Source organism: Melitaea cinxia, chromosome 2 (genome assembly GCF_905220565.1).
Source record: "Melitaea cinxia chromosome 2, ilMelCinx1.1, whole genome shotgun sequence".
Lineage (NCBI taxonomy): Eukaryota > Metazoa > Arthropoda > Insecta > Lepidoptera > Nymphalidae > Melitaea > Melitaea cinxia.
The window spans coordinates 4,318,305-4,378,619 of NC_059395.1; the positions used below are offsets into that span (position 1 = coordinate 4,318,305).

A 60,315-nucleotide genomic window follows, 5' to 3' on the forward strand; every position below is an offset into this window, starting at 1 on the left:
TGATTGATGATATGATTGATGATTGCAATATGTATTAAAAAATATCCCCAGGATTGAGTCGTATGGAACTATATGTTACATACAACTTATGTTACACTAGTTGTCTCGATGACAAATGTCAAAACGGGCCTATTAAGTTTTGACAGTGTGTTGCCAACTTATGAGATTTCTCCCAAAATTTAGGGATATTTTTTGATTCGTTTTAGGCGATACATTTTTTCAGGGTATTTTTGGGAATGTTTAACTCGTCAGAACGTAATATATTTTTATATAAAAAAACGAATAAAAATAACACTTCCTCAAATATCAATTTTTAAAAGAACATGTTCAATAAATATTTCGTATATTAGTTATATAAGATAAGTATACAAAATAATTTATTTTTTATTTTAAACCTGAAAAATAAAAACTAATAAGAAAATAATCTGACTAATTTTTAAATATTTTCATCTTTTTATAGTCTAATTTACCTTACTATAGTCGTATGGAACGTAACTTGGTATGTGAAAATGTATAGAAACAATAAAATAATCATTATTAATAACAAAGTGTTTTTGAAACATACGTACATTTTTTAGCCCGTTAAATAATATAATAGAATATATTGGGAGTATTATTTTTCGTGTTTTATAGTAGTATGCGATTTCTAATTATTACAAAATATCTTAAAAACAGTTACGTTACAAGTCTTTTTTTTATAAACACTAGTGCTGTAACTAATTGATTACTACATTTCACCAGCTTCATTCGATTTTTATCGTAATTAAATATTGTGTTGTGATCTTTATTAAAAAAAAGAGCTTGGCGCTCAAAGTCGTAAATAAAATTTTGATTTGGTTAATAAACTGCGATAAAATCCGAAAAAATGTTTCATTATAATGATTAAAATTCGTATAAACAATAGAAAATAATATAAAATAAAGACAAATTAACCTTTTATACCGTTGTAGGTTGTTTAAATTAACTACAATACTAAAGTAAGTTAAATTTCTGGTCAAAATTTTAATCAAATGTACTTTACAAAACATAATCAAATCGATCAAATACTAATAAAAACTTGAATCGATTTATCGTGAGTATCGAATACCGAGTCGTTTGGTTACTTCACTATTTACGTCCCGATGACATATGTCCAAACCACAGAACAGAGTACTATGATATAAACAATTAAACAGGGTCCAAACGGGCCTCTTGGTTCTTATTTTGTGACGACTGTAACATTGTAGGGTCGAAATGTGGAAATAATACTTTTTAAAATGCCTGAAAAACTCTTTTTAGCGTGCCGCAAGACCCAAAATTACTTAAAAAATGGTATGTTATTGTGAAAAGAGACGATAAAATTCCACCTTATACCCAGGCTAGAAGACATTGTTGCGAAGATCATTTCGACGTAAGTATCTTCATAATTATACCTACTTATCATTTAGTTTATATGAAAATACTTGCTGTACCCTGCGAGCGTTGCTATGCTTTTTTATTTTTATTTTTTGGTCGTACCAACTCTGAAACCTTTGTGGGCTCTTGCTTAACACTGCTGAAGTACAGGACATGCTCAAATGCATAGTTTACGATTCTATTAAATTATTTGGTAATTACGTACATCGCCGGCAAAAAATTTATGGAGTTGGGGGGAAAGTGGGGTGGGGGATGGGAGGGAGTGTGGGTTTTACACCCCCCCCGGACAACTATTTTCGTGTAAACCCCGTTGTTACGGAGATATCGTGGTTGAAGTTTTGAGGTTCAATTTTTCGGAAAAAATTTGGCAAGCATTCGTTCGCGCGCTTTCGCACGGCGGACGAGGGCTGCCATCCCTCCACGCCTCCGGCTTAAAAAAAAAACACTAGGGGTAGGACAGACCAAGACCACGTGGACAGTGGGGTGCTCTGATTCGGCTTTGGGTATTTTTCGAATTTTTATACCTATATTCTAGCACGCAATGTTACTAATTTTATTAGAATATTATGTCTGACGCGTTATTTTGCTTAAAAGTGTCTATTTGTCAGTCGTTAAAGGTCAGTTCGTATCGTATTTTGATCTTGCAGTAAAGATCGTTTTTACGTAAATTTGTTCGAAAATAACGCGTGATAGTCGCAGAACGGAGCATGAGTACACGTCCCGCAGCACTGAAATTAAGGTAGAGTCAGAAATAACAAAAGTTTAACCTCCCATAAGTTGATCTACCTGTGATGTACATGATAGCTGATTATTTATTACATACAGACAAACATTCATTTCTATATATATACTAGCTGACTTGGCAAACGTTGTTTTGACGCTCAACGCTATTTAAAAATAGGAGTTGATCATAGAGGGTTGACATTTTAGGGTTGTATGTATTTTTCAATGTTGTATCATAAAAAAATAAAAAATAAATAATTTATCTAAAAATTAAAAAAAAAATTAGGGTTGGACTACCCTTTACATTTAGGGGGATGAAAAATAGATGTTGTTCGATTCTCAGACCTACCCATGCACACAAGATATCATGAGAATCGGTCAAGTCGTTTCGGAGGAGTTTAACTACAAACACCCATTAAGTAATATATTAGTAGTCATATTCCAAGTTATCTACATTATATTCCAATTTATCTATATTATATTCCAAGTTCAAATCAATGACACAGGGACATACTCTGGTAAAAAAATAAAGAGTAAAGGATAATATTTTTAATAATTAACACAACCGTGCTGTATGTATTATGAATCTGTCTCAGGTATGCCATATTGTTAGAAGCAAATAAATTAGTAATAGTTTTTATATTTCAGTTGGAAGAAGACATGGAAAATTATATATAGTTTGTAGTTGTAGACTTTTAGCCTCAGGAACGGCATAATGCTTATAACTTAATATATTTCGTTAGTAATGGTCCGATTTTGATAATCGAAAAGAAATAACGTGGTTACTAGTTCTATTGAATTTGCTATAACTTTACTGATCCTCACTGTAAGTGTTTTAACAGTAATCATATATATTAATACGCTAAGGTTAAGATTTTTGCCTCCGTCTTTAGAAAAAAGTAAAAAACCTCACAATTATTCCACATAAACTATATATTATTTTGTAGATAATTGCTTGCCCTACCGGCATCCACAAATAAAAAAATTATTATTGCTTTGTTTTTTAAATAAATTAATTATTAAAATTATGTATATGACGGCTTTAATTTTAAAACAATGTCAACATGAGTGCAAATTATTCGCACAGGCATTGCTAGTACGAATATAATGTTTGTTTGAATTGTAAATTACTCAATCGATTTTATTTGCTTATTTGTCTATGCCTATGTCAAAATATGACAATAACTATATTACTATTATAAATTTGAACTGAGGTAGGGCACAGAGGGAAATTTAGTACCCCAACCTTACAGAAGATCACAGCAAAATAATAATGTTTTCAAGCAGTGTTGTGTTCCGGTTTGTGAGTAAGGTGATCAGAGCTCCTGGGGGGAATTGGGGATAGAGTCTCCAACGCGCTTGCGATGCTTCTGCTGTTGTAGACGTCTAAAAGCTACGTAATTGCTTACCATCCATCAGGTGAGCTGTAAGCTTGTTTGCCGACCTAGTTATACAAGAAGAAAAAAAAAACCAAACGCCTTGTCATTATCAAAGTGAAACTTTTCTATCGCCCCAAAATTTTTCTTTCATCTATCGCATGCCCCATTACAGCTGGCCGCGGAGTATAAATAAAGTGAGAGGTATGCACCTTTAGAGTAGCCAAGGCCAACATGGCGTTGTCTATAGCTCGCATCAGCTGACCGTGTTAACCGTGTAGCATTTATATCCTTCCTTATTCGTGCAAGTGTTCCACGGTATTAAAATGCCTAAAAGCCGACAAAAAGTTTCACTGGCATCATGGTTTCATAAAACCTCACAATTAATTTTTATGTTTTTATTTCGTTTTTGTAACGAAAACTAGACATTGTAGAATGATTAATATTGAATAAAGATGTATTTCTTAAGATCGCTAGTTCGCCGAAATGAGTGAAGCAGAGAGTCAGATAGAAGAAACCGGTGTGAAAAGCGAACAAAAATTTGAGTGCCGCACTTGTTTACAAATCCTTAATGAACACTGTGTTTTATACAATATATTCGAGGGTTGGACGCCGCCTTGGGATGGAATGGAAAATAGTATAGCTGAGGACTTAGCAAAAATAGCAAATGTACAGGTATAGACGTCCATTTTATTTTTACATGAGACCATTTATTAAAAAGTTTTTATGTTTTCTAATACGACGTATAAAGTTCGTATAAGGTAGACTCGGATGAGATGTATTTAAATTAATGCACAGTGATAAAAAACCACCATAATTATCATTTTATATAACCTGTATATTTTTCTTATTATTATTTATTATTCAACCTTTTTTAATTTTGTTTTTTTACAAATTTTAATTTTTTTGTTACAATTGTAACCATGTATATAATATATATACACATACATATAATATATTACATATATATACACAATAATAAATATTACATATTAACAGTATGTGTTACTTGTAACTATGTAAGTACACCAAGTGTAACTAAGGTTGCCAGATCGAATGACCCTATTATCGGAAGAAAAAAAACAACTTTTTCGAATTCAGGAAATTTGGTTGGGAGAAACAAAATTAAAATTAAATTAAATATATATATTAAATTAAATAATTAAATTAAGTAAATATATTGAAAACAACAACATTTAACTATTACATCGTCCGCTAATTATAAAAGCGACAGCCGAAGGTTGCAAAAAAAGCAAAGTTTAATTTAAAATTAAATCTATTATCACTAACTTATAATTAATAAGTTCGATGTGAGAAACAAGAGTGACTTAAAATTAGAGAAGCATCGTTCTGTCGGGGCTTCGGGTTGTGTTGCATTCTTCGTGTTGGGTCGTTTTCACACGGTGCACAGGTGCGATGCCCAGGTCTGAAAGTTTCGCAAGAAGCTCCGGCTAACGATTCGAGTCGTGGGAATGTTTCGGAGCAAACTGGTCAGCAAATGGTTGGCGTAAAGCGTTTCGTAACACGCTGCCGATAGAAATGTCTACATAAATACTAACAAAAAAAAAAAGCAACAGGAAACCTATATTCTATTTTTTTGGAATAGTCTTAAATTGTAAACGATCATTTATGTCTAGGACAGTACATCCATCATTCTCCAACGCTAATACTACTGGAGAGTCGAGTGGTAACGTTTCGTTTGAGGAAAATTTGGAACTTAAAATTATTATTTTCTAAAATGGTTTTCGGCAGATCGGCTTTTACGAAGTCGGGAAGGTGTACAAAAATATGGAGAATCCTGCCAAATCCCGACCATCTGGCAACCCTAAGTGTAACCCAGATATATTTCGTATTCAAGTCTTCTCAAATTTTGCTTTGGTGATTAGTATCATACTATCATATAGTAGTCTGGGTAATTGTTCTTTATTGTGTGGTTTCAAATTCCGATATGATTCTCATCTTTCTGGGTTGTTGCATGTAAAGCAATAATTTAATATTAACCATAACTATATTGTTTTCATTGCAACAGATATCAGAATCGGATAAACATTCCAAAATAATATGCGAAACATGCTGTCAGCTCTTGTTAAATGCATGCAATTTCACAGCGACAGTTAAGAGAAATGATGAAATACTCCGACAGAGGTACAGAGAGGATAAAACAAAGCTTAATTTATCTAAAGATAGAGTATGGCCAAAGCCGATCCAAGTGAATCAGTCATTAGTTACTTCTATGTATGATAATATCGATATTAAGAAAGAAATTGTGTCAGATGACGAGCAGTATAGTTCTGCAAATGGGTCATACGATCCGTCTCGAGATTACTTACCAAACTTAGATATTATTAAAGTTGAATCTGAGGAAATCATTCAGCAACAGCCTTCACAACTACATGTAACTGTTTATGGTAAGTTTAATTAACTTTATGGTATCATTGGGTGCGTTTTGTACAATTTTTATAGTAAAATCTATTATAGTTAAAAAAGTCGCTGTCTTTTTTTACCAGCTAACCTCGAAAGCTTCTGATCTGATTATAATAATACTTAATATTTATCTATAAAGCCTATTTATTGAAAGTTTGTCCATTATGAAATATCATACTAGAAGTTTAGCGGTAGTCATGAAACAGGTAAAAAGGAAAGTTGTCTATAGCTATCATATAATCTGAAAAAAAACAAGCTCACAAAATTTTCAGTGTTCCAAAATTTACTTTTAAAGTGAAACTTATTCTAACGCTACGAAAATTTTCGTTCATCTATCGCATGTCACGTGTCGCGTTACAGCTGGTCGCAAAGTAGGCATAAAGTGAAAGGCGCATAGCAGAGCAGCCAAGGCCAATAAGGCGCCATTGCAGGCATCTGCTGACCGTATAGCATTTATATTCTCACTTATTACGGCATTAAAGAATATAACCACGCCTTCCCTTCTCATGGGTGTCGTAAGAGGCGACTAAGTAATAACACAGTTCCATTACTACCTTGGAAGTTATAAAATCGACCGATGGCGGGGTAAACATCCAACTGCTGGCTTTGAAATACACAGGCCGAAGACGGGCAGCAGCGTCTTCGGTGCGACAAAGCCAGCCATGCGGTCACCAACCCGCCTGTCCAGCGTGGTGACTATGGGCAACACACGAGTTCACGCTATTTTTGGCGCGAATTTGTGGAGGCCTATGTCCAGCAGTGGACTGAAATAGGCTGAAGTGTGTTATTCGTGCAATGTTTATGTATTTTGATCTGTGTATTAATGTAAATGTTTTATTCACTTTATCGCGATGGATAACGATACAGATCGTGAGTTAAATAAACCGGTCAACAAGGAAAAAACCAAGGATAGTGCGAAAATATCCGACGATGAATTAATTTTACGCCGTAAGAGACAAAACGCTGAGAGAGTTCGTGCTTATAGGGAAAGGAAAAAGGGTCTCGGTAAGTTAGTTTAATTTTTATAATGAACTTAATAGAATTATTAGATCATTCTGCCTGTGGGCATTGTTAATTATGCACTAATAGAATGATTTGTTGTTTAAAAAGATTGTTAATAGTTAACAAATCAATTATTAGAGACCATTTTTTAGCCCCAAATTAATATTTCATACTAATTAAAATAACTGGTCAATAAACCTGTTAATGATTTATTAAATAATAACAAATTATTTTAAATAGAAAAAAATATTTGCTTGGGGTCGAAAAATAGTCTCCATTAAATGATTTGTTTACTATTAACAAATCTCTTCAAAGACTATTAATTCTTTTTATCAGTGTGTATCAATTTTTTTTGTATCAATTTCATAAGAATATTTGATAAAGTACAAGTTTTATCCGGTTCATTCAATATATTTAATTTTATTTAGGAGTTCAGTCATCTTCACAAGCGGAACTACACTCTGAGCCCCTGGATAAAATTAGTAGACTGCCAACAGACGTCATGCCGAGTACTAGTAGGGGTCAAAGTGGCAAACCTATATCCGAAAGTATTGTTACAGAAAAAATGCTGCATCAAAAGCGACTAAATGCGGAAAGATGCCGCAGATATCGTCAGAAATGCAAGCGGTTAAAATCGGGCGCCAGTTCTAATCAAGGCATGAGCGGCAGTCATACGAGTACGAGTCCAGATACAAGCACAAGTCGAGGGCTAGTTGCTGATATGGAGGAATCCCAAAATTCGTTAAATCACAATCAAGATTTTTCCAACGATGAATCTTCGTCGCAAGCTCCTGATAATACAACTGTCGATGCAAACGACGCAAATTCCAGCACTCCTGCTGGTGTATACTGCCGTCGGTACCGAGAAAGGCTTAATGCACGAAGAACACGAGCAGAAGATCCATCATCGATCTATACGTTGTATATTAGACATAATGGAGCTCATAATCTATTCGAAAACTTATTTGTGAATAATCCATTTGGTTTTGCGTGCACCGTTTGTGATAGACTATGGTTCGAAAATGATTTGAAAAGTCCGCCTTTATCGTGCAGTGCAATTTTGCGACAAATATGCCCAACTGTTTTGTTGCAAGATATTCTCGTGTGTGCGACCTGTAAAGTCTCGTTAGTTGCTGGAAAAATACCAAATTTGGCCGTGTACAATGGGTTTAAGTATTCGCCTAAGCCGAGTCTCCCTGAATTGGATTTAGTATCCGAGCGATTAATATCACCGAGATTACCTTTTATGCAAATTCGACGGTTGCGATACGTCGAAGGACAATATGGAATCACTGGACAAGTTATCAATGTTCCCGTTGATGTTAATAACATGATCCAAACTCTACCTCGAAATTTAGACGACGATTATTGTATAAATGTACACATAAAAAAACGATTAATGCACAAATCTAGTTATTTGCATGGACTGGTAAAGAAGAAGGTTGTTAAAGACTGGCTTGATTATCTTGTGGATACTCCGCTTTATAAGCATTATAACATTAAAATCAGTCAGGATTTCTTGGCGGGATTAAACGATGAGTGTGAAAACCCGGACATTGTTTTAGACGATTTCGCTGAGCCAATTGAAATCGGCGATAGTCTAATTGCTGATCAGCATACTGTTTTATGGTCGGAGGATAATTATTTACAAATTAAACCTGGAGAGAAAAAAAGACCTATTAGCCTGCTGTTTGATCATGCGGAAGAATTATCTTTCCCAGCAATTTACTACGGTCAATATCGGGAATTTAAAGATGGTGTAAATTGTAAAGCATACTCGATTGCATCAAGTGAACTGCGGCGCTCTGATCGACGAGGAGTCACTCCTCGCCACTTGCTCTTCTTAGCCGTGAAGATTATGCGACTTCGAATGAGTGAAAGCATCAGCGTTGCTTTTAAACATATCGGACAAGGCATAAACATAACGAAAGAGCAAATATTATCTTCCGATTATCTTAACGGCTATATGGAATCAAATTTGGCCCTTCTAAAATCCATACCCAATTCAGTACAATATTGGGAAAGTCGAAAAAAAGACCTCTTTGCAATGATCAGACAACTTGGTAAGCCAACGGTATTTCTGACGATGAGTGCCAATGAAATATCATGGAGATGGCTTTTGAAAACATTGTATAAATTGAAACATGGCACGGAAATCACTGATTCAGAAGTTGATCAGCTGCACTATAAAGTCAAGGAAGCCTTAATAAATGAAGATGCTGTGACATGCGTCATTTATTTCAACAAACTTATCAATGTAATTATGACGATTCTTCAAAATAAAACCGTTAGCCCATTCGGTAAGCATTTTGTTCAACATTATTTTAAGATGATTGAATTTCAACACAGAGGAAGTCCTCAAGCACATATTTTTCTTTGGTTGAATGAGGCACCTAAAGATGCCTTTGGGGCAGATATGGATTCTACAATTCGGCTTATCAATGATTTAATTTCTGTATCGAACACAGAGTCGTCAGGACATATTAATCTCGTCACACACCATCACACTTTTACGTGTTATAATAATAATCGAAATCAACGGAAATGCAGATTTAATGCTCCTTTTATGCCTAGTAGATCAACCGTACTACTTCAGCCTTTAGCTAAATATTCGGATGAAAAAAGGCGTGTTCATGATGAGTACAAAAAAAGATACCAAACAATACACCAAAATCTCGAAAACAGTGACTACGATGACATTGATGATTTTTATGATAAAAATAGCATAACATCAGATGAAGATTATTATAAAATACTGTCCGCTGGAATTTCACGACCAATGGTTTTTGTTAAACGTCACCCTAATGAAAAATGGCATAACTGCTTCAATCCATTCATTTTTCACCACTTGCAGTCAAACATGGATATCCAATACATAACAGATGAGTATTCCTGTGCTGCATACGTTTTGGAGTATGTAAACAAATCGAATCGAGGCATCAGTAATCTTCAACAGAGGCTATTAGATCTTTTGGAGGAAAATCCAAATTTAGATTTAGGTAAAATGACAAGACATATGGGTGTTAATATTTTAAATACAACAGAAATGTGTAGCCAAGAAGCAGCGTGGTTTCTTCTTAGGGAACCAATGACCAAGTCAACTCTTAAAGTTGAATTCATACCTACAATGTGGCCTCAGGAACGTCATCGTATTAGAAAAACAGAAAAAGAATTAGAGCGGCTTCCTGATGACGATACCAATATTTGGAAAGAAAATTGCTTCGAGAAATACGAAAATCGCTCTGTAGAATTAGAAGATGTTTCTTTGATTCAGTTTGTGGCTTGGTATGCTGTAAAGATTCAAAAAAAACCAACGGGCCCTCAAATTACAGACCAAAATTGGGACACAGAAGATGATGAAGACATTGAAGAAGAACTAGCAACAGAAAAAAATATCAATCAGCAGAGTGAAACATTATATTACCGACGGAAAACTCCAAGGATCATACGCTATCGAAAATACGATATGGCAAAACAAATGTTAGACTACAAACGCGAAATGGTTACCTTGTACATTCCATTTCGTAACGAAGAAAAGGAGATTTTGGCTGAAATGCGATTTAATCAAATGTATGAAGAAAATGAACAACTGATTTTAGCTCGTCGTAAAGAGTTTGAAGCAAATTTAGATATTGATAAAATTATTGAGGCATACAGAAAATTATTTCACTTTGGTGAAAATGAGGAAGACCTTGAAATTTTGCCGCTTGTGTAACATGATGCGAATCCATTCGTCGAATTTTACAACTATCCAGATGCAGGTACTGTTCCGCTTTACTTTGAGTATAGTAACAATATGTAAAATATTATTATTTTTATCCTCCAGGATTCAATGAAGATCTTTTTATGTCAAGCATGAATTTACTTGGACCTATCGCCCGAAAGAAAAACTTGATGAAAAAAACGATGTTTTATGAATTGATGCATCGAGCAAACAATCGTCTAATGTCTTTGCTCATATTATTAATTATTTGCATATACGCCTAATCATCAACCAATGCAAATATTCTTAACTGGTCCCGCCGGTAGTGGGAAGACTTTTATTATTTCATTAGTTCAGGAAATCTACAACCGTTAACTGTGGAAATCTAAATGCATATACTGTAGCAGCATCAATCGGTAAAGTTGCAGTGGCCATCGACGGAACCACAATTCACAGTTCACAATTTCATCAGTTACACTTAACGCTAGCACTTAACGCTTAGCTCTGAAAAGCCTTATTTGTATAGCTCGCTTTTGTGGTGCGTAAAAATTCTTATCATAGATTAGTGTAGCATGATCGGCGCACAAAGCCTTACCAAGATAAACGCGAGGTTAAAACAAATCACTGGCAATCACGAAGTGCTGTACAGAGGCGTAGATATTCTAATGCCGTAAGTCACCAGATTAACGGGAACTTTTACAAGCAGCCGAAACAAAGTATTGCAGGGCCTATGCTCTGGCGACAGCTAAAATTATATTCGTTACATGAAGTAATGTGTCAAGAGTTTCGAGTGTTTTCCACTATCTTGACAAAAATTGGTGACGGCTCAGAGTTAAGTTTGGAGGAAATAAATATTGTCGAATCGAGAAAAACACCGTTGATACAGGTGATCGTCCACATGAAATAATTTTTGTTAATAATTTACCATGTTACCTGTTTATATATTTATAATATATACTATTTATTTATATATTATATTTATAATGTAATGGGTATGTATTTATTTGTGTATTTAACTGTTTATATATTTATAATATTTATAATATATACTATTTATTTATATATTATATTTATAATGTAATGGGTATGTATTTATTTGTGTATTTAATTCTTTATATGTTTATAATATATACTATCTATATATATATTATTGTATTATTATTAGAATGTAGGATCTACTTTGTTTTTAATTTTCTGTTTTGCCTTTTGATAACCCTACTCTTTTTATTTTAAAATCTCCTCTACCCTAAGGTTGTCTGGAAGAAATCGCTTACCTAGCGATAAGACCGCCTTTGTGCATAGTATTGTTTTGCAAATTTTATTTTTAAAGATGTATGTTATGTAATATGCACAATAAAGTATATTTCTTCTTCTTCTTCTTCTTCTTCTTCATGTCATAACAAAAAATATTGATGTTTAGTGAAAACATAATTACTATTAAGTATACAAAATTAAATTAACCGGTATGCCTGGCGCGAACTTGGGGAGACCTATGTCCAGCAGTGAGCTGCAATAGGTAGAACTGACCAACTGATATAAAATATTGCAAGCCCGTTTGCACAGATTACAGTAACGCTGCTTTATTACCCTGGGTATAAAACCCTGATTTATAAATAAATAAATATTCTCCGAAGCTTATGTGTAATATATATGTTTGTTCTTTTACTTCATACAATAATATATATTTATCTCTTTAAAGTCGGCTATTACCTAAAACACAGGTACTAATTTTCCTATCTTGGAACAGAAGACCGTGTTTGTATATTAAAAGTAATAATTGTGTTTGCAGGCAAACGAAGAAAAACCGTCTTCAATTATATCGACAAGTAATACAACGAAGGTAGACGAAAAAATTATCAAGTAAATACGCATTGATAATGCGTTTACTTATACATTACTCCAAAAGTTGTAATCAGATCTCGATGAAATTTAAATGTGACCTGATACACATCGGCTTTCGATTAAATTAAAAAACATCAAAATCGGTACACCCAGTTAAAAAGTTATACGGATTTTCGAGAGTTTCCCTCGATTTCTCTGGGATCCCATCATCAGATCCTGGTTTCCTTATCATGGTACCAAACTAGGGATATCTCCTTTCCAACAAAAAAAGAATTATCAAAATCGGTTCATAAACAACGGAGTTATCCCGAACATACATTAAATATATATATATATATATATATATATATATATATATATACGGTCGAATTGAATAACCTCCTCCTTTTTTGAAGTCGGTTAAAAATATATACTTACTAGTGGACCCGGCAGACATTGATAGCAGCGCCAGCTATAGGGTCTAATGGTGTTTTCAAACCATCCATGAACACATAGAAATATAGTACAAATTTTTAACACGTGATTTATGTCTACAAGTATAATTCTATGCTATATACAGGGTTACAGAAAAAGTCGACCTAGATCCGTTAAGGGCGTGTAGTACACACCATTTCTGAATGATTTCACTATGGAACCCCCCATCCTAAACTTAACCGTTTTCGAGATATTCGAGTTTTAATTTTTTTTATGAAAATGCCCAATTTTTCGGCTATTGAACTGAATTTTTTGAATTTTTTTGACTCTTATGATTATTTTTTTGGTTTCTTACATGAAGAATGAGATGCTTAATGACCTCAATGACTAAAATTGCACGTAAGTTAACTAAATAGGTCGTTGTAGACGATCGAAAGTTAAGAAAATAAATACAAATTATAAAAAAATATTTTTCTTTTCTGGATATCTCAAAAAATTATTATGGCACTTGCTCTGCAGATGTGCTTAAAAATATCTACATTTTATCAGCTATCCAACGAAGTATAACACTCTAGGTTATTTATTAACCTCAAAGGTGAAACTTAGTTTCTAAGGCTACATGGCAGTCAGAATAAATAGTGCTTATTTAATTAATTTGACTTAAGTTCAGCATCATCATCATTACAAGATCATCGGTGATTGTAGTAAGCTAAATGAAACAATAAATCAGTTCAAAATAACATTTATTCACCTAATGTTTTTGAAGTTCATGTTCCACGTGTCCACCTCTATTTCGCACACATTTTCTCATTCTTTCACGTAGTCCACTTTTCACTACACCAATGGTTAATGTTCTTCTTATGTCGTCTTATGAGAACTCCCACTGACGATATGGGGTTGGGCCCACTGTAAACGAGGCTCTTCATGTGCCCACATACATAAAAATCCATGGGGGTCAGGTCGGGACATCTGGCTGGCCAGGGTAAAGGCCCACCTCGTCCAATCTATTTGTTAGGATAGTTAGTGTCCAACCATTCCCTAACGCTTCTTCTGAAATGAGCAGGGCAGCCATCATGTTGAAACCACATGTCCCGCAATAATTTTAATGGGAGATCATCTAGAAGGTCACCTAAGTCACCTCTTAAGAAAATTTCATAAGTATCACCATTCAGATCTTGTTTTTGCACATTATTTTTCTCACTCTCACCTGCATAAATCTTAAGTTGTCTCGCTCACACGCACCGGATTAACTTGAAGGACAATAGCCGACCTACGTTAGACCTACTACCTGAACCTTTTCAACTATGTTTTTTTCTATGAGTTTAAATACAACCCTAGGTTGTTATACCTCATTGGATAGCTGATAAAATGTAGATGTTCTTAAGCACATCTGCAGAGCAAGTGCCATAATAATTTTTTGAGATATCCAGAAAAGAAAAATATATTTTTTTAATTTGTACTTATTTTCTTAAGTTTCGATCGTCTACAACGACCTATTTAGTTAACCTACGTGCAATTTTAGTCATTAAGGTCATTAAGCATCTCATTCTTCATGTAAAAAACCAAAAAAATAATCATAAGAGTCAAAAATATTCAAAATATTCAGTTCAATAGCCGAAAAATTGGGCATTTTCATAAAAAAAATTAAAACTCGAATATCTCGAAAACGGTTAAGTTTAGGATGGGGGGTTCCATAGTGAAATCATTCAGAAATGGTGTGTACTACACGCCCTTAACGGATCTAGGTCGACTTTTCCTGTAACCCTGTATATGTATATATATATATTTTAAACTCCAGTTGGTGAGTTATTTAGTTGCCTGGTACAAATGTGCAAATTGATTATTTTTATTTCCAGTGATTCTCGGCCAAAATATAAAGAAGAGACTGTGGCAACACAGGCTGGTATGTCGCATGGGATATTTGGTGGCGGTTACGACTTATTCTATTAGAGAAAAACAATTTTAAAAATTTGAGAGATTATTTTATATAAATTTTGCATTTATTAGTTAATGCAATTAAATATTAAATAGGTTTTACAAAGTTAAATAAAAAAAAATCGGATTAAACACCATTTTTATTTATTATTTTTATTTCAATATATCATCCATTTTATAATCATATACATATAAAATATAGTTATGTTTATATTCTATGATTCCATAGCATTAGTGTTGGATGTAACTTGTGCTCTTGCTCCGAAACGATTCATAACTGAAAAATAATATATCATATTAAACAATGAACAATTATAATTAAATAATTGTATTTGCTAGCAAACAAAAAAAAAACCGACTTTAATTACATCGACAAGTAATATAACGTAAGTAGACGAAAATAATTGTGTTTGCTCGCAAACGAAAAAAAACCGACTTCAATTACATCGACGAGTAATACAACGTAGATCGACGAAAAAATAGTCAAGTAACTACGCGTTATCAAAGATTACTCAAAAAGTAGTTATCAGATCTCGATAAAATTTATATGTGACCACATGATAAACATCAGCTTTCGATTAAATTAAAAATTATCAAAATCGGTACACCCAGTAAAAAGTTATTGCGGATTTTCAAGAGTTTCCCTCGATATCTCTGGGATCCCATCATCAGATCCTGGTTTCCTTATCATGGTACTAAACTAGGGATATCCCCTTCCCAAAAAAAAAAAAGAATTATCAAAATCGGTACATCCAGTAGAAAGTTATGCGGTATAATACAACGTAGGTCGACGAAAAAAGCGGCAAGTAAAAACGCATTATTAGATATAACTCGAAAAGTAGTTGTTAGATCGCAAATAAATTTAAATGGGACCAATTGACACACATCACCTTACGATTAAAAAAAGATTTGTCGAAATAGGTCTACCCGGTCAAAAGTTCTGATGTAACATACATAAAAAAAAATACAGTCGAATTGAGAACCTCCTTTTTTGGAAGTCGGTTAAAAATTAACAAATGCACTAGTCGTTACTACGATTTTCGAGGGTTCCCTTCAATTTCTATTATATTCCTTGAAATATCTCCTTTCAAACAAAAAAAGAATTATCAAAATCAGTTCTTAAACGACGAAGTTATCCCCGAACATACACAAAAAAAAGAAATTATATATACACACTAGCTGTGCCCGCGACTTGTGCGACGCGAAAAATATTTTTGGTTTTCAGTAATAAAATAAATAAATTACTAAAATAAAAGTAGCCTAAGTTACTCCTTACTACATCAGTTATCTGCCAGTGAAAGTCCCGTCAAAATCGGTCCAGTCGTTTCAGAGGTTAACCGGAACAAACAGACAGACAGACAAAAATTATAAAAAAATCTTATTTTGGTATATGTACTGTGTATACATCGATATGCATTTAGTAAAAAGCGGTTATTTTAATATTACAAACAGACACTCTAATTTTATGTATTTAATAATAATTAATAGATACGGTGGAATTGAGTAACCTCCTCATTTTTGAGGTTGGTTAATAAGCTCCGCCTCCCGGTTTGACCCGCGTAACTTTTGATCTCGTGGTAATGTTTTATTGAATTTGGGCACAGCAGTTACTATGCTAAAAATTTGGAGCAGCCCGATTGGAAAGTACGAGTACGTCAACCTTACAGAAGATCACAGCTAAATACTACTGCTGTCAAGTAGTGTTGTGTTGCTGGTTTGAGTAAGATGGAGAGCTCCTAGGGAGGGTCGGGTTGGCAATGCGCTGACAATTCTTCTAGTGTGTCAAGCAACCATAAGGTATGGTATCCGCTTACTATCATGCCTGTACACTTGTTTGCCACTTTTGTAATAAATAGATCCAAAGTATTTTTAACAGACTTAAAAAAAAAACACGTTCTCAATTAGACAATTTTTTAAATGTGTGTTACCTCATTACTTTTTACTTGGTGAATCCATTTTGATGATTTCTATTTAATTGAACACTAGTACTTGTCGTGTGCTTCCATTTAAATTTAATCGAGACCTATCGAGTACTTTTTAAATATCCCTAATAAAGCGTATCTAATCGACTATTTTTTTGTGTAACTACGTTGTATTACTTGTTGATGTAATAGGGTATTCCACGATGATTAAAAAAGTACTTCAAAATGTTGATTTTCCAATAAAAAGCCACAAAAAAAAAAATATTTCGGCAAAATAAACACGCTTTCATGCCATAAAATTAAATTACATTTTAAAACTTTTTTTATTTCCGCGAAAACGCTATCAGCCATTTTGGTGACGTAATATGGTTAATAACAAAAGTCGTATGACGTATGGAAGACCGAACTCGTTCAATACGTCAAAAGTTCAATACCTTATACATATACTCTTTGTCGTTCAATGTTAACAGCTACAAATATTTGTTTTTATGTAAAATAATGAATTACAATAGCTATCGTTGGTGCGTAGTGTCTAGTTGTACAAATACTAGCATTAAAAAAAACTATTTTCTTAATTTGGCAGTAACATAAGGATTAAAACAACACCTAACACTTTCTAACATTATTTTTCAAATTAGGTATACCTACATAAAAAAAAAAAAAACAGTATAATATAACAAGTAATACTTACAAAGATGTTTTAACATTACGAAATTCGGCAGAACAAAAGTTACATGCAAAAAGCTTTGCAACCATCATTGAATCAGTTTTTGGCAGATTCGTACTATCTGCATTAACAAAACCTTTTTGCATTTAAATAAATAAATAGGTACACATGAAATGCACTAAAGAAAGAGCACAAGTATTACTCCTTGAAGTTAAAGTCCTCCAGTTTCTTCCGGCGTTCTTTTTACACGACGCGAACTATACCTAACTGTTTACAGCTCTGACAGAACTTTGTTGTTATCCGTATGACGTCATACCATGGCGGGTCGTGTTTTAGGTCACGTGATATACAGATTAAAATATACGACTTTTGATTTCAATATAATAAAACAATAATGTGCTTTTATGATTCCAAATCAGAATATTCAAGTGTATTTCTACATAAATTTTAATTTTTATCAAATTTTATAATTTATTTTTCACTACCGAAAGTACACTATTGAAGTCGTTTTTTTTTCTATTGCAAGCAAACACAATTATTTAAAATATATTTATTTTCTCGCAAGAAACAAGGTGAAAAGGTTTTTATAGTTCACTTATACTTGCAGATGTGTGATGTGTAAATGTATATACTATATAATTATATATATGCATATATATATTTATAATATTTATTATTTATGTAATGGGTAGGAGGATGGCTACACCACATAAAAAGTTGTATTAATTGTCGATGTATTAGGATTATTTGTTAAAAATAATAATAATATGAACTATAGCTTATTATAAACTCGGATTGCTAGCTATACACAATAGAGCCTACCTTCTTCATTAGTGGTGAGGTCCACAATCTCAATAAAGCACTCCTTGTTGTCTCCCCCCACCGCTAGGGCGAAGGGCGCGTCGGGGCACTGCGCCGCGCACAGTACTTGCCCCACACGGACTGACCGTTCACTTATTTGTAAGGGCGTAGCGCTGGAAATGTTTTACATTAAGTTAAGCTAGCTAGCTATACCATGATATTTCTATGGAAATTATAAAAATATTAGTTAAAATCACTATGGTGTTGGGCTGAAAATGTTTTACTTTAATTTTAGATACCTGTACGATCATATTTCAAGTAATCTGTATTGAAAACCAAGAAATCATCCAAGTATAGAATAAAAATGTTAAAAGAACTGTTTAAAACAGCCTTAGGGGGCATCCATTAATTACGTGAGCTATTTTTGGATCAGTTTAGACCCTTTCCCCTTTAGGTGAGATTTAGTGATATTTGCCTGCACCCTCCCCCCCCTTACGTGAGATTGACGCTTTATATAATAGAGACTGACGGGAAATAATAAACTGTTCAAGTTTACTACAGTTAATTTATTTAAATTAAATAAAATTCAAAGCAAAAACTAAATTATTTTAATAGCCATGAGATTTATTTTAGCTTGCAAAATGAACCCTTAAAATATTTTTTTTTTATATCTAATATTTTATATTTTTTTAAGTTGATATGATATTTTCGATTATCCCTCCTCGGTTTAAATGAGATTTGGTGAGATTTCATTGGATCCCCCCGATTCTCAGCTTACGTAATTAAGGATGTCCCCTTATTGGTAAAAAAGAATCCATTATATTTCTTAGTAAATTATATAACTAACTGATACACATGATTTCACTTGCATAAAGATTTTAAATAAATAAATAAATATTTTTTAGTAAAAATACACGATCATATGTTCTTAAAAGCAACCTAAAGCTTGTGATTTAAGTTACAACCGGCTGATACAGATACATACAGGTATACCTAGTCTCGGGTCTGGAGTTCAGCAATGCTTTGCAACAGTTTTAACAGTGTTAAAAAAAGAACTATTTTTTTACCTTGTTATATCCCAAGTCTTGAACTTCTCATCTGAACCTGCTGTTATTAACAATCCAGGGACATTTTCACTTAATATAAGACCTGAAATAAGTTTTCACAATATTTGACAAATAGTTGACATTGTTACTGCATTTTTGAAGTAAAACTTCTTTCGCACTCTTAATTTGGGGAGTAAGCTGACGAATGCGTGACGAGAGCGTTACGTAATGTGTGATCGGGCGAGGCGGACGGAGCAAGAGGGAGGTGCGAGCACACATTCTCTCTCTCTCTCTCTCTCTCATGGTCAGTTACGTTTCGTATATCTAAGACAGTACAGGTCTATTGCTAAAGAAGTTTGACTTCAGTAGTGCGGTCTAAAGCACATTCGTTTTTTTTTTTTGTTGTTATTATATTGGTTTCCTTTACATTTTTTTTATACAACCCTTTTCATATCAAAAACAAGTACAAAAAAAGGATTTTCGAATTTGTTGGAGGTCCATACCATCTCATTTTTGTTTATATCACTGAACAACAAACAAAACTGCAAAGTGATTTATCACAGGAATTTCCCAAACTTTGCTAAACACGTATATAATATACACACGAGAATACAAGCAAGAGCCAATAAATAAAACCACATATATTGCACACCATTTCTAAGCTACATACATAAAAACTGTCAAATAGAAGCATTAGTTTGGGCACAAGGTAGGTTTTTATTTATTATGAATTTAATTATTTGTGAAGTATAATTTCAAAAGTCTTAAAAGAATTTGGTGGTTTCAATTAGTGCCTCTTGCTTGTAACCACACTTTATAAAGTATTACCTGTGACTTCTTTTTGATGTGCGTCTATTTTCCATAAAGGTTCGTCATGTCTACAGTCCACATAAGCAACTTTCCCTTCATTGTTGCTCATCTGTTAAAAAAATATATCATTAAATAAAATTTAAATAATTAGCGTGAACAGGTAACAAATTCAAATTGGTCATCTTGAAGTTGTAAAGGGTGTCCAAGCGCCGATTTTAAACTTCAAACACGAATTTCTCGGGAGTCTGCGGGGCTAGCGGGAGGGGAGGGGTAGCGTTCGATCGCAAACGAGCGTGGATTTGTTAGTCACTATGTCGCAGTGGTCTGGCGTGCACCGCGCGTACGCAGTGGAGGCGTACTTTTGCAATGAGTTTTCGTTGAGTGAAGCACAGCGCAAGTTTTGTAACCGCTTTGAAATCCGTCGTTTAAGTGACGCACCGAGTATTCAGCTAATTAAGTCGTGGATAGAAAAGTTTAGAGCGACAGGATGTTTACTGAATCATTCATTTCGCCCTCGAAATAGACCTGTGCGATCGATTGAAAACATCGACCGCGTCGCCGGTGCGGTCGCGGAGCATCCACGAAGATCAGTTAGAAAACATGCTGCCTCTTTGAGCCTCCGCCGTTCAAGTCTTCAACGAATTTTGGCCTTAGACTTAAAATTACATCCTTACAAGATCCAAATAGTTCAAAAAATCAAACCGGAAGACTACAACAAGCGTAAAATTTTCTGTCGGAAGATGTTAGAGAAATTTTCAGAGGAAAATGGGATCGACAATGTTTACTTTACTGATGAGTCACATTTTCACCTCGAAGGGTACGTCAATGGTCAAAACTGCCGTTACTGCTCATCAAGCAATCCAAAAGAAAAACATCAGAAAGCATTACAAAGCCCCAAAGTTACTGTATGGTGTGCAATATCGGCGAAGAAAATCATTGGGCCATATTTCTTTGAGAATGACCAAGGTGCAACGGTTACAGTGACGAGCGAGCGGTATATTGATATGATTAATATTTTTTTTGTACCGCAGCTGCAAGAAGAGGATATTGACAAGTCAAGTGTGTGGTTTCAGCAAGACGGAGCCACAGCCCACACAGCTAGGGTCTCCATGGGCACACTAAAAGCGTTGTTTCCGGGTAAAATCATCAGCCGCTTTGGAGACATATTGTGGCCACCTAGATCTCCTGACTTAACCCCAGCTGACTTTTTCTTATGGGGTTATCTCAAAGGAAGAGTTTATGATACCCCCCTTTCGAGTTTGGAGCAGCTGAAGGCTAAAATAACGACAGAAGTGAGAGCCATATCAGTTGACGTTCTACGGCGTGTCTCTACAAATTTGCTTGTCCGTTTTGAAGAGTGCATTCGCCGTGATGGAAGACATCTTGACGGTGTAATATTCCGTACTTAAAATCCGCAACAATACATTATAATTTACAGTAATTAAAATATTTCAAATACAATTTGTTTTTTTTTTTTTATAAATATTTAAAGTTTAAAATCGGCGCTGAGACACCCTTTATTATAATTAAGGTAACAATAATACCATCTACAATTTTCATACTGAACGCAACATCATCTAAATAGAGAAGTAGATTCTATGATATATCATAGAAACTAACCTTTTCTACACAAAAAAAAATATATAAATGTATATATATCTCTTACATAGAAAAAATAAAAAAAGGGACCGTTATTAAATGAATACCTTGAAAATCTAAATAAAAGCTTTTGAAAATAACAACACGTCACACAAGCAAATATTATGGTGCACGACAGGTGCACCCCTATCGTGCCACTTATAACAAATTAGTCGAAACAATTTTCGACATGTGTTTCATTCTCATGAGAATGATAACACTACCTAAGTACTTACTAATCTAAATTCTTTAAATATATCAGAGATTCTATAATCATATCCAGATTTCTACAAATTAATCGAATTCAATTTAATCGAATATTAATTTATAGTAAAAAAAAACACTCACAACAAAACAAAATGGGTTATGCCTGTCCCAAACAATTCGTTCGATCTCAGGTCCGAGGTTCCAAGCTCTGTGTGCCTCTGGAGTTCGACAGTCGGTGACGCGAGCGTTACCGTCGCACGAGCCCGACAGCAGGGTCTGAGCCTCTAGTGGATGGAAACTGAGGGATTGTACCTGGAATGTAGAAATGAAATGTATCTAAAGTATTGTATTGACGAAATGTTAGAGGAAGCCACAGCGCATTGGAGGCGTGCATGTTTCAGAACAATTTAGGTGAAATGTACCAAGAGAAAATATGCTGTCAACGTAAGTGTCATACTATTAAAGTGAGGTAAAGTAGGAAATATCATGCTCAAAATTGTTTATTCTCAATTTAAAAAAAAGAAGAAAATAACAATACATTTTATTAAGGATAACTCAAAGTACTCGTCAGATCACACTCAAATTTAAATAACACCACACAAGTATCAGCTTTCGACTAAAAAACATTAAACTATACTGTACAGCCAGTAAAAAGTTACGAGGTTACGTACATAAAAATTGGCAGTGAAATTAAAAACCAGTACAACCAAAAAATAAGTACAGTTATTAAAACTGTTGTTTTTTATATTTCCTTGTACCTTATCTTCGAAGTAGTCTAATTTCGTATGCGGTGATCCTTGATCCAAGTCCCATAATAAGACTGTGTTGTCTGCTGACCCACTTGCTAGTACATGTCTGTGAATGACCATAAATTACCATAACTACATTACTTAATTGACAATTTGCTGATCACAAATGTTATGTTTCTGTAATTGAAAAACCATTCTATTTGGTTCTATATTTTTAATATCACATAAAATGAGTCGCCACTTGATTACTGGTCTCAGTAACTAAACTTTCCACCCTAAGTTCGTGGTAAAGGATGGATTTTGATTGGATTAAGATTGGATTTGAATTTAAAAAAAAATTGTGCTAAATCAGTCAGCTATAACTACATAATATATTAGTTAGCTAATATACAGATTAGTTTAGTTGTCTACATTATTAAATGATAAATGTGTGTAAAAAAAAACAATTTAGGTACATACAAAACATACATTCATTTCATTTAATAATTTTTTGAAAACTAATTGAAATGTTTCATTTGTTACTCACGAAAAATTACTATTCCAAGAGAGATCTAATACGGCCTCCTTATGGCCTATTCTCTTCGTTTTTTTCTTTTTATTGGGTTTTCTCCCAAGCTTGAAAGCCGGTTCCAAACAGTTTTCTATATCTAAATCCCATACTTGAATCACTGGATCCATACCCCCTAAGGCACAGAGATTACCTGAGAAAGGAATAAAATATCTTTAATAAATTATCAAATATAAATATTGGTATCAAGAACACAGATGTGATAATTATGATTAATAAAGTGACAAATAGTTAAATTAACAAACTCCAAATGTTTTGATATTTTTATTACAATATTAGAATGGGAAACAAGTGTATTGACCGCCTGATGGTACTGTTTCTTATTTACATAATCAAGCTGTACAATTAAAAGTTAGCAAATAAGCAAGTTTCAACTTAAGAAGTTCAATACTTCTAATTACACTTTTTATAATTACTCTTGATGTGTAAATGTTGATAATAATTGTTATTATCAACTGCTCTGGTGTATTCGTGCGAGTAATTCCCTAAAATACCAACAGTTTATGGGTTCGATTCCCAAAAATATTTTTTCCAGTTTGGATGTCTGTCCTTGTGGGTGTCCCCGCTGTGCCTCGAAGAGCACGTTAAGCAGTCGGTCCCGGTTGTTATATATACCTGATACCGACTACCGACTACCGACCATTAGTTATAGTAGGGAACATATCCGCCAACCCGCAGTAGAGCAGCCACATGGAGAAAGAGGCCTATTCGAATTCGAATCGTTATTATCTTATGTTAGTAAATTTTGAGTAAAAAATGATTATATTACCTGGCTGGGGATCTGACGGGTCATGGCTCAACCATTCAATGCAGAGAGGGAACCAAGGTAAGATTATGTCATGGTGGACGTAGAATGATCCCTCTTCTTTATTGAAGACTGAAAGGAAACCATAACTTAAAATATTGTATACCAAATCAAGCTATACCAACTCAGGAAGGCTTCAAAACAAATATAATACATACTTTATACTTAATTTTTTTTTAGTAAAGTAAAAAGCTTATTCACAAATTCAAAAATATTAATTATGTAACTAAAATGACAAAAGAACTTGAAATGTTCACTAGAGGGGTGAGCAACACGTGGTCCGCGGGCCGCATGCGGCCCGTATAGCGATTTTTTGCGGCCCGCCAAAGGATTTAAAATTTTCAAGTGTCAATATTATTATAAGGCACACCAAAATTCAATACTTGTACCATCAAGTCCTATTATTTTCCATCATTCTTTGGCCCGACTATAAATTTTTCAAAATTTTGCAGCCCTCTAGTAAAAAAGGCTGCTCACCCCTGGTCTACTACAATGATTCGGGTCAAGAATTATTGACAAAGAAAAAAATTTGCTTACATTTTAACTTTTAAATAATTTTTCAGTAGTTCTATGAAAATCTAAAGGGAGATTTAGATAGACAAGCCTTGAATATTTTCATTCAGTAATATTTTCTGTATTATATACTCACTATATACTTCTAAAACACTAGCATCAGTCTCTACATGTCCCACTAACAGCAAGTTATCATTAGGTTTGATAATGTCATCTTCTTCATCACTATCGGGACCTTCAGTCTGAAAAAAAATATTTCTTACACTTTAATTAAGATTTACTATAACATTTAGTAATAAATATTGCCATAGTCTTTTTTTAATAGCTAGCTTACTTATAGTTGTAACTAATAATAATAATAATATTTTATACAATGAATGGTATGTCTTCTCAAATAGTCGTTTCTGAGCTGCATATATAGGGCTGCCATCCGTCCGGGTTTTCCCAGATTTGTCCTAGTTTGGAAGACGTCCAGAGAGCGTCCGGGTGGGGTTTAAATTGTAGTCCGGATTGCACCCAGACTACAATAAAAGTCCGGGTTTTCGATCAGATCTCGTTCCTATAATTGATGTAAATAAAAGCAATACAAACTTTGGGGGAATAGAACGAAAAGGAGTCGACAATGTCTTCTATAAGCTAAAAAAAAATCTGAACTCTAACCTGGTTGCTGTTGGTTGCTCTGCACACATTATTAACAACGCCATACATCATGGATGTGACTTACTGCTAGTGGACGCTGGAACTATCATCTTGAAAATCTACAATTATTTTTCTATATACACAGTTCGAACCGAATCCCTCAAAGAGTTCTGTGAGACAGCTGATGCTGATGGCGTTCATCGATTTATTAGACGTTGTCACATCAAAAAAGCAAAATTACTCACTTTTCGTCACAAGAACGATTAAACACACTATTTGATGGAACATAATTGTGTTTGCTCGCAAACGAAAAAAAACCAACTTCAATTACATCGACAAGTAACAGGTACAACATAAGTAGACGAAAAAAATTAACAAACGCACTAGTCATCACTACGATGGCAGCCCTATGTGTATACATAGGTGTGGGTTTCCCAATTATGACTTAAAGTGCATGTAAAGCTGTTGATGCTGATACTAATTATCAAGTAGTTTAAATTTAAACTTACCCTTATCTGTATATTTTCACTGAGATCTCCTAAGTTTGGTAATGTTGCTATTGTTCCTATACCAACAGGATCACCTGTAAACACAATTTTAACACCTATAATATTTTATGAATTTTTAAAACCATATACTTAAGGCCACACATTGAAAGTCTTGTCACTACAAGGTATGAGACATGTCTGGTATGATACATGTCTGAAAACATGCTATAAAGCAACAAACCTATTTTAGTTTTTGTTCAAATTATTCATTATATTTATAATATAATATTTGGTATTAATTTTGATTTTAGTTATAGCAATGTTAAGCATTTATATTGATATCATAAATTTATTACATCTATAATGGTTTTAGAAGAATATAATATATATAATATATAATACAAGACTTACTCGACTCTTGTTGGTCATAATTTTCAAAATCAAACTCATCATTGGGATCGGCCGGCGGTTCCCTTGTAGTTTCAGTGTTCTCGACCTCTTCATCACTCTGATCTTCACCTGCTTCAGTTAACCTATCAAATAAATAATAAAATAACACATTTTTCATAAAAAAACTGTTCCGAAAAAACTCATTTGATTGAAGATTATACAATAACTCTTTACCTTAGTTCAGTGGCGGTTTGTTTGATTATTTTCTCCAATTCCTTTTCAGTAAGTTCAATCTATGAAAATAAAATTAAATGTTTACCTTGCGCACTATTCACACTCATACACATGTCAAAAATTATATTTTTTACCTTTTCGGGTACCGCTTTCGCAACCCCGCGTCTTACAAAATGCATACATGATACTAAGCTAACAGTTGGTGTTCCGTCTTCTTCCATTTTTAGATGTTTGAATTAACTTAATAGTAATAAAACGCATTTAGGTTATACAGTATATTTTGAATCACACTTATTTACTATAGACAATTAGACAAAATACAAACTACTAGAACAATGTCAATTGTCAATTCTATTTTGACATTATTTGACTGATTACTTGACAGTCAAAGAGCAACATTGAATCGTCATTAAACAAATTAAAATCTTTAAAGAGATTAACTATTTTTGTAAAAGTAAAGCTACCACCTAAATTAAACTGGTTAATAATTATACTTATACTACAAATTATACTCTCAAAGTAAGAAAATACTTTATGGAATCTATATCAGTTAACTTATAATTAAGACAATGTGCTAATAATTTTATAGTTGGTTTTTAAATTAAAAAAAAAAAATCTTAGAATAAGCCAAAGCTTTAACTCCAAAATTTAAGTTAGCTATTGCTGTATCTAATATATAAAATTATCGTGTCGCGGTGTTTTTCTTCTTCCAAAAATGGAGGAGGTTCTCAATTCGACTGTATTTTTTTTATGTATGTTACATCAGAACTTTTGACCGTGTGGACCGATTTCGACAACTTTTTTTTAATCGAAAGGTAGTGTGTGCCAATTGGTCCCATTTAAATTTATTTGAGATCTAACAACTACTTTTCGAGTTATATCTAATAATGCGTTTTTACTTGACGCTTTTTTCGTCGACCTACGTTGTATTATACCGCATAACTTTCTACTGGATGGACCGATTTTGATAATTCTTTTTTTGTTGGAAAGGGGATATCCCTAGTTTGGTACCGTGATAAGGAAACTAGGATCTGATGATGGAATCCCAGAGAAATCGAGGGAAACTCTCGAAATCCGTAATAACTTTTTACTGGGTGTACCGATTTTGATAATTTTTAATTTAATCAAAAGCTGATGTTTATCATGTGGTCACATATAAATTTTATCGAGATTTGATAACTAATTTTTGAGGAATCTTCGATAACGTGTAGTTACTTGACTATTTTTTCGTCGATCTACGTTGTATTAATCGTCGATGTAATTGAAGTCGGTTTTTTTTTCGTTTGCGAGCAAACACAATTATTTGTTTTTATCATAGTATAGCTTTTTTTTTTGTTGGGCACAGTCTCTTTGGGCACAGTTGTAATCTGTGCCCAACAAATCGTACGTGTGCATTTATAATCGTCATTCATTGCGAATTTCAATAGATTTTTTTTTGTTTTTTTATTTTAATTTAGTGTTAAAAGTGAGTAGAAAGGTGTTTAAGTAGGTCAATAATTATGGTGCATTGCTGTGTGGTTGGCTGTAAGAGTCGCAGTGAGCGTAAATTAGAAAACATAACCTTTCATTCGTAAGTATGATTTATTTTATTTTAAATAGTTCGATTTGTAAAGACAATCAAAGTTTTCTTTAGAATACCCAATGTCAAGGTTCTAATGCGCAGGTATAAATTAAAAATTGTCTGAAATTCTCGTTTTTAAATAATGATGTATTTAGTATTAACCTGATAAGCTTAGTTGTACACACCAATCGTCAAACGCGCTGAAATGTTAATGTCATGCGGCCATCTTGTGGGCTGCTTAAATTTTATCGGATTATTCTTATTTTAGGGATACCAGTAGTAACGAATAAAATTTTCCATAATTATGGTAATTTTATGGACAATTTTACATATATAGAGAAAATGAAGTGTTTATGTCGGTTTTATTCTAAATATTGTTCAAAGATATTCAGTCAAAAGCTGTAAACCAGCCTAGTAATTATAGTACCTTCTACAAGTGGTTTCGTTCCTTTTCTCCATAACATAACAAGTTTATAATCAGTATTTTATCACTAGGTAATGCATAAGTATGATATTTTAGCTGTTGTTGTTGCTGTCCTTTGATAACCCAATGGTACATAGGGCATTCGACAGACGTCAGCATTCGCTCCTGTGTCTCTCATTCCGCGTACCTCCAACTAAGCCCAGCTGCTCGCAGCTCGGCGTTGACAGCTCGCTACCACGTGTGCGCCGGCCGGCCATGTCACCTGCTCCCGCGCGGCCTCAACATGAATCCGACCCCGGCAGTGTTGTCCTCTGGTCTTTGGAGGGTGTGCCCTATCCACTTCCATTTCCGCTGGGCAATTTCTTGCTTGATCAAAATTTGGTGGCATCGATTCCATAGATCCTCGTTGCTGATAGTGTTCGGCCAGAATCTGCGCAGGATGAATCTTAGGCATTTGTTAACGAACACTTGTAACTTGCTCGTCAGAACTTTTGTCTCTTTCCAGGTCTCAAAGATGAAAAGTAAAACAGACTTCACTATGAAATCGGAGAGGGAAAAAAGAGGGGATTTTCGATTCGTCCGTCGTCGTCGTCATTAGAGCCACCGCTGTTGGTCTGCCTAGACATACGGACCTGTGAAAAATTCCAGCAGTATACCGTTGAGTCTGATGGGATGATTTTCGCATGACTGAACTCGTATTTCGACGGTCTTTCTAACCTTGATTCGTAGACCCTTATCTAGAGCTTCCTCTCGTAACGAGTCCAGCTTCATTTGGAGATCGGGCAGTGAAGTTGAGATCAACACTATGTCGTCTGCGTAGTCGATTTCCTCCAGGTTTGAGCTGTCGTTCCATGCGAAACCTCTAGGTGTTTAAGTTACCTTCTGCATGACGTCGTCGAGCAGGACGATGAAGAGTAGCGATGACAGGAGGTAGCCCTGTTTGACTCCTGCAGTCATCGGAATTGGTTTCCCTAGGACTACTTGCAAAGTAGTGCATGACCAAGCGTGACAAATTATATTTGTGTTTCAGATTCCCAAAAGACACTTTACTGCGTGATTCATGGATTAAATCTACAGGTCGAAGAAATTGGACTCCAGGAAAAAACACACGCATTTGTTCTAAACATTTTGATACAAATAGCCTACGAAGAACTCAGCATATGACATTCTTAAATGCATCTTCAGTTCCAACACTATTTATACACGTAAATAAATAAATCAATTATTTATACTTTAAGGAAGGTACCCATATTTAAATTAGACTTATAAAATTAATTAAATCTCCAGAGGTTTCCAATTTGTAGTGACGACAAACAAAAGGAAAAATGTACCAGTAGACTACAATAAGCTGATTGATTGATTATTTATCTATCGTAATAAATATATGTAGCATACTGTATCGGTTAAGTGGTTTTGAAAAAGAATGTTAATCAAAACAAAACTACTTTCGACTGGGAATATAAAAAATCAATCGATATAATAACAACGTTTAATTATCAGACAAATACATTATGCATAGGATAGGATGGATAGATGTTGGATATGATTATCACTTTAGCCTATCGCAGTCCGCTGCTGGACATAGTCCTCCCCAAGATGGTGCGAACTCATGTGTTGTACCCATAGTCACCATGCTGGGCAGGCGGGTTGGTGACGGTAGGGTTGGCTTTGTCGCACCGAAGAAACTGCTGCCCTTGTATCTGAAACCCTTGTATCTGCCTTTGTATTTGAAAGTTCCAAGGTGGCAGTGGAACTGTGTTAGTCGCCTTTTCCTTCGCCCTTATTCGCCTCTTAAGACACCCACGGGAAGAGAGCGGGTGGCTATATTTTTTACTGCCGTAACCACACAGCATTAAAATAGATATGATAGGATGATATAATATACCACTAAGCCGTAATGCGTGTGCTTAAAAAATAAAAAATGGGGTAAAATTTTTGATGATCTTGGTAACCCTGCGTTTCGAAGTACTATATCTTTGTCCCTTTCATGTGTACGTGCTTGTCTCTTTATTTTTAGTCATATCCACAAAGGCATAAAGTAAGGAGTCCGAACTCCGAACGGTACCTGTAGGTTTTTCCCTAGTATTCATGTACACAATAATAAACCCAGATCTTAGTTCTCTTTTCTGCCACTGGCTGCGCTAGAATTTTGGACGTACCGATGCCATTATTATTACACGTAAACGCGTTGATTCGCGAATGTTGAATTTAATTAATTTAAATATTAATTTATTTATTTAAAATTAATTGGAATAAAAAGAAATGGGAAGATGTTGTGCTGTTCATGGTTGTGTTAGTGGCCGAAAAGCAAGCAAAAGTGCGGGAAAAGTGGCTTTATTCAAAGCACCAAAAGTGAGTAACCTCAAAATAATTAATACTTATCTGTTAAAAAATTTGCGTAATGAACAATTAATTTTTTAATTAATGTTTGAAAAATTTTGTATTATTGGAACGAAGTTCCTTACGGCAGGCTTGACATTTGGCTGGGCGACCGAACTGAAAAAAATGTGATACTAAAACCGTAAGGAAAATAAATAACGGAAGTGACGTAATATCAGTCACACGACTGTATAATATGACGTTTGTAAAACTAAAATAAGGTACTAGTAAACTTTTTTTTAAATTATTTATGTAATTTTATATTATCGACAAAAATAAATAAAGACATGATTTTTTTATTTCAATTAATAGTTTGAATTACTACTATTATTATTATTATTTTGTTTGATTTATTTTACTTTAATTTTTGTTATTTTCTAAAATACTAAATTTCCTAAATACTTTTATGTACTTAAACACCAATCAACAAAATTAAGAAAAAATCAAGAACTAGAAAATATATATAAAATTCAACATTTTTTTTTCAAATTTTGTTGCTTCTATACTATCCGAAGGAACTTCGTTCCTACCTGGTGTCCCATGACACCACATAATTAATATATTTATCTTTTGAAATATATAATTAAATTTTTTTGAAGGACTTAGAATTGCGCAGTAAATGGAGTTCTGCTCTGGTCCAAGAATTGAAAGCTACAAGTTCTATTTGCGAAATACATTTTAATCCAGCGGATGTGATTAAAAGGGATCGAGCGATTTTGAAAGATGGTAGTGTATACGTATATGAATATCAGAAAGTTCATTTGAAGAAGAAAGCTGAGCCAAAATCAAATATAGTCAAATATATAAAGGTGCGTTGATTTATCCAAGTGAACAATTATTTAATATACTTAAAAGCTTAGAAGTTTTGTTAATGGTGGTTGGGACAAAAACAGAATTTCCTAAAACTTATGGATACATCGTGTATAGATAAAAGGAGTCCGAACTAATGTAGAACAAATGGTTTCAATTTAGGGACCAGAATTTTAATCCTAATTTTAGCCAGTAGAGCGCGCCATTTTTCAAAGAAGTACTCGTATAAATCTTTACGCGGGAAGTTTAGTTGCTAATTGCTATTGACAGCCCTGGAAAAAAATATTCTGGGAAACGTTCCGAAATTCTTAGAAACTTGTTACAAGTGTTGTACGCCCAACAATATAGTGAAGGTCAAGGGATAATCTGCAAAGCTAAAAACGTGGTATTAATGAATAAATATAAAAATTACAGAGACAACACCATTTTATTCAATGAAAAAAAATATAGATGAATGCTGAAAAAAAGAACTTTTTAAATAAATAAAGTAACTACAAATTACCTTAAAAAGTTTACTTGTTAAAATATTTTAAAAAATTACCAAATGCCTTTTTAATTTTAGTATTGAGATAAATATACTACATGAAAAAAATTAACTAACAAGTTATTACCAAACATTATTTATTAAAATGGTAAGTAATAAAATAAAACATGTTTAATATTTAAAAACCAAATAATTTAAGTTGAACGCATGTTCAGAATATTTCTTAGTGATTTATGATTTTGCTTGTCGCAAACGAAAAAAAGCGACTTCAATTACATCAACAAGTAATACAACGTAAGTAGACGAAAAAATAAACAAACGCACTAGTCGTTACTATGATTTTTGAGGGTTTCCCTCGATTTCTCTGGAATTCCATCATCAGATCCAGCTTTCCTTATCATGGTACCACACTGGGGATATTTCCTTTCCAAATAAAAAAGAATTATCATAATCGGTTCATTAACAACGAAGTTATCACCATACATACACTAAAAAAACAAATATATACATATACGGTCGTATTGAGTAACCTCTTCCTTTTTTGAAGTCTGTTAAAAAGAGCCTTATCCCATGTAGGGAATGCAATCCAGGACCTAAAAGACAATCTTGCAAATCTGCAAGATTAAGACCATTAGTCCTGCGGATCCAAAAGATTTGCAGGATTGTACAATATTTTAGAATTATTACTAAACAAAATTATTTTTTGTCAGTAAATAAAACAATAGAATTAACTTAGAAGAAACAAATAGTATGATAAATTATATTTTGATCAGAAACAAAGAGAAATATCTAAATTATGTTATGTGAATTAAAGTCTGAAAAAAAATATGAGATTCAGGTCCTTGCTTCTGAAATTGTTTTCATTGTATACATCAGGTTCTATCTTTTATATTTGATCGTATTTTGCTGCATATGCTGAAATGGTAATAGCTCGTAAGCGGAAGTTGTAATCGAAAATAGATTGATTTGTATGATAACTTCTTTATATTGAAGGGTAAACAAAAAAAAAAAAAGCAAAATGATTCGACTAATAAATGAAATCAATCGACCTGAAGGTACAATTATGGTATTTTCGGGTAGTATCTACTACATATTACAAGTCATGAAATAATGGTACAAATAATATAATTATATTACGAAATCTAACACTGTTCGTGCCATACATATTGTTATACGAATTTAGGCTGAAAAAATAAAATCTTGTAAACCTTGCAGACCCTGCAGATCTAATTCCGCTAATTTTATGCAGGATGCCGCATTTACGAGATTGCGGATCCGCAGGATTGCATTCCCTAATCCTTTGTGAATAATTAGCAATTAATAATAATAATAATAATAATAATATTTATTTATTTCAAATATTTGGTACATAACAAAAACTATTTGTAACGATAATAACTACATTAGTATAAAACTGTGTCGCAGTCATTAACGCCCTCCTCGCAAAGCGTCGAATCACAAAGATGACCAAATGTTACAAAAAATAAACATAAACACAATGAAACCAGGAATAATAAAGATCAAACAACTATAAAATAACTATGATAAAACAAAGATAATAAAAAGGGATGCAATGATGTGGAATTTAGAAACGTGTGTTGTGTGTAAGTACGAAATGTTTGTGTGTGTGTGTGTGTGTTTGTGTGTGTATGTGTGTGCGTAGGTGTGTGCGTATGTGTTTGTTTGAATATGTGGATACGTTTCACCTCGTTCACCTATAAAACACCAAAAATGTCTAGCTAGGTTACAGTGACCAAAAGTCACTGTAACCTAGCAATTAATATTGTTTAATTGCAAATGTTAAGTAGCAAAACTATTAAAATAAAAGTTTACCGAGAGAAGAACTCGATTGAGCTTTTGCTTTGTTAAATATGAATTATAAAATATAGCGATGTTTAAAATGTTGTCTCCGTCTTCCGTTTTTGGATCGTCTTAATTTTCAGCAAGTAATACATCTGTATTCCAAAACTTTTCCTTTACATCTTCCCAATAATATATCTGTACAAGTGACTGAACATCTATAAAAGTAAAATATTAAGATTCAACTACATGCTAACGATGATACTTGAGATTTTAATTACTAAGTAGTAATAGCATTAGTTATTATGAATTAATGTGTCTAAATTCGTGGTTACTTTATATCATCCTATCCAGTTCCTCAGGTTCAGCTTTAATTCCACTTCAAATGAACTTTCTGATATTCATACACGTAAAAATATAAATATTATAAATAGTTATATAATAATAATAGTATAAATAGTTATAATCACAGAGTACATTGAATATACGGGGTTATAATGTTATAAATTATTTACACTACTATCTTTCAAAATCTTTCGACCACTTTTATAGCTTGTTTATGTGTGTTATCTATGCACTTTTAATCGATAATATAATCGATAAAATATGAATAAATTTTTAGGAAATTCTGTTTTTGTCCCAACCACCACGCAACCACCAGTGATGGTGGACTCGAGTAACTAACTCGAGTTGGGCTTAATTCGAATCAACTCGAGTCGAAATGACTCAGACCCGAGTTCGAAAACCGACATGGAGCGAAGTGTGCCGATCATTTCTTCTTCTTCTTCTTTCATTTTTGGCATACGATCGCATTTAGCGACATTCTGCCAGTGTCAAGTATAAATTATTATAAAATTAAAAAACGCACTTGAAATTTTAATTTTGAATTATTTTGTTATCCGGAAAATACATAAATAAGGCGGAAAAACATATAAAAATATGAACATATTTGTGGTGTTAGAACAACTAAGGAGTATAATAATATACATAAACTTCTAATTCACGAAGACATTATATAGCTTCTAATTCACAAAGACATTATATATTGTACTGTGTGGCTACTAAAGAATATGTATGTAAGTACTAAAGAATATAGCTACCCCTCTCTTCCCGTGGGTGTCGTAAGAGGCGACTAAGGGATAATACAGTTCCACTACCACCTTGGAATTAAAAAAGCCGATCGATGGCGGGATAACCACCCAACTGCTGGCCTTGAAATATACAGGCCGAAGACGGGCAGCAGCGTCTTCGGTGCGACAAAGCCAGCCCTGCGGTCACCAACCCGCCTGCCCAGCGTGGTGACTATGGTTAAAAGACACGAGTTCACGCCATTTTTGGCGTGAACTTGTGGAGGCCTATGTCCAGCAGTGGACTGTGTCAGGCTGAAATGATGAATAAAATAACTATGAGCCTGTAAGTATACCTATGTTACATAGGTATATAGACTATGTATGTACATAACTACATCATAATGTTGTTTTGATTTTATTTTGAAAAGACTGCTATCTAACTACATAGTTTTATTAATAAAAAAAATTATTTTTTAATATATATATATATATATATATATATATATATATATATATATATATATATATATAAATTCAACCTAAAAACACATAAATTAATGGTTCGATTTCAAACAATAATTTCCTTTTACACTTTAATTAGCATAGCTCTCCCAATATACATATACATTATAAATAAATAATATAATAATTGAAAAAAATAAAACAGATAAAAATATCATTTGTCCGTTCCAATTTGTTTTAAACAATTAATGCGAAGCTGAGAAATTAGTAAAAATTAAAAAAAAAAAAAAAAAAAACAAATCATCCACTCTGTTTCATCCAACTTAACTCGAGTTACGTAACTCGAGTTCAACCCGAGTTACGTGAATTTTAACTCGGATTAAATCGATCTTTGTTTTTACCGATTTGACATATTTTTACCATTAACACAACTTCTAAGCCTTTAATTAAATTAAATAATTGTTCACTAGGATAAATCAACGCACCTTTATAAATTTTACTATATTTGACTTTGGCTCAGCTTTCTTCTGCAAATTAACTTTCTGATATTCATACCATCTTTCAAAATCGCTCAATCCCTTTTAATCAGATCCGCCGGATTAAAATGTAATTTGCAAATAGATTTCTGTGTGGTTACGGCAATGAAGAATATAGACATCCCTTCTCTTCCCGTGGGTGTCGTAAGAGGCGACTAAGAGATAAGAAGGTTCCACTACCTTGGAACTTAAGAAGCCGACCGATGGCGGGATAACCACCCAACTACTGGCAATGAAATACACAGGCCGTAGACGGGCAGCAGCGTCTTCGGTGCGACAAAGTCAACCCTACTGTCACCAACCCGCCTGCCCAGCGTGGTGACTATGGGTAACACACATGAGTTCACACCATTTTTGTCGTGAACATGTGGAGGCCTCTGTCCAGCAGTGGACTGTGATAGATTGAAATGATGATGATTGCAAATAGAACTTGTAGCTTTCAATTCTTGGCCCAGACCAGAACTAAAAAATTTATTTATATATTACAATAGATAAATATAATAAAAATACAAAGTATTTCAAATATTACCTAGTTAAAAAATTAATTGTTCATTACACAATTTTTTCAACAGATATTATTATATTATTTTGAGGTAACCATAGATCAAGTAAAAAAAGGTAGATAACGCACCTAGAACAGAAAACTGAAGCCACTTTTTTAAAGATGTGTGAGTGAGTGAAGTGTTGACACCTTTTAAAAAAAGTCCCTAAAATTTTTATTAAACAATTAATTTAATATAGGTAAAATGGGTATGTGAAAATAAAAACCTGTTTATAGTTTTAAATAAATTTACTAAAAATAAAACAAAAAATCGGTAGAATAATAAAAAAAAAATATTCGTAAGATAATCGTATGAATGGACACTTCCTATATCTATCTATATCCAGAGGGGTGTTTATCTCTTTTCAGTTTGCAGTCGGTTTTTTTAAAACTATTTTTCTTAAACCTAGAATCCTTTATGTTGTATAAGTTTTTTAAATTTTTGTCGCTTAGAACTCAGAGTCATCGTCATTGTTTGCATTTTACTAATATGATGTAGTCTTATGTTCAAATATTTTTCAATCACTAATCGTATTAAATTGACTTTATGCGCATGGCCAGGATAATCGTGGTCATTTTCTCAGTCTACCCATTCACCTCTTATTAAAATATTCGTTGGAAACCTAAAACCATGAAATTTGATAGTAAAATATGGGTACCTAGTTTACTCAGAAATTGTAAAAAGTTAAAACATAAAACAAACGAGTTAATAATTCATAAACATATTTTGATTTTTTTATTTTCAATTTATGTAACATAAAATAACACGAGAAAAAAAAAACAAAAACTATGTCTACTTTTTACTTAATTATTTTTCTGATTGCCTACAATTTACTTACCCACATTTTGGGGTATTGAAAAAAAGAACTACTGGCAACACTCCCGTGGTACGTCATTTCGTGACATTGAAATTATAAGTTCCGAATAACCTCAATATTATTTTGGAATAACAATAAATTTAAAGTTTTATATGTACTTACGTGTGAAACGATATTCCTTCAGATTTTTTGTTTACTTTGGTATTGTTTTTGCACCATTTAATCACACAAGACGGCATTTTATAAGCAAAGTTACTGTATGAAGCCTCGTGACATACTAACGAAAATGAGCGTAGTTTGATGCATATGTGTGCGTGAGCGCGTGTATTTACTTGAAGGAGCCGAGTTTTGTGGCTTCACTAACAACAAAGGCCGCGCATCATCTACTTTTTTTTACTATATCTATGGAGGTAACTCACTTTTGGTGCTTTTAATAAAGCCACCTTTCCTGCACTTACGCTTGCCTTTCGGCCTCTAATACACCCATGAACAGCTAAACATCTTCCCATTTCTTTTTATTACAATTAATTAAGAATAAATTAATATTTAAATAAATTAAATTGAACATTCGCGAATTAACGCGTTTACGTGTAATAATGTCCTAAATTCTAGCGCAGCCAGTGGCAGAAAAGAGAACTAAGATCTGGGTATATTATCGTGTACGTGAATACTATACAAAAGCCTATAGCCGTTCGGACTCCTTGTAACACGAACATTTTCTCTATTGTGGCCAATAATAGTCAGTAAAAAGTGTTTGCGATGAATAAAAGCGACGAAACTGCAAAAAATTATATGCTTCGTGACAAAAAAGGAAGATTCATATCCCAAAAACGTAAAAGATGCTTGAATGGCTTTTTAAAGAGTATCGCTAAAGGAAAGCGAAATAATAGTAAATATAAAAACGTAAGCGCACCCATCATTAACGAATAGGCATATTACGTAATTATATTATATACCTAAATAAATATTTTTCAATAAAACAGAATCAAAAGTTACGTTAACTGTAGTGTTTATAAGTACTAAGTCGCTTGACTTGACTTTTTTTTTGAATCGAATACAAGTTTTAAAAATATACTCGATTAGAATACGAATGAGGTCGCATCATTAAAGCATAGACTATACAAATATCTTTTAAAACGTAGTTCGGTAAACTAAGAGAGCAGCCAAGATATTAATATATTTTCGGAAAATAATTAAAGGTTACTGCAACTAATCGTCGATTATGGTATTAAAAATATTCTATTGTGAAATCCTTTATATTTAAATTTAGAATTTTATTGCGTTCAGTAATATTCAGGGTTCATTATTTTATTATGCATGACATTTCATTGTAGGTAGTGTAGACTTAAAAGTAAAACATGAGTGAAGCGGATTGCAATGATATTACTTTAAAATTGAATTTTTGAAATGTGGTTCTAAATAGTTGGTGTTTATACCGAAATACGAATATAATGTTAGTTTGAATTATAAATTACTAAAATTGATTCATTTTGTTTGCTTATTTGTCTATGCTTGTGTCAAAATATGTCAATATCTCAAAGTCCTTGTCATTAATAATTTAATATGTTTTTACTTCGATTTTGTAACGATAACTAGATATTGTAGAATGATTATTGAATAAAGATGTATTTTATATGATCGCTAGTTCGCTGAAATGAGTGAAGCAGAGAGTCAGATAGAAGAAACCGGTGTGGAAAACGAACAAACAGTCGAGTGCCGCGCGTGTTTGCAAATCCTTAATAAGGACTGTGTTTTATACAATATATTCGAGGGTTGGACGCCGCCTTGGGATGGAATGGAAAATAGTATAGCTGAGGACTTAGCGAAAATAGCAAATGTACAGGTATGGACGTTTATCATTTTATTTTTACATGAAACTATGGATTTGAAAGTTTTTGTGTACTCTAAAATCAAAAATAAAGTACTTAGCTATAAGATAGACGCGCATGACACGTATTTAAATTAATGCACAGTTATTAATTAATTTAATTTTATATAGGGTCATTTCACCTGTTCGCGTCCACTTAGTGCAGTTTGCAAGTTTGAAGAAGAAAATAATGTGCCAGCCCTAATTTCTATGAAATATGTTTTTACTGTGTTCATTATATAGTCTATTTTAAAATTAATTAGTAAGGCTTTAGATTAAGAACCATTGAATTATCTAAGCTCAAAATTTGATTTGATTTGATATAATTCCTTTTATTATTATCAACAACGCCAATTAAATCAGTCAGCCAGTCAGTCAGCTCAGCCTACTGCATTCCACTGCTGGACATAGGCCTCCCCAAGTTCGCGCCAGATATCCCGGTTTTCTGCAATCCTCATCCAGCCTACACCGGCAATCTTACGTAGGTCGTCGGTCCAATGAGCCGGGGGACTCCACTCCAGGACTCGTCTACTCCAACGGCTATCGGTCCTGCGACACAGATGACCAGCCCACTGCACTTTAACTTGCTAATTCTGTGGGCTATGTCGGTTACTTTCGTTCTCTTACGGATATTCTCATTTTTAATCCTATCTTTGAGAGAAACCCCAAGCATAGCCTGTTTTATTGCATGTTGAGCGACTCTAAACTTGTGTGGACCAGTACCTTCGTCAGTGTCCACGTCTCGGCTTCGTATGTGAACACAAGTAGGACGCATTGCTCGAAGACTTGTCTTCAAGCATTGCGGAATCTTCGAAGTGAAGACTCGACGAAGTCTGCTAAACGCCGCCCAGCCCAACCGAATCCTCCTGTCGGCCTCCTTCTCGAAGTTGTTGCGGCCTAGTTGGATAGTATGGCCTAGGTAAATATAATCCTGAACAACTTCGAGAAGGGTACCATCGACCGATACCGGTCTTGGTATGACTTGGTTGTTAAACATAACTTTCGTTTGTCCAAGTTCATACAGAGACCGACACGCTGGGAGGACTCGTTTAGGCCGGCCAGCAGGCGGGCGTCTGGCCTAACTCGTCCAACGTCTTCGCAAATATGACAATATCGTCGGCGAAACGAAGGCGAGAGATGAAGTCGCCGTTGACGTTAATGCCTCATTCCCCCCAATCTAAGGTCTTAAAGACATCCTCCAGTGTAGTGGTAAACAGTTTCTTAAATAGGTCTTGTTCTCTGGTCCTGGACATGAACGGTCATCGTCGCCGCGATGTACATAGACTTCAGTACCTCGATATATAGCCAGTCGATATGACATCTCTGCAGAGAGTCCAGGACAGCCCAGGTCTCAACAGAGTCGAAGGCTTTCTCGTAGTCCACAAATGCCATACACAAAATAGACATAAAACAATAAAATAAATAAATAAATAAATAAATAAATATCTACACAATACACACACAGTCGTCTGTTCCTAAAGTAAGCAACTTAATGCTTGTGTTATAGGTAACAGCCGACTGGTATATAGCTACATATTTTTTTTTTCGATAAAAATACTTATAAATAATACATATATAAATATATAAATAAATATTTATATTACACCCAGACTCGGGGTGGGAATCGAACCCACAACCCTCGGAGCAGAAAGCAGGGTCACTACAAACTACGCCAACGGGCTAGTCATACCTTCAAATGCACCGCTTTCCACTTTTTTTTTCTCACTATCTCGCGCGTCCGTGCTCTCTTGTTAAACAGCCGTCACAAACTATTTTTTCTACTCAGGATTGCTTGGACGCACGGAACTTTTATCTATGCGTGCGTGCCTTTTATTGAGGTATTGCCGGTAATGAATTTTTGACTTATTGGTGTCTTAGTTTCAGCGACCACGAATTTCAGCCTTTTGTTGCTTTTGTGATTCTTGCCAAGCACGAATTTCAGCCCTTTGCAGCTCCATTAATTTAATTAAACTTCCTAATTGAAGAGCCACTTGAGAGTCTGTAGAAGCTACGGTGTCGCTGGTGGGCGTGGTAAGGTCGTGGTAAGGATCCAGTGGGCGGGGCTTGAGACAAAGTGGGCGGGCCTGAGCCCGAGTGGGTGGGGCCTGAGGCCGAGTGGGCGGGGCCAGAGTTCGAGTAGGCGGGGCCTGGGGGCGTGGTCAGTGGGCGGGGCTTGATAGGCGGGGTCAGTGGGCGGGGCTTGGCCCACGGTGGGCGGAGCTTGGTTCCCAGTGAGTGTGGCCTCCGCAGCTCGTTGTGCCCTTGTCCTGACGCCCCCCTTGAAGTCTTCTCTCGGAGTCAATGGCATCTCCAAATCTCACTTCCGACACCAGTTGTTACGTGTTAGGGTTCGAAGGATTTGGAGAGAAAGCCCTGCCGACTCTTTTGGAGACTTTATTCACTAGCACTAGGTCCCAACACAAAGCACTAGGTTCAAACACTAAGCACTAACGATGTCCTCAGTCGTAGCCAATGGCGTAGGTTTCGCTGGTGCCACTCTTGATCACTAGTTTTCACTTTGAAGTCGCCTCGAAGATCCCTCAAACCGAACTGCATTCGCTCGCCTCCCTGCGGCTATTTATATCGGCCGAGACGAGGCCCAGACCATCTTGGAAAGTTCGCGCATGTACCCGGTTTTCGAGACTATAATTCTATATAGTTCCACAGTAGTTCCTCTAACGCCATCTAGTATTGAGTAGAGAGTTTCATGCCGTCTCCGTCTTTGTGTGGTTTTAAAAGTTGCCGCTAGATGGCGCTAGTTTCTTTGTGTGTTTCGTAACAATACTTAATTTCGAGAGTTTTCAAAGGGAGATCCGTAAAATGGACGCGAATTGGGCGATGGACGCGAACAGGCGAAATGGCCCTAATCCATATAGGTATTTTTCAGTTTTTTTTTTTTAAAGTTGTTCTTTTATTTTGTACTTTCAAATTCCGATGTGATTCTCATCTTTCTGGATTGTTGCATATAAAGCATTAATTTAATATTTACCATTATATTGTTTTCATTGAAACAGATATCAGAATCGGATAGACATTCCAAAATAATATGCGAAACATGCTGTCAGCTGTTGTTAAGTGCATGCAATTTCACGGCGATTGTTAAGAGAAGTGATGAAATACTTCGACAAAGGTATGGAGAGGATACGACACAGTTTAATTTGACCAATGATAGAGTATGGCCAAAGCCGATCCAAGTGGATAAGTCAATAGCTAGTTCTATGTACGAGAATGTCGATATTAAGAAAGAGGTAGTGTCAGATGACGAGCAGTATCCTTCTGCAAATGGGTCATACGATCCGTCTCGAGATGACTTACCAAACTTAGATATTATTAAAATTGAACCCGAGGAAATCATTCAGCAACAGCCTTCACAACTACATGTAGCCGTTAATGGTGAGTTCTATTAATTTTATTTAATATTTATTATTTTAAAACTTAATATTTTTTGAGAAAGCCTATTTATTGAAAGTTAATCCATTATAAAAAATGAAATTAGAAGTTTAGCGGTAGTTATAAAAACAGGTAAAAAAAAGTACGTTGTCTATAGCTATCATATAACCTGAAAAAACAAAAGCATAAAATTTTCAGTCAGTTTTATTTTTTCCAAATTTTACTTTTGTATAGAAAGAATTATGTTAATAATGATTTCTATTTGTTTATTTATTATTTTTAAGATGTAGAAGTATTTTAAAATTTCTGTATTTTTCAGGAAACGAACAATTAGATCCTATAAATACCAAAGAATCAAATTTGACGAACGGAAACGGCGACAGTGGAGAAGTAAGTAAATTTAATTTAATTTTTCTAAAAGACAAGCAATTAATAGCTAAGTAGATTTGTTGTTGGGGCTCATATTAGTTATGATGTAGCGTGAATTTATTTATTTGATGACTTGTTGTTAAATGTTTGTATATATGTATTTACAGTATAATACTTCTTCTTCTTTAAATACTATTGTTTCATCAGCTTTTCGCCGATGATTTTGCCAATGACAAGTGCTGGAAATGTATTAAAGTCTGGAGACAGGGTCCGTTGTTGACAGTACAATAGTGGGTTAAGCCGCTTAAGTTGCATTTAATTGAAAATATTTGAAATGATTATTTAATTTTATTTTTTGGTAAATTATAGTTTTATATCATTGATTCTAATAAACTTGCCTAAGACAACACAAATGAAGTTGGCACTAAAGTTAGAAGAAAAAAAACATTAACCGGCCGCGGAATGGTTTGGCGAAGTACTTCTATACGGCGAATTATTCGCATGGGTATAGCTAGTACATACATATTTATGTAAATACGAGGATAAATATAATATCTAGGGGTTCTAATCAAACCTATAACGCTGGAACGAAAAGCGGGGCTAGTGGTGTTTGTGTTAATGGGCCAGTATTATTAAAAAAAAAAAAAAAATAATAATAATAATACTCTTTATTGTACACAATTAAAAGAAACAACAGAGAAAAAAAAACATAAAATGTTCTATTTTATCTGTTATTTTTCTTTCAGCATTTAATATCTGAAGTCAAGGAGGAACCAGTAAGTGATGAAGATGACTCAGACCAAGCACACTCAGATCTATCGCTCGAATGTATGCTTTGTGCTAAATCATTTAACAGTGTTTCTGGATTAAAGGTTTGTAGTATTTAATTTTTAATTATTTTTTTTAACAAAACTAGGGCGGCAAACTAGCGTACTGCCCACCTGATGATAAGCGGTTATCATAACCTATATAGTCTGCAATACCAGAAGCATCACAAGCGCATTGCAGACCTTTCCCCCAACCCTCCCCAGGAGCTCTGGCCACCTTCCTCACCACAGGAACACAACACACACTGATCACATTACTTGATAGCGGTATTGTTCCTATTGTAATATTTCTTAATAAACGTGTAGTTCTATTGAGGTAAAAGCAAAAGCAGTTTTCAACAAATGTAAAAATCTCATGAAAGATAGGAATCACGAAAAAATAAAGGTCCTACAATACTATCTGCAGAAGATGAGAGAATATATTGCTAAAGCTGTTAAACTATAGGCCGAGGTTGGTTCCCTTTTAAATGTGTTAGGCTTGCTTGTTGCGTGTCGTGGACGAATATTTAGAAACAAGTGCCAGATTGCAAATTTTTCAATGGAAAATGCCAGGAAATTGATAAGTACGAAATTTATGAAATCACTAGAATAAAGTTTTATTTTTCATAAATTTGAAGAGTGTTTTTTTGCCAAAAATTCCCCTTTAGAATGTACTTAGTGATGACGTGGTTGTCAGGAAGGCAGTGAGACCGCCGATAAAGTAACTAAGCCCCCAGAGCATGTATTAAATATCCAAAAATTCAATTATGTTAACCAGAATGTTTGCTGGTATATCAAATAATCAATACTTGTGTCGTTGGTTTCGAAGTGGACCCACAAACTCTAGGTGTAATAGAGTTAAGCCTGGTTGACACGAAAATGTACGATGATTGGTATCAATCTTGGCTAATGTTTTAGACGTGCCAATGTTTGCAATCGGCGACAATTTATCCTAACATCTTAGTAGTAGCAGGCCGATCAAATTATATAAAAAAGGTGTTTGTTTAACTAAAACATTCTGTCCACGTGATGTTATGTCTGGACTTAGCTGTTTTAGTTATGATAAACTACCTTGTAGTTTGCGAGCACTAGTTTTTTCCTTCCTTGGCCGCCGTTATGGCTTTACGTAAGTTGTAGTGACACTACTGCAACTTGCGTGACTGTCCTAGGTGAGTTATTTTATAATATAGTTTAAATCATCTGTGTGTCGATTGATTTTGTATTTTTCATTACGTACTGTTTCTGCATTTTATAATTATAATATTCTATACAATACTGCAATTTTTATAATATTTTGATAGACCTTCGTTACTTATGCAGCTAGGTACTGATACGACAAGATGATTTGAACACTAAATAAAACCTTTTTACTATAGAAGATGCCGCTGAAAAGTAAAAATAAACTATCTAAAGAAGACATTGCCAAAAGAAAGGTTGAATATGCCAAAAAGCGTCTAGAATAAATTAAAAATGATTCGATTTTGCTGGCTGAGTAGCCTTTAGGAAAGAAATTAAATGTTTGAAAAAAAAGGAGAAAGGACATCGAAAATCCATCAAAGATATGACTTTCTGTGAATGCGGAAATTTAAAAAAAAAATGGCAGAAGTACACTAAAGATTTAAAGAACAGTTAACAAAAACAGCCAACGTCATCTTATGAAGAAAATCAATCTCCCATCCCAGAAGAAACGAATGTTTCTGTAATTAATAAAAGAATTGACGGTGCACAAAACAGAAAGTTATATACAACGAAAAAATAGAAACAGTACTGCTAAAACAATATACCCAAATTGGAAATTTGGGAAGAAACTTAATAGTTAAAACTGTCGCTTACAAAAAAAGTTCTGAATTTCACCGGTCATAAGTTTGGAAAAACAGAATTTATCATTTTGAAAGATCTTGCACTCAAATTTTATTGAATACCGTCGTAATTTACTTTATTTTTATATATTCTATATTATTTTATTTATTGTCAAACAATATATTTCACAGATCTGCCGTGTTTATTGTAAAATTACAGATTATTATTATTGTTTTTAAATAAGTAATTACATTAATAATAATAACTAATTATATACTATGTAGGGTTGGTAGCCCAACAGTTATGCACATACACAGTTATCCATGCCCATTTTTGTCAAATGCGACGCTTTCTAGAAATTTTCATAACTCAACAGTTACTTTCAACGGTTGTGTTACATGCAAATTATTGAATATAGTGTCAAAACATAAAAAAGTAAGTATTTTTTTAGTTTCACGTTTTTCAGTTTATTATTACAAAAATCTGTATGTTGACTGTGTAGATATACGAGTATGTATTGTGGTGCATCTTTTAACATAAGCTTAGTATCAATTGTTTGAATAATTTTAAGTGTTCAAAAGCTTTGCGGGGAGGGTTGGTCTACAGTTAACCAAACCCATATGTTCAACAGTTAACTTTGGCTAATTGTTTACCAACTGATGGTTAAATTTTACTCCGCTTATTTTAATTACAGACGGGTCGGAATAAAACAACAGTTAGAAAACGAGGAGGGCATACTGAAGACGCTATGAGGAAAGCAATGGAACTGGTGAAATCTGGTATGAGTATAAGAAAAGCAAGCGAGGTATGCCAGCTTAAATATGCGACGGTCAGATTGTATGTGAATAAAATGAAAGACAATCCAGAGGCACGTTTAACACCAAATTATGAAGTTAACAAGATATTTACATCAGAGCAAGAAAATGAAATAGCTGATTATATTGAATATTGTGCTCAGTTATTTTACGGACTTACAACTAAAGATTGCCGACGCGTTGTTTATCAAATGGCTAAAGCCAACAATATAAAAATACCACAATCATGGATAGATTCTGAAATGGCTGGATTGGAATGGTTGCGCTCCTTCAGGAAAAGACATCCAGAAATTTTACTGAGGAAACTCACTGAGCCATTTTTTAGTAAATTAAAAGCAATTATGCAAAGGCATCCGAGCTTTGCAGATGGTACTAGAGTGTACAATTTAGACGAAACTTTAACGATTACTGTTGATCGACAAGGAAAAATACTAGCACGTAAAGGCACAAACACAGAAAAGATTACAAATGGCGAGAAAGATACCTTAGTTACAACATATTGCATTGTCAGCGCAACTGGCCAAGCTTTGCCTCCGGCTATGGTTTTTCCGAGAGAAAAGTTTGAATCACACATGATAAATGGAGCGCCTGCGGGTACATTAGGCTTAGTTGCAGTTTCTGGCTGGATGAATGCTCAAATATTCGTGGATGTTATAAGACATTTCATAACGCATGTTTCAGCCTCAAAAGAAAATCCTGCGCTTTTAATAATGGACAAACACGAAAGCCATCTTTCAATTAAAGCGCTAGACCTGGCTAAGTCTTCGGGTGTCACTGTTTTAACTCTCCCTCCGCACTCTAATGCAAAGCTTCAACCGCTTGATGTATTAAATGGCTCATTGCAATCGTATTATGATGCAGCAGTAGATTCATGGCTATTGAGACATCCAGGACAACCTCTAACTATCTATAATGTTGCTGAGTATGTTGGTTGTGCATATATGAAGTCTATGACTCCGATAAACATAGTAAAAGCGTTCAAGGAAACTAGAATATTCCCATTCGATGACTGCAATTTTACGGAAGTCGATTTCATGCCTAGTACCGTAACAAATAGGCCTCAGATTGTACAAGAAGTTTTTGATCAACGAGAAAAATCTTCCATGTCTCCTTCTCTTCTTGAGAACTTTGTTTCCACAAAGCGAAATAACGATATCAAGGCACCAATAATTGAAGTTCCCGATTTGCTACCATCATTATCAGCTTCTGACGATGTTGATCTGATACCTGACTTACCAAGAAACCGTGATGACTCCACGCCACCAATGATGAAAGCTCTCGATTTGCCAACTCCATCACGAGTGCATAGAGAAGTTGGAAACCAAGATGTCACGCCTCGCGTAATGGAAGCTGCCGGTCCATCGAAGCTCATTACGCCCAAGAAGTTAATGTCACCAATAAAAACGAAAACACGCGATTCAAAAAAGCGTAGACTTCCTAAAACAAACATAATCGCTACAGATATGCCTGAAAAAAAAAACGCTATTGCTTGCAAGAAAATAAAAGTAATAAAAAAACAGATTAAAAAAGCAAAGCAAACCCAAAAGAAAGTTAACTAAAAGAATAAAAAAGGTGTAACTAAAAGAATAAAATTTATGTCATAAATATGTCATCATATAACTTTAATTTCAGAATTTGTGACTTTCTTAAGACTAAAAAGGTAAAGAGTAGAGCATATCAAACCTTTTGTGAGCCTCTGGAGCAGGAGTACAGGTGAAAGATATTATATAGATTATTTAATCTTAAAATTAGCCGAAAGTTATTTTAACTTGATCATTAGAAAATCAGGCGGTGAATTTTCTTTTTGTGTTAGACGATTAAATACATTCTTCAGATAGTATTCTAATAAGCTTGTACATTAATAAAAAAGTTTGATCTTTTCATAATGTTGTTTTCATTAAAAATGTGTTGCAAATGTCAGTCCCTAGAAAATCTGCCAATCCCGATAATACCGTACATTGAAAATCTTTTTTATTTGTTAAAATATCGAAGTAAATTACTGGCCTATATAGGTTTAATATATCATCCATCAATGTTCCGGTATCAATAAACTTAATTGTTTTGTTTTACTTAAAAAATACTTCCGATCCAAACCGGCCGAATAGTTAGCCAATGATTAGCAGGAGGAAAGTTTCGATACAGCTCTTATGGACTTTTCATGTGCTAGTCATCAATCTGAACGATTAAAATTGTGACGACTAGAATAAAGACAGTACAGAAAAACAACAGGCTAACTTAGGATTATTTAACATTAAGACATAACGACGACAAGAAGTTTTAAAATATTTTTCACAATATTGTCGAAGTAGATTTTCAGACTTAGACCTTTTGCACTGGTCGCTGTTAATACTATCTGACGTATAACGGTATCAAAGGCTAGCAGAACGATAGATAATATAGAAATAACAAGAATTAGTTGAGATTGGTAATGGAGAAGTAAAATGTGACAACACTAGAACAATACACTTTAATGGGACGAAAAAATGTTGTAGTGCATGATCTATATACGAAAACTGACTGAAAAGAATGACTTATATAGATGTTAATAATGGAATAGATTTTAGTAGGACGGCACAGCAGGACATGTCCTGCTCGAATTATGGAGCAGCCCAACTAATAATATAATAGCCTAAATAATACTGTTATCAAGCAGTGTTGTGTTCTTGTGGTAACTAAGGTGACCAGAGCTCCTAGGGAAATTGAGGGTAGGATCGGCAACGCGCTTGAAATGCTTCTGGTCTTGCAGGCATCTATAAGCTACGGAAATCGCTTACCATCAGATGAGCAGTACACTTTGTGGTCTACTTAGATGTATAAAAAAGAAAAGAAAAAAAAATACTTTTTTAATATTTGTATAAAAAATAATGTTTGTTTTAATTTCAGGCTCATGTGATCGCTCAACATTCCTACAAATCAGTCAAACGAAAGAGGTTAAACAGCGTGTCGCCGGAAAAGAAAAAATGTAAATATATCTGTGCTATATGTAGACGAAGTAAGTGTTGTAGTGCATGATCTATATAATGCTTACTACTTATATATACTTTTATTTATTACTATGTGTATAATGATATGAAGGGCATGCATCTAGAAATAAAACTTTCTTTATAAAGATGTGGAAATATCAAATTCCCAAATGTACTTTCTGAATGTAGCTCAGAAAAATATGTAATGTACCTTAACCTTTTTTTAGATTTAAGTCCTGTACTTTTTGTCATATAAAGAATGATTTCTAAATATTTTTACTAATATGGGTAGAAAACTTACGATGTACCCACTTACTACATAAATGCATATTTATCATCTTGTAAATAATTAATCTCTTATATGGTTTATAGTATATTTATTTATTTAATAACTATTGTACAATATATTTATTGTTTTAAAAAAGTTAATTTATTATTTAACATAATCGGAACTAGGCAATAATCGTATTATTTTTTTTTCAGCATTCACAACATCCACTGATCTTATGGTTCATGAGACATGTCACAACAAGAGCGTGTGTTACGGTTGTAATGAAAGCTTCGACACCTTTGCTCAGCTCACAGTACACAGAAGGACATGTAAAGCGATAGCTAGCAAAGAAGTGACGAAACTGAAGACACTTGACGATGTTTTAAGGTATAATAATAGTTTTTTCTCCCTACAATACAAAACTATATAGAATATTTAGTTATTAACGGGTCGTTCATTATCACATATATTTTATTTTTTAAAGAGTCTTATTTAGTAAAAAATATGGCGTACTTCCGACCACAAACAATAGAGTAATATTGTAAGCTTAGTAAAGTAACACAAAGAGCAAATGAATGAACAATATTAATAAGCCATAGACGAAAGTAAAATTTAAAAATTCAAATAATAAATTTCAAATATTTAACGATACCATATTGCTAAAATAATTGCAAAACCTGATAATATATTAAATATTTTTGCTGTGAATTAGTAGAGGTGCAGAATTACGATATATATATATATATATATATATATATATATATATATATATATATATATATATATATATATATATATATATATAAATCGAGTATCTTTATAAAAGACAAGAAAGGGGTACGAACTTTGTGGCATATCTAGCCGCCGCCATCTTGGTTTTTTTTCGAAATTTCCGAGCACGATAAAAGGTAATGGTAATGTAAGGTAATGGGTAAGGTAAGGTAATGGTATATTTGGATATAGGACACGTATACAAACAAAAAATGTTATATAACATGTTATCTTAAAGTGTCCCGTTTCCGAGATATTTAGAAGTAACGATCGCCATATGAGTCCAAAGGCGATCATTGAAAATCGAGTAATGCATTTTTTTTGCGCCCAACATAAAAAAAAAACAACAAAACACAAATTAATAACAAATCGCTTTACGGTAACATTATTTAACAAATTATAATTCGTGAAAATTTAAAATATAGGTAAAGAACATGGCCTATTTTATCGCTCATACTGTTCATTCACTTATCATCATTATCATTACAGCCTATACAGTCCACTGCTGGACATAGGCCTCCACAAGTTTACGTCAAAAATAACGTGAACTCATGTGTTTTGCCCATAGTCACCACGCTGGGCAGGCGGGTTGGTGACCGCAGTACTGGCTTTGTCGCACCAAAGACGCTGCTGCCCGTCTTCGGCCTGTGTATTTCGAAGCCAGCAGTTGGATGGTTATCCCGCCATCGGTCGGCTTCTTAATTTCCAAGATGGTTATGGAACCTTGTTATCCCTTAGTCGCTTCTTACGACACCCACGGGAAGAGAGGGGGTGGCTAAATTCTTTAGTGCCGTAGCCACATAGCACTCACTTATACTCACCTCTAAAAATATTATGTCCACATCCCTATTTGCCTTTTAATAAGAATATTGAAATGCCATATTTAAAAATATTAGTTATCTGTACTCTCGAAATTCGTATTTTGTTAGTTTTTATGTGTTTAAAATGATAAATTGATATTTGTTTTTAGTGAAATAAATAGTAAATGGAGTTTTACAAATGTCCGTAAGCTAATGTGTTGTGAAAGTGAGTAATAAATTCGGAAAAAACGTGTATTACGGTTGACAGGGGTTTGTTTACCAAATAAGACTCTTCCAAAAAAACGAAATATAATGTTTTTATTAGCTGTTAACCCCCCTACCCTACCCTAAGACTACACATACCCAAAAAATCACATGTATTTTTTTGGTACAAAGTATACTGTAATTTTCAAAATATTATCTTTAAACATACATTAGGTATAACCTGATCAAATTAGAATAGTTGAATATCGCGACAAAAGTGTCCAGACAGTTATTAAGGATGCAGCTTACAGAGCTGTTTGTTTGACTTAGAATCGCACCTTCAACCAAAAATAAATACACGTCACATCTCATTGCTGTAAGCCATCCTTGTGATATTTCATAGTTTTTACAAAACACCCCCTTCCCTTTTGATTCTCACTTGATTAATTGACGACCCCTAACCGACAAAATATATATTATGATTTTATAGCCTTATAATTCCTGTACAAAGTACATTCATAAATCGAAAATGATGTAGTTCAATACTATACTAGAAATGCCACTTGGGAAATATTTAAATAAATTTTTATATGGAATTATTGAGTTATAGTCGTATTTTTAATCTTGATTTTTCATTTGTGTTATGTTTAAAATTGGCAATTACAATTTCATTTCCAGACCTCAACCGAAAGAGCAAACAAATACACTGCAATGCACGCTATGTAATGAAACATTCACAGACGTGTATTACATGAATATACATCAAGAAATACACCATTCGAACAGCGAATAGAATTAGAAACAGACGAAAAATGATATATTGAGGATATATTCAGTGACAAAAGGTGTAGACAATATTTGAATAAAATCCAATGTAGTGTTGCCATGTGTAATAGTTGTGTTCAAGTTAAATAAAATTTGCTTTAATTATTATTTGACCAACAACTTGCCTTTGTTGGCAGTAAGGATTTTTTTTTAATTATCCACATCAAAATTTTTATAATTTGATATTGTCATTTTAATTATTAATAATTGTAAAAAACAACTGTGAGTCATATGAGGATTTAAGTTGATTTTAATTTTACTGTTAGCGAATCGTATGGAATTTATTCTTGGACAATTTTTTAAATTAATTTTTAAAAGTATTTTAATTATTGATTTTATGTAGAGTATAGTTTGTCGTCTCTTCAAGTATTTTTGCTACAAGTGATTCATGTACTTGTGTGTTTGCCCTTTTATACAGACTCTGGGCTTGTTTTTATCTAAAAATATGTTTTTTTTTTATAAAATTCTTTGAAAAGTAATTAATTTGTATATTGTCAACATTTTGACCAGCCGGTTGCTGATAACGGTATCTAATAGATAAAATTCTCTATCAGAATTTTACCATTCAGGTGCTTCTGTTCACAATTTGTAAATCGAAAATTTTGGTTTATTAGTTGACGTGAAACAGGACATAGAAGCTTGTTTTTCGCAAGATGATAAGCCTATCGGTAATTTATGCAGTACATAAACGTTATTAATAACCGGTACTATGGGCCCTTAATGCTATTATGATGTATTTGATTAAATTACTATGTTCGCTTTTGGGTATGGAATTTTTTTTCATTTGTGATTTTTTATCTGTATATATAGAATAAAAACTTTTTTATTATAAGATTCCTTAAGATTTTGTAAGAATGTAACATGTCTATGGTTTAGTAAACGTAAGATTTCACGAACATTTGTAAAGTATTCGCATTGTCATATCATTTTGTAAATAATTTGTGTTCGGTAAAATTGTATGTAACATAGTAATTACAGTTGTTTTGCAACTTATAAATATGTTTTAATGTCGATTCCCTTACATAATATATAAGCTTAACAAATATACATGATCATCTGCTCCTAAGGTAGGCAACTTAATGCTTGTATTTGAGGTAATGGCAGGCAGATATATAAACTTATATGTTTTGTTGTTACTCATATGGGAACTATATGAATTTTATATTCAGACAGGGTGGGAATTAAACAACACAAATGAAAAAGCAGAGCCAACTGAGCTTACGACCTTTTAGTAGTTGATTCGTTTTTTTACATTTGCTTGTTAGCCCCGCTTCCTAGGTCATAGTTTTATTTTTAAATTTGCTCAAGGCGTTATAATTTTAGTCAGTTCAGCCTATTGCAGTCCTCTGCTGGACATAGGCCTCGCCAAGTCAAGGAACTGAGGGCCGAAACTTCAGCTGCGAACTCATGGGGGGTTTTGCCTATATTCACCACGCTGGACAGGCGGGTTGGTGTCCGCAGGGCTGGCTTTGTCGCACCGAAGACGCTGCTGCCCATCTTCGGTCTGTGTATTTTTAAAAAAGCCAGCTATACGATGGCTATCCCGCCACCGGTCGGCTTCACTAGTTCCATGGTGGTATTAGAACTTTGCTATCCCTTAGTCGCCTCTTAAGACACCCACGGGATGAGAAGGGGTGGCTAAATTCTATACTGCCATAGCTACACAGCTAAAGCAGCAGTTCTAATTTACTACGATTTAATTTTTCAGTTACTCCCAACTACGGATGTTCGATAATCGCGTCATAGTCATATCAGTAGTTATATTGTCTCAATAAGTAGGCCGGAAGACCATATAGAGATACTTTATATGACTCACTTTTGAGAATACTATGATTATCTGTTAAATATTGGACTATTAATCATTACTTTGGATACCATTATTCAATAGCTTATACAGATAAGAGTGTGAGCTCTAAAAATTGTTTTAAATGGGTATTTAAAAGTTATTTAAAAAGTACAAATAAAATGCACATTGAACAAGTCAATAAAATTTATTAGGCATTTATTTACATTCGTGTTATAATAAAACAAATTACATTTTTAACCATTTTTGACATTAGCTTCACAGCCTATTATACTTCTGTTTCACAAAAAAAAATCGGGAAGTTTGAGCTAAAATGCACATAATACTGTGAACGAAGCCTAACACACTGTGCACATATTAAATATATTTTGTGTGTGTTTAATGTAAGTACAATAATAATACCAAAACGGGAATGTTTCTTAAATAAATTCAAAATTATTTGATTTAAATTTAGAAAGAATTACTACTGAACTATAAATTTTTGTGATGACAACACATTTAAAAAGGTGTTTAATTCCTGTTCAATTCATTGAGAATTCTCAAAATGTACAAGAACAGATTCAGAATATCCATATAGAGATTGATAGTTGCCAGGATATATTCTTCTGGGGACAGAGTTGTCATCATTTGCTGTGTGTCGAATATGAGGAAAAGACTAAAGAAAATAGCCCCAGTGAACGATAAAGCGACTTCAAATGCAGAGCTCTGAATGAAAATTTGAATAAAACCTCCAATGATCAAAACGCTCAATCCTGCCACTAGCCTGTAATCAAAAATAAAATAATTTATTTATTGTCTTATTTGTAACATTATAACGTTAATATATATCATCAGAGTAGATGTGTCATATTTTTATTAAAACTAGCTTCCATAACGGCGTATTACTTTTTTAAAATAGGTATTACTTTTATACAAGCTACATATTCTGAAAATAACGAAAATGGACGAAATATCCGCTTATTTAGTTCTAACGATATGCCGCGTACATAGAATATTTTGCCCGGAAAAAAACTAGCCCATACTGTAGTACTGTATTATAACACCGTTATTACACCCACTTCTGAGCAGATACTTGTGTGACTCCTCTACTGCAAACTAAACTTATTTATATTATATTAAACTTACCCATATCCAACAAACGAGAAGTCGCGTTTAGTGTTCAGAGTGTATAGAGTGAGACCAAATACTACAGCGAATGTGAGCCCCAAAGCTTGCAGTACCACGAAGGTGTTGTAGTAGGAAACTACCACACCAATGGTATAAGCTTGCACTACGGTCTGGAAGTAATAAATTAAAAGTATAGCTTTAAAACTAAGAGTACCTAAACAGGGGTTTTTAGAGATGTTAACAGGAATTGTAATACATTCCTTGTTCAAATTTTACGAATGAGTTTATCTAGATTATGGGATTGATGACGAATTTCAGCAAGTGACAGATATGAAGTTTTTAATTAAGAAGTAACAATATAAGAAATAATAGGAAATAATAAATATTAGACTTTAAAACATGAACATATATATCCTTTAAATCATTTTGCCCAGTATAAGCAATGTCTTTAAAAATATTGAACTTTCAAATTTCGTTCCTAAAATAAATTTAAAAAATAATAACTAATTCTAATTATTATATACATATAACATTATTGAAAAACACATTTAATCCTCTTCTAAAATTTTTAAATAGAAGAAAAAACAACTCAATTTAGTCCATTGTTGACTTCATTATCAATTCAAGTTTTAAGGTTTTCCTTGAATGACGAAGTTAGTATTTCACTTAGAGTTTACAATATTTATTAATGTGGTGTTGTAAAAAAATACTTACGAAACCCGCAAGTAGATACAAGTTAACGGGATAGTCCCTCCTCTTCGCGATGAGAGCGAACAGTGTTATCAAGCTTAAAACGAATGCAATCATAACCATCCAATCACTGAAAATAAAAAAGTTATGAAGTTTTACTGAGGTAGGGCACATCAGGAAATTTCCTGGTCAAAATAGGGAGCAGCTGACTTGGGTAGTACCTCGACTTTACAGAAGATTATAGCTAAGTAATACTGTTTTCAAGCAATATTGTGTTCATGTTGGTGAATAAGGTGACCAGAGCTCCTAGCGGGAATTGGAGATAGGGTGGGTAACGCGCTTGCAATGCTTTTGGTGTTGCAAGGCGTCTACAGCTACAGTAATCGTTGTGTTTTGTGGTAATTACTAAGCCAGTGCTTCTGGAGATGGTCAGGATGAGGGTCAGCAACATTTATTTATTTATTTATTTAACATACTTGCAATGTTTGTGATGTTGCACTTCTCCTAAGGCTATGATATCTGCTTATCATAAGGCGGAATGTACGCTAGTCTGTCAGCAACCCAGTGTAAAAAAAAAATATAATTTTAGCTAACTGAGTTGTTACTACTAGATAATGTCTTACTTTTCATGTATAAAACCTTGAACAGGCTTCACTAGCAGGAATACTGCAGCAATAGCCACTGTCGCCAGCAGCTGTATTGTGAGTAATCCATACACTTTCCGGATAAAACCAAGTCGGATCTCCTTGCCAGCATTCAATACATTATTGCGATAGGCAAAATCATTCTGTAAACAAAATATAAAGCTTATATAACTTTAAACTATATTGGTCACTGTACTATTATTACGCATTAAAAACGTGCTTGCAACTGCCAAAAAAAAAAAAAAATATAAATATATATGGACATTATAATAAATATGAACATTATAAATACATTGTCTTAATCTTTGATCCCCTTTGGCCACTTGATTTTAAATTTAAATTGTACATATTATTTAAAAATCACTTAAAACATTCTATTAAGTTGGATTACATTACAGTTTAAAATTATTCATTTTTAATACTATTTTAGTAGCATAATAGTATTTTAATTAGTATACTGTTTCAACATTTATTTATATACATATTTATCAAATAACACATTTTACCCAAGTATTTAGTACACTATTACGGTACGTTATTTATTACAGTTCCGATTTAATAAATATCAAAAGATTAATCATCTATTTATCTTATCTGTATTGATTAAATTAACTTTTTTTTTTCTAAGAAGTAAGATGTTTTTGTTACTTTTTATAAAGACTTTTAAAATCTTTTATAGCATGCATTTATGTAACTGATTAGGTGCAGTCTTTGAATATTAATATATGCATAAAAATTTCATTTAGTTATTAATTTTCTTTAATATAAGTTGACGTTAAAGTGAGCAATATGTACCACTCGAAACAAGTTTTCATATATAAGGAAAAAGTATATTATAAGTATATTTATTATATTTTAATATCACAAGCTGTATATAAACAATATCTCAATGTAAATAATGAAGGCCATGACAAATTGCACCATAATCCGAACGACAAACAGAACACTATATTACCTCGATATTTTCCTTCCCTCCCAATTCACAGTCTTCTTGAGCATACATTAGAGGTATGCTAGCCATTTTGATTACAATAACTGCTTTTAATTGTATCTACGATGACAATTTTTCTACTTTTAAAGAAAATATTTAGATCGCAGGGGATTTACAAAACAAGAAATTCTGATAGTGAAAGTGACGTACGCAATGGTTCAGAATGTCAAAACTGTCAGTTAGATCATGTACATGTCATGTATATTTTGACGTCTACTGTTGCTAGAATGAAAAATAAAAATCTATTCTTTTGAATTTTACCATATTATACACATTTACATTGCGTAGCCTTAGAACTGATTATTTAGTATGGTATAAATCATATTATTATATCCACGTAGATTGGTACCAACAATGCTGGCAGTGTTGAATCACAACACGGATTCTCTGAGCATAAAATGCGCTAGCCCTCTTGTCACCAGTGGAGGCAATGAGATGTGCAGTTAATATCTACTTTTTCTTTTGCGTTGCTACTCAAAGTATTAAAAATGTTTGTTATAAGTAAGCTGTATATTTTAATTATTTTCTTTATGCGCGAACTGGGAGAGGCTTATGTTAATGGACTGTGATAAGCCGAAGCGAATAAGCTATTATTAAATTAGATACAAAATACTATTGTATCAAAACTATCTGTACCCCGTGGTTTCATCCGCATTAATTTCAGGAAAATATACTAAATATTTTTAAGCTATTACCGTGCAAGTCAGTGACTTACGCACGTACGCGGCGTGACGCGGCGTGTCTTTTTATTTGATTTTACATTATCTCCTAAGTTATGCGTCCAAATTAAATGCTATAAAAGACAAAGTTTATCGTCATTAAAAGTTGTAGAAATATTTTTCATTCGTAAGAATTCATATGCCTGGCTAATAAAAATGTCAAATAATTACCTTTTCATTTTTTGTAATCATTAATGCGTTGCGGTTCTTTTTTTTATATCACTAGGTCGGCAAACAAGTGTACGGCTCACCTAATGGTAAGAGATTACCGTAGCTTATAGACGTTTGCAACACCAGAAGCATCGCAAGCGCGTTGCCGACCCAATCCTCAATTCCCGCTAGGAGCTCTGGTCACCTTACTCACCAACAGGAACACAATACTGCTTGAAAACAGTATTATTTAGCTGTGATCTTCTGTAAGGTCGAGGTACTACCCCAGTCGGGCTGCTCAGTTTTGAGCAGGAAATTCCTGCTGTTCCCTACCTCAGTTATTTTAAAACTATGATATCTTCAAACATATTCATAGTAATGGAATGATGACAAGAACAGTTTTGTTTAAAAAAAAACTTGTGATGTATAATGCATATATTGTATATACTTTATTGTACTAAAAAAAGAATATGCAGAAAATTACATGTGTAGTTGATGCGATGTTAAATAGCATGCAGCCTTCCTCGATTAATGGACCATCCAACATGTAAAGAATTTTTCAATTTGAACTAGTAAATAGTTCCTGAGAAAAAAAAAACAAACTCATCAGCTTTATTATATTATTATAGATAAATTTTGATGTTTGGGTTTGGTCCAAATTAGTGCTTTTCATGGTCATCACTTATTACCAATAAGAACATATTTTTACTCATTACGTTTAAATGATTTTATCATAATTATAGCAGTTAAGTAATTAAAACAAATACATTGAAAAGTTATAAAGTATCTCCCCGATAACTTATTGGGAAGATTCAGTGTAATTTTTATTGTAAAGAGATTTCATGAATAAAGATTATTATAAATTACAATAAATAAACTGTCCAGCCAGTCACATATCGATTCCATAGAAGCATTGGGCGTTGCCACGAAAAGTAAATTTACACTTACCACTTTATTGACAGCGTGCCCTGATTCAATAGTGGTGGCTTTTACTCTATTTACTTTAGTAAAATCTGGGGCAAGTGTCCGAGAACATAATTTTATGTCTGTAGTAATGCTACTTTATTGATCGTATGATTTTTACTTTAATTAATTAAAATAATAAAATATGAAGTTAGCATAGCTGCTTTCTTGATCGAGTGATTTTGTTTGTATAAGAAAAGATACATTTAAGAAACAATAGAATATTGTGAAATTGTATGATATTGCGAACTCACCATGGATATTATTATTCGTGTTTGCGTATATATTTCATATTCAACTGTCTTTACGTATAATTTTCCTAAACTCACAAATATATTTAATTAATATTGGTAATCAGGTTTGGATTTGGAGTTCTGAAGTTCTGGTGCAACGAACTTAAGAAAATAGCCACTTACTATACAGGTATTACTGTTTTCAAGTAGTCGTGTTCCAGTCGTAAGTAAGGTAGCCAAAGCTTCTCAAGAAATGTGTGTTGACACCGGCGATACGGTGGGAGCATGCTTTTATAGGTTACGGTAACCGTAAACATCATTCGGACTGTATGCTTGTTTGATTACTGGTCGAAAAATAAATTAGGTACCCATGCTTGTACAAGGATTGTACTTGCAAATGCGTAATAAGAATAGAAAAAAAACAACATGTGAGTTACTGACCCATCGTAGATATATATATATTTATATTTCATTTCTCTATATCGATAGTCTGTTTTTTTTTACTAACAGATAGAGTGATTAAGAACGTTTAAGTGCTTACATTGTTAAGTTAAAATAGAATTAATTTGAATTGAATGAGATATGACAATATGTAATTGAGAAAATATTTGGTACTAATAAAGATACCTAGGACATTTCGCAGAAAACTCAAAATTGTAACAAATAAGAAAACAATGGATTGTAGAATTATTCCTATTTTAAAGATCTACAACGAGTTCACGATGACGTATGCCTTTAAAAGACAGATTACTGTACTTCGTCTTAACTTATAAAATGTTTACGTACAGTACGTTAATTGGAAAACTATTTAGACAGATATATACTTAAGAACTTAAATAAGTTAGTTACCAAAAGCATTCCATGCACATAATGATAATACACCATTACATTTTACACGTAAGTATATTATTATATTATACAACCACACCATATATTTTAAATGAATATTATAAAAGA

At 33.6% G+C, this 60,315-nt stretch overlaps 4 protein-coding genes and 1 long non-coding RNA gene across 6 annotated transcripts; 3 read left to right on the forward strand and 2 right to left on the reverse strand.

Annotated features, from left to right (window-relative positions):
* Positions 1–1,153: 1,153 nt before the first annotated feature.
* LOC123663145 lies at positions 1,154–14,906 on the forward strand. 2 transcript variants are annotated; one of them, XM_045597849.1, is made up of 5 exons: positions 1,154–1,390; positions 3,972–4,169; positions 5,524–5,902; positions 6,786–6,923; positions 14,736–14,906. In XM_045597849.1, exons 2-5 carry the CDS (start codon positions 3,981–3,983, stop codon positions 14,843–14,845), a joined length of 816 nt encoding a protein of 271 aa, XP_045453805.1. In that variant the 5' UTR covers positions 1,154–1,390; positions 3,972–3,980; the 3' UTR covers positions 14,846–14,906. The 2 variants fall into 2 exon arrangements, 1 of the variants encoding a protein (XP_045453805.1); XR_006744620.1 differs by lacking the exons at positions 1,154–1,390; positions 3,972–4,169; positions 5,524–5,902; positions 6,786–6,923 and adding an exon at positions 10,689–11,509 and having other exon boundaries at positions 14,736–14,811.
* A 30-nt stretch (positions 14,907–14,936) lies between these two features.
* On the reverse strand, positions 14,937–26,912 carry LOC123663168 (periodic tryptophan protein 1 homolog). Its single transcript, XM_045597868.1, has 13 exons — positions 26,426–26,912; positions 26,292–26,350; positions 26,079–26,200; positions 25,689–25,762; positions 24,677–24,782; positions 23,992–24,099; positions 23,181–23,355; positions 22,664–22,760; positions 22,047–22,217; positions 20,079–20,169; positions 19,272–19,353; positions 18,226–18,377; positions 14,937–15,091 (listed from the first exon to the last, which is right to left on the reverse strand). Exons 1-13 carry the CDS (start codon positions 26,510–26,512, stop codon positions 15,030–15,032), a joined length of 1,386 nt encoding a protein of 461 aa, XP_045453824.1. The 5' UTR covers positions 26,513–26,912; the 3' UTR covers positions 14,937–15,029.
* Positions 26,913–27,655: 743 nt separating this feature from the next.
* On the forward strand, positions 27,656–29,517 carry LOC123659834. Its single transcript, XR_006744094.1, has 2 exons — positions 27,656–27,861; positions 29,307–29,517. It is a non-coding gene; the product is annotated as an uncharacterized LOC123659834 (long non-coding RNA).
* Positions 29,518–38,903: 9,386 nt separating this feature from the next.
* On the forward strand, positions 38,904–53,050 carry LOC123663180. The gene is made up of 7 exons (XM_045597879.1): positions 38,904–39,019; positions 42,058–42,436; positions 42,753–42,823; positions 43,549–43,674; positions 49,107–49,185; positions 49,670–49,844; positions 51,911–53,050. Exons 1-7 carry the CDS (start codon positions 38,972–38,974, stop codon positions 52,023–52,025), a joined length of 993 nt encoding a protein of 330 aa, XP_045453835.1. The 5' UTR covers positions 38,904–38,971; the 3' UTR covers positions 52,026–53,050.
* Positions 53,051–54,029: 979 nt separating this feature from the next.
* On the reverse strand, positions 54,030–57,456 carry LOC123659840 (protein lifeguard 4-like). The gene is made up of 5 exons (XM_045595008.1): positions 57,258–57,456; positions 56,282–56,445; positions 55,683–55,788; positions 54,987–55,138; positions 54,030–54,624 (listed from the first exon to the last, which is right to left on the reverse strand). The coding sequence occupies exons 1-5, from the start codon at positions 57,321–57,323 to the stop codon at positions 54,372–54,374; spliced, it is 741 nt and encodes a 246-aa protein (XP_045450964.1). The 5' UTR covers positions 57,324–57,456; the 3' UTR covers positions 54,030–54,371.
* Positions 57,457–60,315: the final 2,859 nt, after the last annotated feature.

Coding starts and splice junctions, on each gene's coding strand:
- LOC123663145 (XM_045597849.1), top strand. CDS start 3,981: ATGAGTGAAGCAGAGAGTCAGATAGAAGAAACCGGTGTGAAAAGCGAA. Junction 4,170..5,523: donor CAAAAATAGCAAATGTACAG/GTATAGACGTCC, acceptor TCATTGCAACAG/ATATCAGAATCGGATAAACA. Junction 6,924..14,735: donor GGAAAGGAAAAAGGGTCTCG/GTAAGTTAGTTT, acceptor TTTTATTTCCAG/TGATTCTCGGCCAAAATATA.
- LOC123663168 (XM_045597868.1), bottom strand. CDS start 26,512: ATGGAAGAAGACGGAACACCAACTGTTAGCTTAGTATCATGTATGCAT. Junction 24,783..25,688: donor GTGAAAATATACAGATAAGG/GTAAGTTTAAAT, acceptor ATTTTTTTTCAG/ACTGAAGGTCCCGATAGTGA. Junction 19,354..20,078: donor ACATCAAAAAGAAGTCACAG/GTAATACTTTAT, acceptor AACTTATTTCAG/GTCTTATATTAAGTGAAAAT.
- LOC123663180 (XM_045597879.1), top strand. CDS start 38,972: ATGGAAAATAGTATAGCTGAGGACTTAGCGAAAATAGCAAATGTACAG. Junction 42,437..42,752: donor ACTACATGTAGCCGTTAATG/GTGAGTTCTATT, acceptor TGTATTTTTCAG/GAAACGAACAATTAGATCCT. Junction 43,675..49,106: donor ACAGTGTTTCTGGATTAAAG/GTTTGTAGTATT, acceptor TTTTAATTTCAG/GCTCATGTGATCGCTCAACA.
- LOC123659840 (XM_045595008.1), bottom strand. CDS start 57,323: ATGGCTAGCATACCTCTAATGTATGCTCAAGAAGACTGTGAATTGGGA. Junction 56,446..57,257: donor GAGGGAAGGAAAATATCGAG/GTAATATAGTGT, acceptor TTTTGTTTACAG/AATGATTTTGCCTATCGCAA. Junction 55,139..55,682: donor TGTATCTACTTGCGGGTTTC/GTAAGTATTTTT, acceptor TATTACTTCCAG/ACCGTAGTGCAAGCTTATAC.